We start from the raw sequence: 72,089 nt of genomic DNA, 5'->3' as shown, positions 1-72,089 counted from the left end.
TCCACGGGCTGTGGCCAGCTCAGGTACCTCCAAGGAGAGTCCAGATCACCAAGAGCGGCAGTCTGTCGGTGAGTGTGGTGGAAGGCGATGGCAGCGCAGCGCAGCACAGGCGTGTGGGCAGAGCGCGATGCAGTCCGGTGGTCTGGCAGGGGTGGTGGGCAGCGGCCGGCTGTGGGTGGTGTGTCCAGTGTGTAACGGGGGCCCAGCCTGCGTGCGGCTGGAGCACAGGACAGCGTCCGAATGGGCACGGGAGGGGCTGGGCTGGCAGCACAGGGCGGGGGCCCGCTCCAGAGCGAGGCCCTGTGGCGGCAGCTGCGGGAGCCTGGAGCGCTATTCCTGGAACAAAGGCAAGCACTACGCGGGAGGGGACAGCAGCGCAGGGAGACCGCGGTGACGCGAGCGAGCTAGCTAGCGAGTGGGGAGGGAGGCGCGGCGGGAGGGCGCCTGGCTCAGCTGACCCTCCCCAGAGCACCGGCCATAGGCCCGAGGGTCTGCAGGCCTAGAAGTCCTCGTCCTCCTCCCATCCAAAGACCCGCTTCATCTCGGCCAGGAAGCCCCGGTAATCATTGAGCAGGGGGCTGTCCTTCTTGATGTAGGGGATCACCCACTGCAGGGCTGGGCCCGTGAGGCGGGTGATGAGGAACGTCACCTTCAGGGCGTCGCTGGAGAAGGTCTTGTCGTCCACGAACATGTAGGAGCCGGTCTGCACGATGAACTCGGGGAGCCGGTCGGTATCGCCGTCAAACGTCTCGGGAAAGGGAATCGGGTTCCTCCACCGACGCGCCGCGGGACGGATGGGAAGGGCCAGAAGGGCCTTTATCAGCTGCACTCGACCGTCCATTGCTCCGCTGGTCTTCTGTGAGCTCCGCTGGGCTCCGTAGAGGTCAGCACAGAAGTGTCACCGGAAGCGCGTGTCCTCGGAGGCGGGTTCCAGATCCTGGATGGGTGGAGCCGGGGCGGGACTTCAGTGCCTTCACGTGCTTCGCTTAGGGGTCATAATCTCCAGTGCGCAGACTCGTAGCACAAGCCAGGAAGGCGGGGATTTGAGGTTGGTGTCACTGGGACTGGGCGGAGGTTTTCCAATGCTAACGTGGGGGGGGGGGGACGTCTGAAAATAGGAGGAACCCGGGACACCTGGGGGTGTATGGTGAGTGCTTGTTTCCAGGTTTGGAGCCCGCTGCTAGTGAAGCATAGGAGGGTTCACTTCTGTAAATTGATGAGACCTCCCGCCACACCCCTCCCAGCCCCTCACTCACCTTCCCATAGACGTCAGTTGAACAAAATTCTGTGAACAAATTTTCTTCATGAATCGCACAACCTGGGAAGTATTGGCACGTCCTGGCCGCAGTTGTGGTTGCTTTTGCAGTATTAATAGGGAAGTCTCAAATATTAGCAAATGTAATACTGAGCAGCATACTCAGAAAATAATGTGTCATGAGTGTTAATATAAGGCTGGTTGAATGTTAAGAAATCTCCTAATTTGTTATAAAAGCTGCTGCAGTTCTCTGCCTTGTTGCACTGTGCATAGGAAGTTCACAACACTGCAGCCTGCTCCTTCATGGCCAGTAGGCAGAAATGAATTCTGCTTGCAAGATGGAGTCATGTACAATGTAACCTAATCAGAAGAGTGACATCTCACAACTTTTGCCATATTCTTTAGAAGCAAGTCACAGTCCCCACCAACACTCAAAAGGCATGACCCGATGCTAAGGATGTTGAAGGCTGCCTTACAATCTGTCTGCCATGGAATTAATATTTTGGTGATCTGTTCACCTGTTAAGGATATTTGGCATGTTTCCAGGTATGGACAATTACAAATGAATTGGCTATAAACAGTCGTGTACAGATGTTTGTGTAAGCATGTTTTATTTCTCTATCATGAAGAATTTCTGTGTCATATGGTTCCTAATAAAAACTCACATCAAAGGAGGAATAGAGGGAACTCCTAAATTTGATGAAGAGTACCTACAAAAAACAAAAACAAACAAAAAACCCCAACACTCTACAGCTAACGTACTTAAAGATGAAAGCAAGTATGTTTTCCACCCTTATAAGAACAAGACAAGTATACTTACTCTCACCACTTCAGTACAATACTTCACTACCAGTTCTAGATAGTGCAATAAGGAAAAAGAACTGGGAAAGGAAAAGGAAATAAAAGGCATTCAGATTGACCAGAAAGAAAGCAAATTCTTATTTGTAGACAACATGATCATGTATACAGAAAATGGATTCTCTAGGATCTATAAAAATACTAGAATAAGAAGTAAGTTTAGCAAGGTGTTAGGTCACAGGTGAATGAATATTAAAATGAAGGAAATTTGTAACTAAAAAAACCTAAACACTATAAAAACATAAAAGTTAGTTAAATATGATGAAAAAAAATGTGAGAGAGTAGTGGAACGATACGTTCATAGGTTGAAAGACTGAATATTGCTAAGACAGCAGTTTCCCCAAAATTGACCTAAAGAGTCAATTACACTCCTGGAAAATGTGTTTTGTTTTGTTTTTCAGTAACAAGCATTGAAGCCAGGTCTTCACACATACTAGGCAAGAACCCTGCCACTGAGCTACACCTCCAGTCCTTTTGTAAGGAAATTTTTTTGAGACAAGGCCTTGCTAAGTTGCCCCGGCTAGCCTCAAATTTATGACACTCCTGCCTCGGCATGCAAAGTATCTGGGATTACAGTTGTCTGCACCATGCCTAGCCTGGCAAATTATTTTTAATGTATTAAAAAATATTGATTCCACTGGGCATGGTGGCACATGCCTAGAATCCCAGCAGCTTGGGAGGCTGAGACAGGAGGATAGTGAGTTCAAAGCCAGCCTCAGCGAAAGTGAGGCACTAAGCAACTCAGTGAGACCCTGTCTCTAAATAAAATACAAAATAGAGCTGGGGATGTGGCTCAGTGGTCGATCCCTGGTATACTTTCCCCCAAAAGAATACTGATTCCAAAATTTATATGGAAATGCAAAGGACATACAATGGTGAAAACAACTGTGAAATTGAAGAATTAAGTTGGGGGACTAATACTATTTGATTTCAAGATTTATGATAAGTCTATAGTAATAAAACAATGTGATATTTTTATCAAGATAAAAAGGTAGATGAATAGAACTGAATATGGAATCCAGACATTCATACATATATAGATATCTCATTTTTTACAATGTTATAATCACATTTCAGTGGAAAATGGAGAGTCCTTTCAATAATGATACAGGAACAACTGAATATACATTTTTTTAAAAAATTAAATTTTGATCTGTATCGCATACCATATAAGTTAATAACTCATCTTTTTTGGGGGGATATTGGGTTTTCTTACGTTGGAAAGGCTGATGTCAAACTCAAGGTTCACCTTCCTCAGCCTCCTGAGCAACTGGGATTATATGTATGCACCACTGTACATGGCTCTCACACCATATACAAAAAGTAACTCAGAATAGTTAATAGATTTAATGGTAAAATCAAAATTATAAAACTCTTAAAAGAAAACAGGGGGAAAAAACCCTCTGCAATCTTAGATTAGCCAAAGATTTCTCAGTTAATGACAATGAAAGCACAATAAATGAAAGTAAAATTAGATAAATTAGACTTCATCAAATTAAAAAAGCTTGTGTATTTCAAAATATGCTGTTAATACAATGAAAAGACAAATAATAGGCTGGGAGAAAATATTGGTAGATAACATATCTAATGAAGACTTTAATACAGAATTCATACAGAATTCTCAACTCCACAAGATAAAAAGTAAACTATATTATTCAAAATGGAAAAACATTTGAACAGACACTTCACCAGAAAAGATAAATATATGATAAATTAGCACACAAAAGTTGTTCATCATCATTAATAATTAGAGAATTGCAAATTAAATCGTCAGGGAATTACCATGTCACACATATTATGGCTAAAGTAAAAACAAAAATAGCAACCCCCAAAAAAGCCTAAACAAAACAAAACCTGATAATACTAAAGTGCTATTGAGCTTGTGATGAGACTTAATACAGAATGTGTTATAGTTTGGATGTCCCTCAAGAGCTCCTGTTAATGAAGGAATATTCAGAGGTGAAATGATTAGATTCTGAGAGCTGAAATCTAATCAGTCCATCCTAGTTTGAATGAACTGACTGGGTGGTAACTGTAGGCAGACGGAGCATGGCTGGAGGAGGTGGGTCACTGGGGGCATGCCCTGAAAGGGTGCATGTTCTCTTTCCTGTGGTCTCTTCCCCACTCTCTGACTTCCTGGTTGCCAAGTCCTGAGCTGCTTTCCTACCCCACACCTTCTGCCATGATGTTGGGCTTTACCTCAGACTCAGAGCAATGGAATTGGCTGTCTATGGATTGAGACTTCTGAAACCTTGAGCCCCAAATAATTCTTCCCTGTAAGTTATTCTTTTCAGATATTTTGGTCACAGTGTTTTAAAATCTGACTAAAACAGAAAATGGTACCAAGAAGTGGGGTCATTGCTATTACTAACCTGACCATATGGTTCAGACGTATTTTGAAAAGTTTAGAGATGTAAACTAGAAAACCTTTGGAATTTTGTCAGCAGAGTTTACTGGGTGATTCTGGTGGGAGTTCAAAAGACCAGAATCCCAAGGGGAATGCAGACTGTGCTCATGAGGGAAATGAAGATTCTATTGGGAATTGGACTAGAGGCCACTTCTGTTATATTCTGATGAAGAACTTATCTACATTTTGCTCATGTTCTGACCCTTTGGGGCTGAATTTAAAAATGATGGAATAATTAATCCAGTGGATGAAATTTCAAGGCAGCCCAGCATCCGGTCAATGGCATGGATATTGCTGGCAAATGGTAGCCAGGTTTCTTGTGAGAAATAGGAGTAGAAAACAGCTAAGGGATTTTTTAAATTTGCAGTTTGGCCAGAAAAGTGCATGTAAATCTGGGGCCAAAGGTATGCTTGTTGAAAAAATTATAGCCCCTAAAACTATGCTAAATGTACTAAGAAAGATGCCTTGAGGTCATCTCAGGAATTTGTGACACCACACCCACTGAAGGCCCAAAGATGTAGAAGGGAAAATTCTGTTGAGAAGATATTTTGAGGGTACCCTACTCACACAGGGGGTTATGAAATTGTTTCACCATGCTGAGCAGTACAGGCACTCAGGTGCCACTACAGCAATGATTCCAGATACTGAGCAAGCTGCCAACAAACCATGGGCCTCAGCCACATAGTGACAGTTCTGGAAGAATGCAGGATTCTTGAGTTAAGGACTCATAGAGGCTTCTACCCAGATTTCAAAGGAAAGCCTGGAAGGCCATGAAAAGTGGAGGAGGGACAGAATCCCTGTAGGCTTCCACTGAAAGGGCAATACATGAAGCTGTAAATGTGAAGTCAAAGCTGGAGTGGAGACCCCAGGAATTAAGAGCTGCCAGTAACATGGACTCTGCTGAGAAACGCTGTTGGCTGTGGATAGAATCAAGCTATAAGAGAGTTCATGTGCACTGCAACCACAAGGCTAAAGGAGCAGGGCGGATCAAGTCTTTTGTTAAACACATGTTGTATAGCCATGTGTCCCAGATTATGTACACAGAGTTGGGGACCTATTTATGCAGCTGGATTTCAGTATTGTTTTGGGCCCATCCCATCTTTCTGTGCCCCTCTTCCTCTCTTTCAGAATAGGAATGTTTACTCTGTGCCACTGTGTATTGGAGATATATATATATATATATATATATATATATATATATATATATATATATATAATATTTTTTTGATTTTGCAGGGCCTCACAGTCAAGGGTTTGCCTCGAGTCTCAGAGTTCACTTTGAACTTGGACTTCTGGGCAATATAAAACTGTTAAGACTTTAGGACTCTTGCAGATGAACTAAATGCATTTTGCATTGTTAGATGGACATGAGCTTTTGGGGACCAGAAGTGGAAAGAATATTCAGAGATAAAATTATTATATTATGAGAGCTGTAACCTAATCAGCTCATCCTAATTTGCATTGACTCTCTGGATTGAAATAGTAGGCAGGTGGGTATGGCTGGAGGATGTGGGTCACTTGAGGCATGCCCTGGAAAAGTACATCTTCCCTGTACCCGCTTTGTGATTGTCATGTCCTGAGTTGCTCTCCACCCCCACATCTTCTGCTATGATGTTCTACCTCACCTTGGCCCAAGGACTCTGGACTCAAGTCGTCTGTGGATGGAACCCTCAGAAATCATAAGCTCAAAATAAACTTTCCCTCCTCTAAATAGTCCTTTTTAGGTATTTTGGTCACAGTGATGCCAAAGTAGACTAAAGCAGAATGTTATAGTCATTTTGGGAAACATTTTTAGCATCTAGAGTTCCTTCATGCAAGTTTACAGACTATAATACTTCCTCTCCTGAGATAATGACTATTCTGAATTTTAAGCATTTAGTTTTGCCTATTTTGAACATTGATATAAAGTGGAATCATAAAGTATAGGCTATTTTGTGACTAATGTCTTATACTTAATGTATTATCTGTAGAATTCATTCATATTGCTGTATGTCCCAGTATAGAGTTCCATTCTATGAATATGTCATAATGTATCCATTTGCCTAATCTAGTAATATATTGAAAGAATAACCATTATTAACTGAAGTTATTCCCAGGAATGCAAGGTTGTTTTATCAATAAAAAATAAATCATAATTTAATAAATAACAAAAAAGAATGTAGTAGACATAATAATAATCTTCCAAAGATGTCTGTGTCCTAATGCTGAGAATCTGAAAACATAAAGTGCCGCAGTCTGGCTGGGCACAATTCAGGAGCCACTTGTCAAAAGAAACGAACTTTATTTTTAGAACCACACATACCAAATAAAACCGCTCCTCAGGAAAAACCTTCAGAGCCCAACTGCCACCACCAGCTTCCCACAAGCCTCTCTCACAACCACAAGCCTCTCCACCTCCCACAATCCTCCTGCTCTTGAGGCCGATTGGCCGGGTCGCATGGGCAGAGCCAAAAAAGTCCCCCAATGAGCAGCTCCGTGGTCTGAAAGGGCAGGTAAACAGCCCAATGAGCATCACCGCAGAGGAGCCAATCAGCTAGATGTTGCTGGGGCCGCTGTGAGCCAATCATCAGCTGGCAGTCTGAAAGTTTGCTGGGGCCCCTTCGGCTGTGGCTCTCAACATCTCCCCCTCTCTGTTTAAACAACAAGCATGTGGCTTAGGGACCGTGCCTGCCTTAGGTTGTCCAATAGTACATATGGTCCTTACCCGTTATCGGATGAGCTGACCTCAAGGCGTCAGCCTCCTGTCTTAGGTTGGTACCACTGTAATTGGATCTTACCCGTCACTGACTACCGGTCCAGTATACAGCCACACCTGTGGAGAGGTCTTTGTACCAGCATTCTGTAACATTCCAGAAGGCACTAAAAGAAAACAAGAGGTCTTTGTACCAGCATTCTGTAACATTACAGAAGGCACTAAAAGAAAACAATTTTCTTAACAATTTACATTATCTTGAAGAGAATTATTAAATATAATGAAAAGGAAAGGTGAAAGTAAACAAACAGATCTGTTAACCTCCTTTTTTGTTCACATATTAAAACAATCCTCAACAGTTGTTTACCCAATTTAAATTAAACCATTTGGCCTCATAGAATGAATTTGGAAGTTCTCCCTCCTTTTCTATTTCCTGAAGTAGCTTGAAAAGTATTGGTATTAGTTCTTCTTTAAAGGTTTTGTAAAATTCTGCTGTATACCCATCCAGACCTGGGCTTTTCTTAGTTGGTAGTCTTTTTATGGTTTCTTCTATTTCCTCAATTGATATTGGTCTGTTTAGGTTTTCTATATCCTCCTGACTCAATCTGGGCAGATCATATGACTTAAGAAATTTATCTATGCCTTCACTATCTTCTAATTTATTGGAGTATAAGGATTCAAAATAGTTTTTGATTATCTTCTGTATTTCTGAAGTGTCTGTTGTGATATTGCCTTTTTCATCCCGTATGCTAGTAATCTGAGTTCTCTCTCTTCTTCTCTTCGCTAGCATCGCTAAGGGTCTGTCGATTTTGTTTATTTTTTCAAAGAACCAACTTTTAGTTTTGTCAATTTTTTCAATTGTTTCTTTTGTTTCGATTTCATTAATTTCAGCTCTGATTTTAATTATTTCTTGCCTTCTACTTCTTTTGCTGTTGTTTTGCTCTTCTTTTTCAAGGATTTTGAGATGAAGTATGAGATCATTTATCTGTTGGTTTTTTCTTTTTTTAAGGAATGAACTCCAAGCAATGAATTTTCCTCTTAGAACTGCTTTCAATGTGTCCCATAGATTCCGATATGTTGTGTCTGTGTTTTCATTTATCTCTAAGAATTTTTTAATTTCCTCCTTGATGTCTTCTATAACCCATTGATCATTCAGTAACCTATTGTTCATTCTCCAAGTGATGTATGCTTTTTCCTTCCTTCTTTTATTGTTGATTTTCAGTTTCATTCCATTATGATCAGATAAGATGCATGGTATTATCTCTACTCCTTTATATTGTCTAAGAGTTGCCCTGTTACATAATATATGATCTATTTTTGAGAAGAATCCATGTGCTGCTGAGAAAAAAAGTGTAATTGCTTGATGTTGGGTGGTATACTCTATATATGTCAATTAGGTCTAGGTTATTAATAGTGTTATTGAGTTCTATAGTTTCCTTATTCAACTTTTGTTTGGAAGATCTGTCCACTGGCGAGAGAGGTGTGTTGAAGTCTCCCATGATTATGGTGTGGTGGTCTATTAGACTCTTGAACTTGAGAAGAGTTTGTTTGACGAACATAGCTGCACCATTGTTTGGGGCATAAATATTTATGATTGTTATGTCTTGTTGGTGTATGGTTCCCTTAAGCAGTATGTAGTGTCCCTCTATATCTCTTTTGATTAACTTTGGCTTGAAATCTATTTTATTTGATATGAGTATGGACACGCCTGCTTGTTTCTGAAGTCCATATGAGTGATATGATTTTTCCCAACCTTTCACCTTCAGCCTATGTATGTCTTTTCCTATCAAATGTGTCTCCTGTAGGCAGCATATTGTTGGGTCTTGTTTTGTGATCCATTCTACTAGCCTGTGTCTCTTAATTGGTGAGTTTAAGCCATTAACATTTAGGGTTATTATTGAGATATGGGTTGTTCTTCCAGCCATATTTGTTTATTTCTGTTACTAAACATTGTTTGTTTTCCTCTTTGATTATTCCCCTCCCCCCTTTACTGTCCTACCTCCCACTGTTGGTTTTCATTGTTATTTTCCATTTCCTCTTCCTGTAATGCTTTGGCGAGGATGTTTTGAAGAGATGGTTTTCTAGCTGCGAATTCTTTAAACTTTTGTTTATCGTGGAAGGTTTTAATTTCATCCTCCATCCTGAAGCTTAATTTCGCTGGATACACAATTCTTGGTTGGAACCCATTATCTTTCAGTGTTTGAAATATGTTATTCCAGGATCTTCTAGCTTTCAGAGTCTGTGTTGAAAGATCAGCTGTTATCCTGATTGGCTTACCCCTAAATGTAATCTGCTTCCTTTCTCTTGTAGCTTTTAAAATTCTCTCCTTATTCTGTATGTTGGGCATCTTCATTATAATGTGTCTAGGTGTGGATCTCTTATGATTTTGCACATTCGGCATCCTGTAGGCTTCTAGGATTTGGGATTCTGTCTCATTCTTCAAGTCTGGGAAGTTTTCTTGTATTATTTCATTGAATAGACTGCTCATTCCTTTGGTTTGGAGCTCTGTACCTTCCTGTATCCCAATGACTCTTAAGTTTGGTCTCTTAATGTTATCCCATATTTCTTGGATGTTATGCTCATGGTTTCTTAACAGTCTTGCTGAGCTGTCTATGTTCTTTTCCAGTTGAAATACTTTGTCTTCATTGTCTGATGTTCTATCTTCTAAGTGTTCTACTCTGCTGGTAGTATTCTCCATTGAGTTTTTAAGTTGGTTTATTGCTTCCTGCATTTCTAGGATTTCTGATTGCTTGTTTTTTATAACCTCTATCTCCCTGTATAGTTGATCCTTTGCTTCCTGGATTTGTTTGCGTAATTCGTTGTCGAAGTGATCTTTCATTGTCTGATTTTGCTGTTTAATGTCTTCCTTGATACTCCAGATCATCTGAAGCATGTATATCCTGAATTCTTTATCTGACATTCCATCTGCTGCAGCTGTTACCTCTTCTAAAGTTGCGTTGACCTGCATTGCTTGTGGTCCTTTCTTTCCTTGTCTTTTCATACTGCTTGCGTATCTTTCCTGCAGGTGCGGGCGGCGGCTCTGCTCTCTCCTTATTCCAATTGGGGTGTCGTCGCTACCACGCCAGCAGGTCACTGGGCCTGTTCTGGGAGCTGGCGGCGGCTCTGTTCTGCCCCTACTCCAATTGGGGTGACGAGTGTACCACGCCGGCAGGCCACCGGGCCTGATCCGCCGGTCGGTTGCAGGTTTGCCTACCCTGCAGGCGCGGGCGGCAGAGATATTGGCAGACCAATATCTCTAATGAACCTAGATGCAAAAATCCTCAATAAAATTCTGGCGAATCGGATACAAAAACATATCAAAAAAATTGTACACCATGATCAAGTAGGATTCATCCCTGGAATGCAAGGCTGGTTCAATATACGGAAATCAATAAATGTTATTCACCACATCAATAGACTTAAAAATAAGAACCATATGATCATTTCGATAGATGCGGAAAAAGCATTCGACAAAGTACAGCATCCCTTTATGATCAAAACTCTACAAAAACTAGGTATAACAGGAACATACCTCAATATTGTAAAAGCAATCTATGCTAAGCCTCAGGCTAGCATCATTCTGAATGGAGAAAAACTGAAGGCATTCCCTCTAAAATCTGGAACAAGACAGGGATGCCCTCTCTCTCCACTTCTCTTCAACATAGTTCTCGAAACACTGGCCACAGCAATTAGACAGACGAAAGAAATTAAAGGCATCAAAATAGGAAAAGAAGAACTTAAACTATCACTATTTGCAGATGATATGATTCTATACCTAGCAGACCCAAAAGGCTCTACAAAGAAACTATTAGAGCTAATAAATGAATTCAGCAAAGTGGCAGGATTTAAAATCAACACGCATAAATCAAAGGCATTCCTGTATATCAGCAACAAATCCTCTGAAATGGAAATGAGGACAACCACTCCATTCAAAATATCTTCAAAAAAAATAAAATACTTGGGAATCAACCTAACAAAAGAGGTGAAAGACTTATACAATGAAAACTACAGAACCCTAAAGAGAGAAATAGCAGAAGATCTTAGAAGATGGAAAAATATACCCTGTTCATGGATAGGCAGAACTAACATCATCAAAATGGCGATATTACCAAAAGTTCTCTATAGGTTTAATGCAATGCCAATCAAAATCCCAACGGCATTTCTTGTAGAAATAGAGAAAGCAATCATGAAATTCATATGGAAAAATAAAAGACCCAGAATAGCAAAAGCAATGCTAAGCAGCAAGTGTGAATCAGGCGGTATAGTGATACCAGACTTCAAACTATACTACAGAGCAATAGTAACAAAAACAGCATGGTACTGGTACCAAAACAGGCGGGTGGACCAATGGTACAGAATAGAGGACACAGAAACCAATCCACAAAACTACAACTATCTTATATTTGATAAAGGGGCTAAAAGCATGCAATGGAGGAAGGATAGCATCTTCAACAAATGGTGCTGGGAAAACTGGAAATCCATATGCAACAAAATGAAACTGAATCCATTTCTCTCGCCATGCACAAAAGTGAATTCAAAATGGATCAAGGAGCTTGATATCAAATCAGAGACGCGCCGTCTGATAGAAGAAAAAGTTGGCTACGATCTACAGTGGGTGGGGTCGGGCTCCAAATTCCTCAATAGGACACCCATAGCACAAAAGTTAATAACTAGAATCAACAAATGGGAATTACTCAAACTAAAAAGTTTTTTCTCAGCAAAAGAAACAATAAGAGACGTAAATAGGGAGCCTACACCCTGGGAACAAATCTTTACTCCTCACATTTCAGATAGAGCCCTAATATCCAGAGTATACAAAGAACTCAAAAAATTAGACAATAAGAGAACAAACAACCCAATCAACAAATGGGCCAAGGACCTGAACAGACACTTCTCAGAGGAGGACATACAGTCAATCAACAAGTACATGAAAAAATGCTCAACATCTCTAGCTGTCAGAGAAATGCAAATCAAAACCACCCTAAGATACCATCTCACTCCAGTAAGATTGGCAGCCATCATGAAGTCAAACAACAACAAGTGCTGGCGAGGATGTGGGGAAAAGGGTACACTTGTACATTGCTGGTGGGACTGCAGATTGGTGCAGCCAATTTGGAAAGCAGTATGGAGATTTCTTGGAAAGCTGGGAATGGAGCCACCATTTGACCCAGCTATTCCCCTTCTCGGTCTATTCCCTAAAGACCTAAAAAGAGCATGCTACAGGGACACTGCTACATCGATGTTCATAGCAGCACAGTTCACAATAGCAAGACTGTGGAACCAACCTAGATGCCCTTCAATAGACGAATGGATAAAAAAAATGTGGCATTTATACACAATGGAGTATTACTCTGCATTAAAAAAATGACAAAATCATAGAATTTGCAGGGAAATGGATGGCATTAGAGCAGATTATGCTAAGTGAAGCTAGCCAATCCCTAAAAAACAAATGCCAAATGTCTTCTTTGATATAAGGAGAGCAACTAAAAACAGAGCAGGGAGGAAGAGCATGAGAAAAAGATTAACATTAAACAGGGACGAGAGGTGGGAGGGAAAGGGAGAGAGAAGGGAAATTGCATGGAAATGGAAGAAGACCCTCATTGTTATACAAAATTACATATAAGAGAATGTGAGGGGAAAGGGGGAAAAATCAAGGGAGAGAAATGAATTACAGTAGATGGGGTAGAGAGAGAAGATGGGAGGGGAGGGGAGGGGGGATAGTAGAGGATAGGAAAGATAGCAACAATCTCCATTTACCAGATTTCTTTTTGATGACAAAAATGAGACTATTATGGGGAGATACAGAAGGTTGTATATGTCCTTCCGTTAATTGTTGTTCGACCAGGTCATGGGCTGCTTGTATCTTTTCTTTAGTCAGGGGCCACTGAGGAACCCATACTGGTCTTTCTGATTTCCAAGTAATTTTGATTGTCTCAGTGGCCCTTTCTGAAAATCCAACCCATGTCTGTCTGTTCCTTGATCTATTTGTATTGGTGCTTCTATACCTTGTTCTTGTTTTTCTAATCTTTTTCCTTTCCTAAAACTTTGTCTAGTCATAATAGTGGGTGCATTTTGGTTGATGTTATTTGTTAATATCAAACCTAATTGATCTAGGACATCTCGTCCCCATAAATTTATAGGAAGATGATCCAATACATATGGCTGTATAGTTCCTTCACATCCTTCAGGATCCTTCCAATCTAATACCATTGCACTTCTATGGGGATTAGTCACCACTCCTAGGCCTCGAAGCGTTTGAGTGGCTTGTTGTAATGGCCAATGTTTTGGCCACTCTTGACGAGAGATGATGCTAAGGTCTGCACCTGTATCCAGTAGCCCATTAAATTCATGTCCTTGAATATTTAGTTTTAGCATGGGGCGAGAATCTAAATTTAAAGAAAGCATAGCCCAATCGACACCTGTGGAGCCTAATCCCTTGGAACCTCTTTCTACAGTACGACTGGAAAATTTATCATGTAGGCTGGGTATTATTAGTAACTGTGCTATTCTATCTCCTGGTGAAATTACTGATATACCCTTTGGAGAACTGGCCATAATTTTTATTTCACCTTCATAATCGGGATCAATTACCCCAGGACTTATCATAAGTCCTTTTAGAGTAGAAGAGCTGCGTCCCAATAATAAGCCTACTGTCCCTTTGGGAGAGGTCCTTTTACCCCTGTGGGAATGATTTGAACTCCCATCTCTGGAGTTAGTACTGATCTGGCGGAGGTGCAGATGTCCAACCCTGCGCTCCCTCTGGTTTGTCTGATGAGGGATCTGATGGACAATGTGTCCTGGGCACTACCCTGATGGGGTTGCTGGGTTCCTCCAGTGCTCCGTATATTTGTGGTTTGGGGCCCCGGAGCATTGGGCCCCCCTGTCCATTGTTTGGCAATGGAGCCCGATGCCTTTCTCCACGATATCGTGGATGAACACCTGGTCCTTGTTCGTTTTTTGATAATGGAGTACCCTCTATGGTGGTTTGAGAATGGCATTCATTAGCCCAATGTCTCCCTCTACGGCATTGTGGGCAAATACCCGGTATTCTACTCCTTTGATACCTAGTTTTGTTAAACCCTCCTCCTATGGGGCAATTCCTTTTAAAATGTCCTGTTTGTTCACAATTGTAGCATGTTCTTGGCCTGGCATCTAAAGCCTATTTTACTGCAGCTGCCACAATTTGCCCTTGTTCATTAATGTCTCTGGCATTTAAAGCCTGTTTTACTGCAGCTGCCACGACTTGCTCTTGTTCATTAATGTCTCTACATAATTTAATATATGTGTTTAAATCTTCATGTTTCCATGGTCTAATGATATCTCTGCACCAACGATTCGCTTGGTCATAAGCCAGTTGTTTTATTAACGGCATTGCTTGTTCTGTATTCCCCAAAACTCTGGTAGCTGTTTGAATAAGCCTATCTACAAATTCAGCATAAGGTTCATTAGCTCCTTGTATTACCTTAGATAATTGACCTTGTAAACCTCCATGTCCTTGTAAAGTCTTCCATGCCCTAACCGCCTCTATAGCAATTTGTGCGTATACGCTAGGATCATATGCAATTTGTTGCTGCTGATCCTCATAAGGTCCCTTTTCTAATAACATATCTAGATTTCTCTGAGGATAACCAGCTGCTGCATTTCGCCTAGCCGTCTCCTTGCAAAATTCCTCATTGGCAACCTTCCATAACAGGTATTGTCCTCCATTTAGCACAGCTTTACACATATTAGCCCAATCTGCTGGCGTCATGTTCAAGTTGTTAATGGATTTGACCAAGCTTACAGTGAAGCGTGCTTGAGGACCATAGGTTGTTACAGCCTCTTTTAGCTGCTTCACTATTTTGAAATTTAAAGCATGGTAAATTCGCTGCCCTCCTACCTCAAATACAGGGCGTGTTAATATTTGAGATCCTGTCTCAGGATCCCAACTATCAACTGCGGGGGTTGGGGACCTCCCAGCATATGGAGGTGGCCTTGTTAGTTGGACACTTACGTCCTCTGGTGATAGAAAGGTGTTAGTAGCAGTCTCCTGTAGAGGTGGTGCTGTTGGTTGGACACTTATACCCTCTGGTGATAGAAAGTTGTTAGTAGCAGTCTCCTTTTGTAACTTTCCCCCTGATGGCTTTTTCTGCTCTAAGCTTTCTTCCTCTATCTTTGTCTGAACTGAAGGCTTTGGACTAAGCAAACCAGATACGAACGTCCACAATGGCGATGTGCCAACTGGCAGAGTCCCTGGGCTGTTCTTTTCTATTCTTTTTAAATCTTCACCATGATGGTTCCATTGTGTTATATTTAACAACTCCTCCTTAAAAAGCCATGGGCTACATTTTTGTATTGTATCAACGTATGCCCTGACTGTTCTTGATTTTACTGAGATGCCTCCTTCCTCTAACAATTTACTTAACACTCTTTCAGTTTGTTTTTTACTAATTTCTGATCCCGTATTTCTCTATAATACAACCCAACAAGATGACGCCAAACAAAACCGAGACAGAATGAAATAAAAAGGGAACAACAAAAAGTCATTATAGCCTTTCTATCCTCCTGTCATGTGCATCCGTCCTTTCTCCCTATCTGTTCCTCAGACGTAAATAGTTTTTCCTCAGATGTGAGCGGTTTTTCTTCCGTCTCACTCATCTCCAGGGACAGGCAACTTAAAACCAAAGTGAAGCAAAACAAAAGAGGAATCTTAAAATGGCTACCCATCCTCTCACCCTGCCCTCAGGGGCGAGCAGTTTACCTTATCACTTACCCTCAGTTGCTCCCTGTGCGAACCACCAAATGCCGCAGTCTGGCTGGGCACAATTCGGGAGCCACTTGTCAAAAGAAATGAACTTTATTTTTAGAATCACACATGCCAAACAAAACCGCTCCTCAGGAAAAACCTTCAGAGCCCAACTGCCACCACTGGCTTCCCACAAGCCTCTTTCACAACCACAAGCCTCTCCACCTCCCACAATCCTCCTGCTCTTGAGGCCGATTGGCTGGGTCACGTGGGCGGAGCCAAAAAAGTCCCCCAATGAGCAGCTCCATGGTCTGAAAGGGCAGGGAAACAGCCCAATGAGCATCACCGCAGAGGAGCCAATCAGCTAGATATTGCTGGGGCCGCTGTGAGCCAATCATCAGCTGGCAGTCTGAAAGTTTGCTGGGGCCCCTTCGGCTGTGGCTCTCAACAATAAAGCAAGAAGGAATTACGATTGTGATAAAACTAAATTTGCTAATCAGATGTAAAATAAGGACATTAACCTGGTTATCTAATCACATGAACTAATAAAAGTGGAAGAAGGACACTGAATGGGTTAGAGAGATACCACATGAGAGTCAACCCACTATTGCTGAATTTTATGATGGAGGAAAGGTGCCATGAGTCAATAAATGTGATGGCCTCTAGAAGCTAGGAATGACCCTTATTTACATTGCTGAAAATGGTACCTTGGTCCTATAACCATAATGAACTTAATTCTGGCAATGGCTAGAATGAACAGGAAAGATATTGTCCCTCAGAGTCTCCAGAAAGGATCACAGTTTCCCAATACTGTACTGTGATATTGCTTTGCTAAGACCTCTAAGAAACTTCTGACCTACATTAACAGAAAGATGATAAATTTGCATTGCTTTAAACCACTAAATATATAATAATTTGTTAAGACAAATAGAAAGGTAATGCAAAGAGACAAGCTATAAGATCACTTCAATAAAAAATGGATTCAACTTTCTACTATTTCACTTACTGCTATTAAAAATAAATGAAAAGATTCATAGAAAGCATCTTGGGGTTATTGGAAGCAAGACATATAACATTAATTTGCCGCATAGAAAGCTTTTACTTAATGGTCAGTATGGATGTAGGCAGAAGGGTATGCTACCCAACTCCTCAGGACTTTTAACCTAAACAACACAACACTGTTTAAAGTATATATGGCAACCAGTATTAGTAATAAAATATATTGACATCATGAGCACCTTGAGACATAACATACTTTCTGTAGTGTATCTAGCAAAAATAACTCATTTTAACAGCACCAGATAAATGCATATCGAGGGATACATTACAAAATGATTGATCAATTATTCCAAATTTCAAGGCTGAGCTTCTTCAAAAGAACACCAAAAGGCAGAGAGCACAAGACCAGGAATAATACAATAAGATGACTTCTCAGCTCCAGAACACTTGTACACTGTGCTATAAAAACAGTCAGCTGTGACTTCACCACGAAGCCCTTTGACCTTAGACCCACTTAAGAAATTTCAGCTCTTCCATTCTGAACTCCCTTCTTGAGGGCCTTATACCCTCCCCCATCCTTTAGCCCCTGAGCCCCCAGAGACACGCCTGCCCACTAGCGACCACCAAGGCTTCTGAGTGGAGCCCGCGCAGGCGCAGGGACCCTGGCCGTGGCTCCGCCCACGGTCGCCCCCACCCCGGCCTGGGCCCGCCTCCGCAAACATACACTTCCGGCGACGCCTCGGCCCTGACAGCCCCGCAGCCCTGCAAACGCAGCGGAGCCCAGCCGACTGACAGCGGCGCGATGGACGGTCGGGTGCAGCTGATGAAGGCCTTCCTGGCCTGGCCCATCCGGCCCGCGGCGCGTCGGTGGAGAAACCCGATTCCCTTTCCCGAGACGTTTGACGGCGATACCGACCGGCTCCCCGAGTTCATCGTGCAGACCGGCTCCTACATGTTCGTGGACGACAAGACCTTCTCCAGCGACGCCCTGAAGGTGACGTTCCTCATCACCCGCCTCACGGGCCCGGCCCTGGAGTGGGTGATCCCCTACATCAAGAAGGACAGCCCCCTGCTCAATGATTACCGGGGCTTCCTGGCCGAGATGAAGCGGGTCTTTGGATGGGAGGAGGACGAGGACTTCTAGGCCTGCAGACCCTCGGGCCTATGGCCGGTGCTCTGGGGAGGGTCAGCTGAGCCAGGCGCCCTCCCGCCGCGCCTCCCTCCCCACTCGCTAGCTAGCTCGCTCGCGTCACCGCGGTCTCCCTGCGCTGCTGTCCCCTCCCGCGTAGTGCTTGCCTTTGTTCCAGGAATAGCGCTCCAGGCTCCCGCAGCTGCCGCCACAGGGCCTCGCTCTGGAGCGGGCCCCCGCCCTGTGCTGCCAGCCCAGCCCCTCCCGTGCCCATTCGGACGCTGTCCTGTGCTCCAGCCGCACGCAGGCTGGGCCCCCGTTACACACTGGACACACCACCCACAGCCGGCCGCTGCCCACCACCCCTGCCAGACCACCGGACTGCATCGCGCTTTGCCCACACGCCTGTGCTGCGCTGCGCTGCCTTCGCCTTCCACCACACTCACCGACAGACTGCCGCTCCTAGTGATCTGGACTCTCCTTGGAGGTACCTGAGCTGGCCACAGCCCGTGGACATTGATTCACCCAGCTGGCTGCCACCGCCCCCTCCCCAGAAGGGGCCAGCCAGCCTTTCATCTTCAGCACATCCCATTCCCTCCCTCCTCCCAGAGACCTCTTGTGTTCCTGGCAGCCAAATGGAGTCTCTCATTTTCTCCTGTGGACCACTTAGTTTTCCCCAGAATCCAGTTTTCTTCTGAATGTGCAACTGTCTCTCTGATGTGTGTGCCTTTTGTTCAACACAGTAACCCGTGTACTCTTTCCAGCTCTTCTACACTACCTGTACAAAAGTCTTTTCCTTACTTTCAATAAATGTCAGACACTATTTAAAAAGAAATTGAGTGTCAATGAATGTGGTACCTATCCCTCCCTGGTCTTGTAAATGAGGCCCATTCCTCATTCACCAACTATGTCTTCTACCATTCTTTTTGACAATGACATCCAAGTCCTTTGTTGTGCTGCCAATGGTTACAGTGATGATGATCATTCACTCTTAGATGGTGAATCCCTGAAACCAGTTATGAATGTTTCAAGCCTTTTAGGAAATACATTTTTATCTTATTTTTTGGCAATAGGAGAAGTAATCCAGTCACTTGTTTGAAAAGGTTTTTCATTTCCAAAAAATAATTTGAAATCATAACTCCCAAATTGGTATAAACCATGAATATCACACAGATTGTTGGCGTAACAGTAAGTCTTATTTGACCCATTACTCAGAAAACCAACAGAATTATGTAGATGCTTTTAAATAACATTAACAGTTTCTTGATTATTTAGGTAATGGAAAATGCAGAAATGAAATTATTTAGGCACAAATCTGGCTGATAAAACTATATATAAGTTTACATAATGGGCATGAAAAAATCACTTTTATGGGTTATCTGCAACTTAATCTCTTAGATTTATAGTTCTATAGAAAGGATGCACTCATCCATTAATTTGTTAACAAAGTTAAATGACCTAAGTTGGTTGATACATAAGTTACCTCACTGGACAATTTTAAAAGGTGCAATTTTTGTCTGATTTCTGTTTTGGAGATTTTATAGAACATGGGCTAGAGGTATGAATTATACCAGCGTTGTCATTGTTTTTTTTTTTCATTGCATAGACATGACTGCTAATAGACTCGGTAGGGAAAAACCAGCAAGGCTTATCCAGATTCTTCTTGGCCTCAGTGCAGCAATCCCCCTCAAGGATTTGGGGTAGGTGGGAGCTTCTGTGACCCGCCTTATGGAGAGAGTTATGAGTCAGAAACAGTGGTTAAAACCAAAAATATCATAATATTGCTTCTGATTAAAATATATTTCCATATTTTTAGGGTTGCACTGGTTTCTGAAAGCTTTTTATAAATTCCTTATTTATTTATAAAGTATATTAAATCTTTGTGGTATTTAGCAGGCATATTCTAAATTTTGTTTTTAAATTTTGAGTTTTTATTTGGTGAAATAATTCATTTTGCTGCTATGCAAGAGAGGGTTATATTTATATTGCCATTTCTTGTGGTTTCTTCATGTTTCATTTTTTAACTCTATATTTTAAAATTCATCTGTAACTTATTGTTTATTAATCTGTGATCTATTATTTCTGTTCATGCATATAGATGCATTTTTTTAAGACACATGGACATTAACAGATCCTTCATTGAATGGTTTTTACTGATTTGTGAAACTTGGGTTGTCCGTTGCTTCCTTTGGGTATGATAGCCCCTGCTGCACTGCTGTGGCTCCTGGCTCCTTAACACACAGGAACCCAGTGATACAGATGGTACCAGTGAAGGAACTGCTTCAAGGAGGCACTGTTCCCACCTGCCACAGCTGAAAGCTATACCTCCAAATTTAGTCTGCCATCGGTGATGTAGTAAATTCACCTACCTGATCTACTGCCTCCACATGCTATCTGTATTAGGCCATTAACTAGTGTGGGTCACCTTTCCGTGCATGTCTGAAAGATTATAATGCTCTGAACATCTGAGTCTGGGTCTAGTTAAGAACAACAGAGTTAGTCCTACATTAGAAGTAGACATTTGGTGGAAACTGATTAGCCACCCTGTTCTAATCCTTGTCTCCCTCTGTGTTGCCAGTACTTTTTGTTGGGGGTCAGGGTCTGGGCCTCAGGCTTTTTGTCCTTTTGGGCTGAACACATCTTTGGATACTGTTTTTGTTTTACCGTTCCTTATCTTTTGGGACTTGGACACCCATAAGAAATACTCAACTCATGAAGTATCTGCATGTGAGACTCAACCTTGCACTGCTTACATTTTTTTCCTGTGCTCTGGAAAATCTTACCCAATTCACATTCCCCCAAAGAGGAGAGTGGTGAAGAGAGGTTAGCCAGAGAAAATACCTTGCTAGCCTTTGACAGAAACTGGCAAGTAAATGGCATCCTCAGACTGGATGCCATAGGGGAAACTGGCCAATTAAAATGATTATGTTCTTGGAGAGCAGAAAGCAATTGTTTCAGAAGTAACCAAGACATTGTAATGCATTGAGAAGTCCAAGCTACCTGAACACACCCTGCTGAAAAGGAGAGAATACTTTGGTGCAAGTCACAGTAGGGTCCTTTCCAGCAGTAGCCACAGCTTCAACATAGTAAATAGGTTACAACCTCCAGTTACTATTCTAGTGGAAATCATATTATTATTGCTTCAATCTTAAATTTGACCCTTCAAGATCAATAGAGAGAAGGGAACAAAGGGTGGGGAAAGGGAAGAGGAAGGAAGGGGACTGGGGACTGAATAGAATGAGACATATTCCATGCTTGTAGAATTATACTGAAATGGATCCTACTGTCATATATAACTAAAAAGAACCAATAAAATTTAAAAATGTAAAACAAACTGACCCTTCAAGCTGAAAACACCCTTTCTGAACCCAGGGGCATCCCTAGCTAAATCAGCCTCAAAGATCACAAAGTCTCCTAGAAAATACATATTAATAAAGAGTGAATCAAGGGTTGGTAATGTAGCTCAGTAGCAGAGCACTTGCCTAGTATACATGAGGCCAAATTTAATCCCTAGTGCCATCAAAAGAAGAAGAAGTGGGTGGGGAGAGAAGAGGAGGAAGAGAAGAAGAAAGTTCTATACTTTCTCCTTACCCCTTATTCTAGACTCTCTCCTCAATTATTATCTCACACTTAGGTTCCTGACCCTGTATTCACCTATTATTTCATCGGAAGTGGTTTTCTGTTTTGCTTCTGTGCTGAGAAAACTCTTTCCCATGCAAAGAAGGGCACACATTCCCATAATATCAATTGTGTTTTCCTAGTCTCTTCATTTTTTACATTTAAAATGATAATTCATTTGTGATTTATTTTGAAATACAGTATGGAGTAAAGATCTAAATGCATTTTCTTAAAATAGCTAGCCTAATGTTTCTCAGCATCATTTACTAAATATTCTATCATTTCCTCTTAATCTGTAGTCCTTCAGGTATCATATTTTTCTTTATGTACATTAAGGCCAATTGTGGGGAGTATGCATGCATTTTGGCTCCTGCACACACCACAACTTTCCTGGCACATAAAGTGGTGAGAAAACACCTCTTCCAAACAGTTGCCCCTGACCTTGTTCATGCTCAATATATTCCTATCAGTCTTGATACATTTGATCTTGCTTTTTACTTCACTGTCATTTTGGGGAAGTGGGGCAGTACCAGGGATGGAACCATGGCCTTGTGCATGCTAAAGCACATGCTTTTTACTAAACTACATCTCTGGTCACTTTGTCACAGTTTTGAAGTCTAGTCAGATGGGCAAAAAGACCTTGACATAATGTTAGGTGAAAAAAATTTATAAAACTATACATAGATTATCTCATGTCAGTAAGTAATATGCATTACTTAGATACATTAGATACCAAAATAGACTCCTAGGAAAAAACCTAAAAGGAAATATAATAATAAAATATTTAACAATGGATGTTAGGAATGCAGTTCATTTGCACTTTTTCTCTAAAGTAAACTTTTTAGAAACCAACTTTGTTGGCTGGATGCAGTGGTGCATACCTGTAATCCCAGCAACTTGCAAGGTTGAAGCAAAAGGATGGCAAGTTTGAGGCCAGCCTCAGCACCTTGGTGAGAACCTGTCTCAAATTTTTTAAAAAATAAAATGGGCTGGGGATGTAGCTCAGTGGGATATAGCCCCTGGGTTCAATCCTCAGTACCCAAAACAAAAAAAATCAACTTTGTTGAAGTATCATTTAAATGTTAAAAATGCACCCATTGTAATTGTTTGATTCAATGAGTTTGACAAATGTATACATCCATATAACAATCAGCACACACAAATTACAGATTATTTTCATCACCCACAAATGTACTCTGGTGCTTCTTTGCACTCAACTTCCCACACTCCCAACCCAAGACAATTGTGTTCCTTCCAATTTCCTGACCATCCATCCAAACCATTGGCCACAGCCTATGAATCAATATATTACCACATTTTTTTTTTTTTTTGTCTTTCCAAGTAAAGTGAACAAGCACCGCTTTAAATTCTATCCACTGGGAGGATTTCCCTTCACAAGTGTCCTTCAAGGATGTTCCAGAAGGGGGCTATAGTGCTACAACTGTCTAATTTTAAGTATTGCTTGTATGTCATGCAGAACCATCCAAAACCAGGCCTAAGTCTTCATTTTCTCTTTTCAATCATAGGGAGTTCCCCAAGAAACCATAGGTGCAGACTAGAAAAGATAAGGCAGTGTAGCAGGAGTGAGGACCATGGGCATTTGGGCTCCTTCCTCATGTAACTCACTTGTGCTAATAATGCTCAGTAGCATGCCATGAACTGTTTCTCAAAAGAATAATTATCTTCAGAGTCTGGCAGGGCTTTGCTCCTAAATCCTAAGGGCCTTCACCACAATTCATCTATAGGGGCCTGCTAATGGCTCCAAACAACATTCCTATCTGCCACTGACATTTCAAGCACCATTGGATCTGTGCTAGCCCAAGTGAAAGAGCAGCCTTCAGCATAACCTGTACCTGTTACACAGCTTTCTCTTGTCTTGGGAACCACAGAAAACTAGCAGCTTTATGGGTCACATTGTAAGTGGGCCAGAGTAAAATATTCAAGTGAGAAATATGTCACCTCCAAAATCCAAGGAGGCTCACTAGGCATGATCTCTTGTTTGATTTGAGGAGGAGCCAAATACAACAACTTATCCTTCATCTTAGAAGGGATATCTCAACATGGCCTACAACATTGGATTCCTAGAAATTTCACTGAGGCAGAGGCCTCTGAATTCTCTTCCATTAATTTATATATATATACCCTCATACAATAAGAATACTGATTATTGTAGCTTTTTAGGAAGTTTTGAAATTGTGAAATATGAGTTCTGTGATCTCCCTCTTTTGCAAGATCATTTTGGTTATTCTGGGTCTCTTGAAAATGTAGATTATCCAGAAAGCCCCCAAAGGGTAATCACACTGAAGGATCCTGAGATTCTAGAGCAATGTCATGCCACATGCAACAGAAAATTGTATGCTTTTAAAAAATCACCTGCATTATTCTTCCCTGGAGAGAATGTTTGACCATGGGCCCACAGGTTTCCATGTATCTGCAAATAACTATTATGATATGAGTGCTAATAGTCCTCCCTAATCATAAATCTAAACATGTCCAACAGATGTCTATTATGAGATAGAAATGCTACATTCACAAACCTACACATGAGAAGGTACAATAGGCTGCCTAAGCAAGTAACCCAGATTTCCATGTTAACACTGTGACTTCATCAGTACCACTACCCCAGCTTGTATTCCTGATCACCTGAGGAGACAAGTCCCACACTACCAGTTCAAAGAGAAATAAAAGGACCAAGCTTGGATTATAAATAGGTTGGCTCAGTGTGAAGGTCCAAGCCTGAAGTGAATATTGGACCAGTAAAATCTTTCCAATGGGCCACACACTTTGTGTAGAAGAAGTGGCATGAAGTGAGAATATGTACAGATTTGTAGTCATATAACTGAGGACCCAGCTCTCTAATCTGGAAGGAAAATGGCTGAAGGTTAATCCCAAAGATTTTGTGAGGAAAAGCATGTGGGTGAACATGTGGGAGTTAGCACAGACAGTAAATGTTTTTAAATCCCATGTTAATGTCCAACAAATAGCATAGACCATAGAAGAAATACTGAACTGTAGACACAAAGTGATTCAGCCAATGAAAATTAGTCAGCATTCATCATTAGTCCCTCCAGAAATGGCATGAAGGTATATAAGGAGTTAATATGATGGCAAAGATGAAAGCTATGCATGCAGCCAACAGTTTGGGGTCCAACTTAACAAGGCCAATACTGTTACTAATTTCTTTGAATTTATACTCTGCCCACAATGGAGATCTTTGCTAAGCCATCAATAATCACAATTTCTGCAGGAGATCAATAAGCCTATTGGTAGCAAGTTGACTTATTGGGCCCCTTCCATACTGAAAGGGCTAGCAATTTTCCCTCACAGATATTTATCCTCAGAGTGGATTCACTTTCCTATTCACATAGCCCCAGTCAATAGCACTAACTGGAATCTGAGAGAATGCATGAGTTACAGACTTGGAAGTCCATATAGTATAACTTGGAGACTCACTTCACAAAGGATGTGTAAGAGTGCCACTGAAACTACAGGATCCACTGCTCATACCACCTACTCCACCATAGAGAAAGAAGCTTTAATTATAGCATGCTGGAATTATCTTTTAAGCACAAAGCAAAAATATGATCTCAGAAGAAATATCTTGCAAGTATAGGTGCCATCCTTCAGGACACCATATATGAATTAAATTAGAGAACTCTATATAGTACTACATCACCAATAGGAAGAGAGCATAGGTACAAGAACTAAGAAGTAGATGCAGGAGTAACCCTATTTATTATATACTCTGAATGATACACAGGTGTAAACTGTGTTCCCCATTCCATCCACTCAGGGCTCTGTAATGTTAAAGGGCATGATCTGTAAATGAGGTACAGTTTTGCCAGAAGACTCAGCAAGAGACCCTTTGAATTGTAAACCACAGTTGTCACATGGACAATTTGGACTCCTTGTTTCCCTGGATCAACAGGCAAGAAGTGCCAATTAATAGCAGCAGGTAATAGACCTTAATCAGCAGGAAGATGTCAAACTGCTTTTATACAATTGGTGCAAAAAAGGAAAATTTGTCAAACCTGGGTAATTCATGTGGGCATCTCCTGGTACTCCCTTGCTCAACTTTGTGAATTGTGGCACATTTGTACCTACCCCAGACTGTGAAGGATATGATTGCCAAGTACTCAGGCCCTCAAAGGAACAAAGGTTTGAGTCTTATCACCAGGTAAGCCAACAAAGACCTATAATGTAATTGTATTAGTCAGTATTCTCAGAGAAACAGAATCAATCAGAAAAGATGATAGATAGATAGATAGATAGATAGATAGATAGATAGACAGATAAAGGGGATTCATTAGGAGAACTGATTAACACAATAATGGAGGATTAGAAGTCTCTTAATTTGCCCTCTGTAAGCTAGAGAACCAGAGAAGCCCATGGCATGGCTCAGTCCAAGTCTGAAGGCCAAAGAACCTGGAGTTCTGATACTCAAATACGGAGAAGATGAGTATCCTACCTCTAGAAGAGAGTGTGCAAATTTGTCTTTTCTGTATATTTTTGTCATTTCTGGGCCATTAGCTGACTGGATGGTGCCCACTCATAATGGATAAGAGTGAATCTTCCTTCTTAGTCTTCTGAATAGATTCTTCACAAAGGAAGATATGTGAATGGATAATAAGGACATAAAAATATGCTTAATATTACTTTTCAACACAAAAATAAAATCTTAAATTCAAATGCCAATCCTTTCCAGAAATACCCTCACAGACATTCCCAGAAATAATGGGTCACCAGACATCTGGGTATCTTTTAATCCTATCAAGTTAACACCGAAAATTAATAGTGATATCTGAAAATGGCAGTATTGTAGAATGGATACAAAGAGGACAAAATAGCAATTGCAGCCTGGCAACTCATTACAGTGATGGGGACTGCAGTTCATTACAGTAATCTATATATTCTCCAAGTTTCCTCTGAGGAAGGGGACCACAGGATCCATGAAGTAGATGTTCCCTTAATCTGCATGAAGGGGTGACCTGAGGTACCTGTGGAAGTGTGTCTCTCCATCCCTCTTCAAGACAACCTCCTATAAAGATCATAGTGAGCAACCACCTTCCAGTTGCTGCACTTTGGGATCCAATGAAGCATCAGGACACACTCTCCTCTGCTGCTACCAGCCAATACATAAGCAGTGGGGAGAGCCAGGATGTTCTTGAGTGACACAGAACTCTCCAATAGCAATCTTCTCTGGATTCCTCAGTAATGAGACTTCCTCTGACTGGAACTATGGTCAGAGGCTCTTCCTTCCTTCCTTCCTTCTTTCCCTTGATATGTGTTTAGAGCTGTGTGATGGTCTGAAAGCTCTACCTACTTTTCCCTTCTCTCCTTCTTCTTTATCCTCCACAGATGTTTCCCCAATAAAGCCCTTGAATGTATAATTCCATTTTAGCATCTGGGTTTTGGAGGATGTTTTAGTCAGTTTTTTTTACTGCTGTGACTAAAAGATCTGACCAGAACAATTTTAGTGTTAAGGTGCTCACAACCCAATCATTTATTCTCTGAACCTTCCTGCGTTGTTTCATATGCAAGGTTTTGGGGGACACCACACATCCAAACCATAAGAGAGGACCTCAAATCAAGACAAAAATTATTAATTGAATTTCATATAAGTGACAATCTATTATTCTTCAAAAGACAACTTTCAGAAAATTTAAAAGTAAATTGCCCACCTAGAGAAAATACCTGATATATAGGTATATGATAAAGGATTGATGTCTAGCACATATAAAGAATCACCATAACTCAGTTAGAAAAAGAAAAAAAATGACAAAAAAGAGGTCACATGAACAGCTTCTTCATAAAGAAAGATATATGAATGGATAATAAGGACATGAAAATATGCTTAATATTACTTTTCATCACAAAAATAAAATTTTAAAACTTTAATGAGATTACACACATGCTACAATGCCTAAAAATAAAGATAATAAATTAAAAGTATATTAAAATGGGGCTGGGGATGTGGCTCAAGCGGTAGCGCGCTCGCCTGGCATGCGTGCGGCCCGGGTTCGATCCTCAGCACCACATACAAACAAAGATGTTGTGTCCGCCGAGAACTAAAAAAAAAATAAATAAAAAAAAAAAAAAAAAAAAAGTATATTAAAATAATGCCAATACAATTTTTTGGTAAGGATGTGGAGAAACAGGAATATTAATCTATTTCTAGTGAAAATGTATAATTATAAAACAACTTTGGAAAAAACTGATTGGCAGGTTCTCATAAAGTATACTGCATAGTAACCACATAATCCAGAAATTCCACTCCTGGACATGTTATTGTTATTTTTATAGGAGTTTTATTTATAATTGTCCAAAAGTAGAAGATATCCACATTTTAAAATAAATAGGCTAATTAATAAACAAATATGATTTATCTATACATTGGAATATTACCTAGCAATAATAAGGAATGAACTACTGATACATGCTATAAAATGGATAAATGTTAAAAACACTATGCTGGGCCTTTGTCTCTCTCTGGAGCCCACTATTCTTTGGATCTATTTCTAGACTGCCTGTCCTATGCTTAGGAGCCCCAGGTTTCTTTGCTACACAGGTGCTGAAAGCACCACAGGGAGAATGCTATGCACCATGAAAGCCAGGGAATGGTCCAGAAGATGGTAGAGTAAAGGAAAGCTGCATCCCAAGCTGTACCATGGCATAAAAGCAAAGCAATGGGTATACAGCGTTTCAGCGAGGTGGGTGAGAGAGGGATTGCACTAAATTTTAATATTGGACATTCAGAGCAGCTTAGGGACTCAAAAATTTTGGTACAATAAACAAATAAGAAAAAATACATCAGAGCTGACCAATGACCACTGGTGCTGATTCACCACACACAAAGGGAAGGGGATCAGAGTCTTGGTAGAGAGAAATCTGAGATAAAAAAATGCTGCCTAATCTTAACTGATCCAGAGGCTACATTGCACGCTGATGCTTGAAAAGCACGCTCTGTACCTCAAGTGGCCATGGAGAGCTGAAGTGGAGTCATCTTGGGGCTTGCACTCCATTATAGCAACTGTAGGACCTGGGAGATCACACACACACACACACATACTCACACACACACACACCTACAATATGCCAGCAGGTGCCTATCAAGGAGCCTAGGCTGGGTCTGACCAAACATAAAATAGGCATGGAGTAGACTGTACCCAGGGGGATTCGAGTTGGAAGGGTGAAAGGGAGCCCAACTTGCTTCTCCTTTCTGTTGGACAGATCATGTGACCAGCTGAAGGGGGCTGGGAGTCTGAGCAGGTGGGGATGTACACATTCAAGGACTAAACCTGGGAATGCTGTGGTCCTGGGGAGCCCCACCCCCACCCATGATTGAATTTCCTGGGAGGCTCCTCAGAACCAGACCCGAAGAAAAGATTGGCTACTGTCCAAGTCTAGGAGCAGGTCAATCTAGAGTCTCAAAAGTAGGCACCACCCAACGAAGCCCCCTAAGCCTGATTAGACTTCACTGCCACCTGCTGGAATTCTCCTCACACAACACTGCAGAAGTGGTACCCTGGGTGAGCAAGAAACTGGTTTAAATGGACAAAATGCCAACTGACAATACGTCCGACCCATCCCACCTCATATTGGTAAAGAGGCAAGCTGAGTCTTACATCAAACAGCTTCAATCTTAGGCCACTCCAACAGGCAGCTCAGAGAGCAACACAAAAACAGGAAGAGGTTAACAACATCCACCCCTTGCTCTATCAGTACCTAACTCAAGAAGAATTGGAAAGAAAGACTATTGGACATAGACAATGACCACTCAATCTAGTTAACCATTTTGACCACCTCAGTGGAGAAGTTTCTTCATTTTTCACTAAGATTTCAGATTTTTAAAAAATTTTAAATTTAATTTTTTGTATTCTTTCTTTGTGTGTGTGTGTTGTGTGTGTGTGCGTGCGTGCATGTGAATTCTGGCTGTGCTGATTGGTTCAGGAACATATATACACACACATTTCTTTTTTCCCCAATTTTAGCATTTAAAAAATGTAATTTTTTCCCTAGCATTGTCTTTTGAGGGTTTGGATTTTTTGGGGGATTGTATATTTTGGTTGAGTTTTATATTATTTTCATTTGTTTATTTCTCTGGTTTCTCTTTTTCATCTTCTCTTGCTAATGGTCAATTTCTATTGTTCTCTCTCCCTCTCTCTAATACCTTGCTTCTTCTATTTTCCCCCTCATTCCGTATAAACATCACTTGCTATACCTCTTCTGCATTTCCTCTGTTTACTTTTTGAAATTGTAAAGTATTTTCTAACTTCCTAAAACATTTTCTTTGCCCCTAAGTAACTGTATTTTTTAAAATATTTTTTAGTTGTCAATGGACTTTTATTTAATTAATTTATTTATATGTGGTGCTTAGAATCGAACCCAGTGCCTCTCACACACTAGGCAAGTGCTCTGCCACCCTGCCACCACCCCAGCCTAAGTAACTGTATTTTTAACATCTTTCTGAACTAATTGGTCTATATAACTCCTGCCCCCACCATTAATGCCAATACAATCATTACTACTGTGGATGATATAGTTGACACTTGTTATTTGCTTTAAAGCCAGTTCTAGTTCATGGTTACTATTTTCACCATTGATAACTGCTGAATCCACCATTTCTCTTTAGTAGTAGCACTTTACTTTAGAACTGTGTATTGTTTGTTGTTTGCAATGATTGTAACTAATATATATTTTGCCCCAGTCTGTGAAGTGCTGGGAATTTACAAGAACACTAAAAGTTCACAGGTTAGAAATTCTGCTGCTGACCTACATTCCCTGACATTACTCCAACTTAAAGAAGTGAAGAGACAAAAGCTCCAAACCAACAACAAGGACCCAAGTGGGAATAACTGGATAGGGAACCCGGGTCCCCCCCACCTTGGTATATATGCATACATCAACAACAGAGAAAAGTCACAGAACAAATAAGATAATTACACATAAAAGGACACATGGAAAAAAAAAGAGGTAGGGCAATCCACTTCAAATGATATGTAATTTCAAGGCCTCTGAAAACATGACAGAAGAAGCACACAAATCTCCCCCCAAAATCCACCATCCCCTAACCAAGGAATCCACTGATAGAAAGATAGACAAAAGCCCACAGAAAGATTATAAAAAACTGATTATTAAAATGCTCAGTGATATCAAAGAAAATCTAAGGAGAAAAACCAGGTAACATTTAGAGGCAAACCAATAAGGCTCACTTCCGATTTCAAGCACAGACACTAAAATTAAGGAGGGCCTGGAATGAGATATTCCAAACCTTAAAAGAAAAACACTTCCAGCCAAGTTTACTATACCCAGCAAAGCTTGGTTTCAAATTTGAGGGGAAAATAAAACCTTTCCACAGTAAGAATAAGGTAAAAGAATTCATGAGTACCAAGTCAGCACTACAAAGAATACTCAAAGATAAACTGAACAAAGAGAGCTAAAAAAAAAAAAAAAAAATTATTCCCAAAGCTCCAAAACAGAGGAAGTTTAATAAAAGAATAATCCACTAAATAAGATTCAAGACAGGATAAAATATAGCAAAAAAAAAACAAAATGGCAGGAAACCACAAACATACATCCATACTAATGCTGAATGTTAACAGTCTCAAATCCCCAAATAAAATACACAGATTAGTAGACTTGATTAAGAAACAAGATCCAACAATACGCTGTTTGCAAGAGACTCATAGGCGAAGACATCCACAGGCTAAAGGTAAAAGGATGGCAAAAAATATTCCAAGAATATGGTACAAGAAAAAAAGCAGAGATACTTATTATTATATCTAAGAGCGCAGATTTCAAATAAAAATTACTCAGAAGAGAGACAAAATAAGGCTATTACATTCTAGTAAAAGGAACAATCCAAGATGAAGATATAACTATTAAATAATGAAATTGAAAAAACAATTAAAAGTCTTCCAAAATAGAAAAGCCCAGGACATGATGGATTCTCAGCTGAGTTCTACCAGACACTTACAGAAGAAATAACACCAGTCTTTCTCAAATTATTCCATGAAAATGAAAGACAGGGAACAGTTCCAAATACATTTTATGAAGCCAATACAACCATGACAACAAAATCAGATAGACATCAAGAAAACTACAGGGGCTGGGGATGTGGCTCAAGCGGTAGCGGGCTCTCCTGGCATGCGTGCGGCCCGGGTTCGATCCTCAGCACCACATACAAAACAAAGATGTTGTGTCCGCCGAAAACTAAAAAATAAATATTAAAAATTCTCTCTCTCTCTCTCTCTCTCTCTCTCTCTCTCTCCCCCTCTCTCACTCTATCTTTAAAAAAAAAAAAAGAAAGAAAACTACAGACCAATATCCCTGATGAATATGGATGCAAAAATCCTTAATAATATTAGGAAATCACATTCAAAAACACATCAAAAAGATAATACACCATGATCAAGTGGGTTTCCTTCCAGGGATGCAGGGTTGGTTTAACATATGCAAATAAATAAACATAATTCATCACTAAACAGAATTAAGGACAAAAAGTACATGATCATCTCAATAGATGCAGAAAATACCTATGATAAAATCCAACACCTATTCATGTTAAAAATGTTAGAAAAACTGGGAATCGAAGGAACTTATCTCCACATCATAAAAGCCATTTATGATGAAACTTAACCCAACATCATAGTGAAGAAAAACTAAAAGCATTCCTTTTAAAATCTCACAAGGCAGTCCACTCTCACCATTCCTATGCAATATAGTCCTCGAAACAGCCAGTGTGATCAGGCAAGAAAAGTAAATCAAAAATACAAGTAGGAAAATATATCAAATAATCTCTTTTTGCCAACGATATGATGCTATATATAGAAGACCCAAAAAAACTCCACCAGAAGACTTGCAGAGCTTATAAATGAGTTTAGCAAAGTAACAGGATACAAGATCAACACCCATAAATCAATAGCTTTCTTATACTCTTACAGTGATTTGGCTCAGGAAGAAATCAGGAAAACTAACCCATTCAAAATAACCTCAAAAAAATAAATACTTGGGTATTAATCTAACTAAGGAGGTAAAAGAGTTCTACAGTGAAAATTATAGAACACTGAAGAAAGAAATTAAAGGAGGCCTTTGAAGATGGAAAAACATCCTATATTCTTGGATAGGCAGAATCAATATTGTAAAAATTGTCATACTACCAAAAGCAATACATAGATTCAATGCAATCTCCATCAAAACACCAAAGAAACCTTTGAAAACTTAGTTGAAAAAATTTTGGATCAACTGAAAAGAAGCACGACTTTTGAAATCTGAAAGCCTTGGTTCTCAGTATTATCATTCTTTATTGAATTTATTTCTTTAAAGTATGTAGTTTTTAAGGAAAATAAAGTACCAGTGACATTCTTCACAGAACTAGGAAAAACAATTCTTAAATTAATTTGGAAGAGTAAGAAATCCAGAATAACCAAAGCAATGCTAAGCAAGAAAACCAAAGCAGAAGGCATCACAATATCTGATCTGCAATTATACTACAGAGCTGTAGTAACAAAACCAGCATGATATTGGCATCAAAATAGACATGAAGACCAATAGAACAGAATAAAATACACAGAGACACACCCACATACCTATAGCTGTCTGATGTTTGGCAAAGGTGTCAAAAATATATCTTGGAGAAAAGACAGCCTTTTTAACAAATAGTACTGGGGAAACTGGAAATCCATACATAGAAGAATGAAATTTAACTCCTATCTCTCACCTTGCACAAGTCAACTCAAAGTGAATAAAAGACCTAAGAATTAAGCCAGAAACCCTGCAACTGTTAGAAGAAAATATATGCCAAATACTTCAACACGTTAGCTCATCAACAGACTTCTTTAATAAGACCCCTAAAGCACAAGAAGTTAAAAAAACAAAAAACAAAACAAAAAGTCAATAAGTGGGGATGCTATCAAACTAAAAAGCTTCTTCACAGCAAAGGAAATGATTGAGAGCGTGAAGAGAAAGCCTATGGAATGGGAGAAGATCTTGGCCAGCTACTCCACTGATAGGGGATTAATATGCAGAACATACAAAGAACTAAAAAAACTTATCACACACACACACACACACACACACACACACAGCAATCAATTAATGGGCTAAAGAACTAAACAGAAACTTCTCTAAAGAAGAAACACAAATGGCCAAGAAATATATGAAAAAATGTTCACCATCTCTACCAATCAGGAAATTGAAAATCAAAACTACCTAAGATTTCATCTCATTGCAGTCAGAATGGCAATTATCAAGAAAGTGGTTGTGGAGAAAAAGGTGCAGTTGTACAATGCTGGTGGGACTGCAATCTAGTACAACCACTCTGGAAAGGAGTATGGAGATTCCTCAAAAAATTAGGGATAGAACCACCATATGACCCAGATTTCCTATTCGTTGGTATTTTCCCAAAATATCTAAAATTGACATACTACAGTGATACACCCACCTCAATGTTTATTGCAGCACAATTCACAATAGCTAAATTATGGAATCAACCCAGATGCCCATCAATAGATTAATGAATTAAGAAAATGTGATATATATATATATATATATATATATATATATATATACACACACACACACAATGGAGTTCTACTCAACCATAAAAAATGATTAGATTATTGCATTTGCTGGCAAATGAATGAAAAAAGAAAATATCATGCTAAGTAAAATAAGCCAGAGCCAGAAACTCAAAGGTTGAATATTTCTCTGATATGTAAAAGCTAGAATAAAATAAAGGAAAGGGGGAGGGAAGGATAGGATAATATAAAGAACCAATTGAATATAAATAGATGAGTGAAAGGAAGTCAAGAAGAGTAGAGGAAGGAGAATGGGAGAGGGGAGGTAGGACAGGAAGGAAAAAGAAGAGGGAAAGGGGGGGACATCATGAAATGAAATTGATTTCTATGCATATATGAGTGTTGGGAAACTCAACTACTACATATAAGTGCTATTTAAAAACATTTCATTTTAAAAAGCACTATGCTGAGTAAAATAAAATAGTTCATAAAGTAGTACAGACTGTACAATTCCATTTATATGAAGTTCTAGAATAGGTAACACTGGTCTACAGTGCTAGATTACTTGGCTAAGGGTATGATTTGAGTCACTGCAAAGAGGAACAACTATTTCGGAGTGAGAGAAATATTCTATATCATGATTGTGGTGGTGTTTACACACATATATATGTTTATGGATATATGTATACATATATTGTGGTGTAAGGCCTAAAACTAAGGACTTTTATGCTGCTTTAACATCTGATGAAACTAAGAAAGTATCAAATGACCAAAAAGCAAGTTCTTGGAAAAGGTCCCCCAGCTAAACAACCATGCTCACCAAAAGGACCAGGTGCAGGTCCTGCCGATGCCTGAATAGCAGGTTTCAATTTCCAGCAAACCTACAGAATTATTCAGACAAGCCAATCACATCCTTCCACAGTGACCAGGGGAATCCTACAAAACAGAAATAAGGAAGAGGAATATAAATGACAATTTTAAGAGGTGAGACTGCAAAGGAATCAAAAACACCTCCCTTCTCCTCTAAATATCACCCAGCTATTTGCAGCACAAAAGATGACTCGGGATGATAGAACTAGTGTGTAGACCAATGGAAAATTTCCCAGACAGAGCCATCTTGGCAGAAAGAAGAAAACTACAGGGGGATTGTTGCTGAGAGGGGTAGGGGGCTACCAACACTACTCAAAGGATACCTAGTAGGTCCCTGGCCATTTGACCTACCTCCAGAGTTAGGTGGACATAGGTCACAGGAGTACGCTGGACTTATTCAGCAAAAGGTTTCCAAACACTTTTCAAACTGCTTCAGCAGAATCTCTTTAAAACCAAACAGCAAATACCTTAACACAATCATCCTTCATATCCACCCAGAAAGGCTGACTGCCAGCATTTTGAGTTGGCCCTCATAATTAGAGAGGTTCCAATTGTTTTAAGATCCCTGTAAGTTGTAAAAACTTCAAACTTCAGCTGCGTGCAGTGGCACATACCTGTAATCCCAGTGACTCCAGGAGACTGAGACAAGAGGTTCACAAGTTTGAGGCCAGTCTCAGCAGCTTAGGAGACCCTCAATGACTTAGCAAAACCTTGTCTCAAAATTAAAAAAATAAAAAGGGCTGGGGATATAGCTCAGTGGTAAAGTGCCCCTGGGTTCAATCCCCAGTAACAAAAACAAACAAAAACTTCAAACTTCATTTACGTTATTAAAATATTCCCTCTGGATAGGAAGGGCAGCAGAATACAACAGACACTAGTATGGCAGTATGTAAAAAAGTGGATGTGTAACCGATGTGAATCTACAATATGTATACGGGGTAAAAATGGGAGTTCATAATCTGCTTGAATCAAATGTATGAAATATGATATGTCAAGAGCTTTGTAATGTTTTGAACAACTAATAAAAAAAATAAAAAATAAAATAGTCCCTCTGATTTCAGGAAGACTTTGACCTATTAGAATTCAAATTGCAAGCTAATGATGTTTTCATTATTTGGAAGAACAAAAGTGTAATCAGATATATAAGGTATACAGTGTACCTTCAGCCCCATATATGGCCCTGGAAACCACAGCACAAAAATGGCAAAAATTGCCCAAATGGATAGAGAGAGGGAGGGAGGGAGGGAAGGGGGGGGAGAGAGAGAGAGAGAGAGAGAGAGAGAGAGAGAGAAGGAAGAAGAAAGAAGAGGAAGAGGAGGAGGAAGAGAAAGACAATGAGGGAAGGGGCAGGGAGGGAAGGGGAGGGGGGACAATTATGGGGAAAAAACATAAGTGTGATTCATTTCTTAATCACACAATCCAGAAAAATCACCAAAACTTATAGTTGATTACACAACTGTCAAGATTAATTTTACATGCCAAATTGACTGGGCCATTAAGTGTTTAGATATTTCAAATATTACTCCAGGTGTATCTGTGAAAGTGCTTTTGAATAAGATCAACATATGACTCAGTAAGACTGACCAAAACAGATGACCCTCCCTGATGCTGGGGGACCTCATCCAATTACTTGAAGGCCTAAAAGAACATGAAAGCTGATCCCCACCCCACCACGAGTAACAGGTAAGTCCTGCTGTATGACTGCTGCAAGCTGTGACATTGGTCTTTTCCTGCTTTTAGACTTGAATTGAAACATCAGCTCTTCTTGAGTCTTAAACCTGTGGGCCATCATACTAAAACTTACACTATTGATACCTGGTTCACACACCTTTAGACAAAGATTGGAACAACACATTGGCTCACCTGGTTCTCTAGCTTGCTGTCTGCAGATCTTAGTACTTCTCAGACTCCATAATCATGAGACAATCATATAACAGACTTAAATAGTTACACAGATAAATTGATAGGCACACAAATACACACATTGGTTGTATTTCTGGAGAACCCTAATAACACCTCTTTTATTCAGTGCTAGGGATTAAACTCAGGGTCTCACACAGGCTAGGCAAGCAATCTACCACTGAGCTACATTCCTGGTCCCCTTAAACAACCTTTTAACATCATAAAAGGCATTATCCTATAAGACATATGGCAGATCATCTGAATTTATTGGGATATGTAACTTTGACCAAAAATCAATAAGAGAGCAAAGGCTTTTTACAGCAATATACATTTAGAGATTAACCTAAATAATATGGTATGATACTTTATTTTATGCCCATTAAAGAAAGTATAATTTTATGTTTTGCAGAATATCAACCAAGTGTATACCTAAACTACAATCAGAGTTCTGCATTTCGTATCCCACTACCTACACAGTCAAGGCAATATAAATCTAATGCTATTACTGAACACCTATGCCATTCCATTGGTTTCATGAAAAATGGGTTAAACAAAATTTTGATAAGTGTTCATCAACAAATGACATATGTGTGAGATTTGGGGTTTGGAATAATTAGGTACTGTAAGTTCAGGTTGCTTTTTGGAAATGAGGGAATCTTTCCCCCAAAGTACCTCTCTTCTTCTTACCCTGCCTTGGCAAATAAGCTAAGGGGAATGAAAAAGACTGGTTTACAAGATTCAGCATCTGCAATTGGATAGCTGTCAATAAGGTGTCCATCCCCAGAACAATCACATGACTCAATCTTCTGTTTTATATAATGCCAAGCAAGAGTCAACATCACTATCTGTAGGGCAGAACACAAAGGTTTTGAACAAGAAATAGGCTCCATTAACAGGACCAGACAGGGAAAGGGGCCATACTCATTACGACTCAATTTCTTTTTAAATAGTGTCTGACATTTATTGAAAGTAAGGAAAAGAAACTTTTGTACAGGTAGTGTAGAAGAGCTGGAAAGAGTACACGGGTTACTGTGTTGAACAAAAGGCACACACATCAGAGAGACAGTTGCACATTCAGAAGAAAACTGGATTCTGGGGAAAACTAAGTGGTCCACAGGAGAAAATGAGAGACTCCATTTGGCTGCCAGGAACACAAGAGGTCTCTGGGAGGAGGGAGGGAATGGGATGTGCTGAAGATGAAAGGCTGGCTGGCCCCTTCTGGGGAGGGGGCGGTGGCAGCCAGCTGGGTGAATCAATGTCCACGGGCTGTGGCCAGCTCAGGTACCTCCAAGGAGAATCCAGATCACTAGGAGCGGCAGTCTGTCGGTGAGTGTGGTGGAAGGCGATGGCAGCGCAGCGCAGCACAGGCGTGTGGGCAGAGCGCGATGCAGTCCGGTGGTCTGGCAGGGGTGGTGGGCAGCGGCCGGCTGTGGGTGGTGTGTCCAGTGTGTAACGGGGGCCCAGCCTGCGTGCGGCTGGAGCACAGGACAGCGTCCGAATGGGCACGGGAGGGGCTGGGCTGGCAGCACAGGGCGGGGGCCCGCTCCAGAGCGAGGCCCTGTGGCGGCAGCTGCGGGAGCCTGGAGCGCTATTCCTGGAACAAAGGCAAGCACTACGCGGGAGGGGACAGCAGCGCAGGGAGACCGCGGTGACGCGAGCGAGCTAGCTAGCGAGTGGGGAGGGAGGCGCGGCGGGAGGGCGCCTGGCTCAGCTGACCCTCCCCAGAGCACCGGCCATAGGCCCGAGGGTCTGCAGGCCTAGAAGTCCTCGTCCTCCTCCCATCCAAAGACCCGCTTCATCTCGGCCAGGAAGCCCCGGTAATCATTGAGCAGGGGGCTGTCCTTCTTGATGTAGGGGATCACCCACTCCAGGGCCGGGCCCGTGAGGCGGGTGATGAGGAACGTCACCTTCAGGGCGTCGCTGGAGAAGGTCTTGTCGTCCACGAACATGTAGGAGCCGGTCTGCACGATGAACTCGGGGAGCCGGTCGGTATCGCCGTCAAACGTCTCGGGAAAGGGAATCGGGTTTCTCCACCGACGCGCCGCGGGCCGGATGGGCCAGGCCAGGAAGGCCTTCATCAGCTGCACCCGACCGTCCATCGCGCCGCTGTCAGTCGGCTGGGCTCCGCTGCGTTTGCAGGGCTGCGGGGCTGTCAGGGCCGAGGCGTCGCCGGAAGTGTATGTTTGCGGAGGCGGGCCCAGGCCGGGGTGGGGGCGACCGTGGGCGGAGCCACGGCCAGGGTCCCTGCGCCTGCGCCGGCTCCACTCAGAAGCCTTGGTGGTCGCTAGTGCGCAGGCGTGTCTCTGGGTGCTCTGGGGCCAGATGGGGCGGGGGCGGGTATGAGGCCCTCAAGAAGGAGGGGTTGGTATCAGAGGGGCTGGATGGCGTTTCTTATTGTGGGACCTGGGTGAGCAACCGGGAGCAGGGTGGGAGCCCAGGACACCTGGCACTGTTTGGTGAGGGAGGAGCCCCCTGCCTTTGGTGATCTGAAGGGTCCATGTCCTGCAACCTGAGGAGGCTTCCCGCAGGTACAGCTCCCTGCCCCTCATTCATCAGCTCTTGGGTATTCTTTTGTTATTTTTGGCTCTAGATCCCCCTTGAGTGATGCTCAGTGCACTTATTTTCCTGCTTCTTTGTTCATCTTTCAGCGTGAGAAGCATTATCTCCCTGGCTGCAGATGTGGTTTCTTTGCAGCATTAATTAGGAATGACCCAAATATTAGTTAATATAATAAGCATCAGCTTATTCAAAGAACATATAGTGAACAATTTATGTAAGGAATGTTAGTATTAAGAAATATTGTAATGTACAATATTAACGTTTTCTTAGTGATTCACGTGGTTTATTATTATTAATTTGCTTAGGGTATAATCCTGCAACAAAGTATGAGCACAGGGTACATGTTATTACTTCGACATCTGCTTTTTTTTTTTTTTACTTTTAAGTTTTATACTCTATTATATTCTATAGTAGTCAGTAGTTGTTTTTTTGTTTGTTTGTTTGTTTTTTGTTTTGGTACCAGGGATTGAACTCAGGGACACTCAACCACTAAGCCACATCCCCAGTGATATTTTGTATTTTACTTAGAGACAGAGACCTACTGAGTTGCTTAGTGCCTCGCTTTTGCTGAGGCTGGCTTTGAACTTGCAGTCCTCCTGCCTCAGCCTCCGGAGCTGCTGGGATCACAGGCGTGCACCACCATGCCTGGCCAGTAGTCAGTGGTTTTTTAATATTAAAAAAAGTGAGCAAAATTCCTCTAAAAATTAATCAGTCCCAGATGCAAGGGTGAAAGCCTGTAATCCACCCAATCTGAATCTGAGACAGGAGGATCACAAGTTCAAGGCTGGCCTGGGCAATTTAGGGAGACCCTGTCTCAAAATAAAATAAAAAAGGCTAATAGTGATATAGCTCAGTGATGAAGTGCTTGCCTACTATGCCGGATGCCCTGGGTATGCATAACCTACCACCACAACACACACATGTACACACACCACAGATTTAAAAACAATTTCCCCAAGAGAATGGTTATAGTGAATTTCCAGAAAAAAAAAATTCATTCTGAACCCCACAAAGGACTTGAAAAGCTGGTTCTAGTCTAAAGGCCTACAGGCTCAAGTTTCAGTTCAAGTCCATTTGAAAGAAAAATCTGATGTTTCAGCTCAAGGCTTTCAGGCATTTGGAAATTCCCTCTTACACACTTGAGGATCAGGCTTTTGTTCTATTCAGACCTTCAATACATCGGATTCTGTCTGTCCACATTAGGGAGGACAATCCATTGTTCTCAGTATACCAATTTAAATTATAATTTCATCCAAAACACCCCCACAGACAAACCCAGAATAATGTTTGATCAAATGTCGGGGCACCCTCTGATCCAGTGAATTTGAAACATAAAATTAACCATTATAATAATCACATGATCTTACTTATTCTCTGGTAGGTTTTAAAATTTAAAGAAATTATTTAGTATCCAGTTTTAATAAGATATCGGAGAAATGAGCATTCTCTTCGATTTGTAAAGAGAGTTTAAAATGGTCACGGGTTTGTGGAGTACATTTTGGTTATGAATTTCAAAACCATATAAATATCTAATATGTTTTGTCTCAGAAAATCTGTTTCTAGCAGATTGTACTCTAGATGAAAAACCGAATGGCCCCACATGCTAAGCATCCCAGGTTCAGTGCACATATTTCATTACAACATCCTGGTGTCAGTGCTATCACCTTGCTGGTGCCCACACCCGTTCCTCCTAAATGTAAAGGCATTCTGTGGCTCATTTATCTGTTTGCTCAGAGATACACATCCTACCATATTGATAAAAAAAAGAAAATTCCCTACTATGGTCTGAGTGGGTCCCCCCAAATTATTGGAGCTTATGACTCATGTCACAGGACAGAAGTGTAGCAGTGTGCCCATTTCCCATAGTGGACGAGTCTTATCATGGTCCTCATCACTCAAAGCATTTGGCATGACATACTGGGAAAGAATGGAAGAAGAGGAAGCAAAGGTGGGTTTTGGGGTCACTGGAAGGTGTGGATGGAGAAAGTGCTAAGGAGATCAAAGATGTATGGAGAAGAGGAAGGAAGCCTTGGGATGACTTATGGGAATCATCTCTGTTACTGGGGACCAACATCATAGTAATTAATGAATCATCTAGTCAGGTCCTTTATCTATTGATATATTGGGGATTGTCTTAGTTCATTTTCTGTTGTTATAATGAAATACCTTAAACTAGGTGATTTATAAAGAATAGAGGTTTAGGGGCTGGGTTGTGGCTCAGTGGTAAAGTGCTTGCCTGGCACGTGCAGGACCCTGGGTTCGATCCTCAGCACCACATAAAAATAAATAAGTGAAATAAAGGTATTGTGTGCAACTACAACTAAAAAATAAATATTAAAAAAAGAATAGAGGTTTATTTTCGTTCATGTTTCTGGAAGTTAAAAAGTCCAAGACTAGGTGGTAGTATCTGGTGAGGGCCTTATTCTGCACTCTAGCATGGGGGGAAAGCAATAAGACAAGCAGACATGTACAGAAGACAAAAAAGGGGGCTGTGCCTGGTGTGGTGGCACACACCTGTAATCCCAGAGACTTGGGAGGCTGAGGCAGGAGGATTGCAAGTTTAAGGCCAGTCTCAGAAACTTCACAAGGCCCTCAAAAACTTAGCAAGAACCTGCCTCCAAATAAATGAAATAAAAAGGACTGGGGACATAGCTCAATGGTAAAGGCCCTTGGGTTTAATCCCCAGCACCAAAATTGGGGGGACTGAACTCCTTCCATAGCTAACCCTTTCCTGCAAGAAAAGAATTAATAAAATCAGAGCTCTTATGACCCAAATATCCCCCACTATGCTACTTCCCACCACTGACACATTAAGGAGTTAAGGCTCCAACATGTGACTTTGGGGAGATCCTCTCAGAACATGTAGGGAATTTTCTTTTTTTTTTTTTAATCAAATGGTAGGATGTGCATCTCTGAGCAAACATATAAATGAGCCACAGAATGCCTTTACATTTAGGAGGAACAGGTGTGGGGACCAGCAAGCTGATAGCACAAGCACCAGGATGCTGTAATTCTGGTTTTGCCTACACACACACACACACACACACACACACACACACTGCTGGGGCTTAGCTTCTGCAGCCCTGACTCCTTTGTGTCTCCCTTATTGCTGCCAACCAGCGAGCACACCTTCACATATCAGTCTTTCTTGGAGATCTGGACTGGTTTCCTCCTCAGCCCATTCTCTGTCCTCAGGAGATCTCAGCTACTCCAATGACTCCAAACCTTGAGAGCTATAGCTTGGGTGGTGCAAAGCCTTGAAAGGGGGGCAACCAGAAGCCTTGGAGTCCTAATTCCTGGCCCAGTGTGTCTGGAAGATGGAAAATTAAGTCAGAGAAAGTTGTTCTGGAGTGCTAAGATTTTTGTTTGATTTCATATGCTCACAGGTAGAGACAAATTTCCCTCCAGATAAATCATACATGTGAGTCTTACTCATATCTGATTGATTGATTGATTGATTGATTTGAAGTACTCCCCAGTACTTCCCAATACTGCAAATAAACCAGGGGTGTTCTATCACTGAGTCACATCCCTAGCCCTTTTTATAGATATTTTTAATTTTAATTTTTTTTGTACTAGGAATTAAACCCAGGGACACTCTGCCTCTGAAATACATCCCCAACCTCTTTTATTTTTGAGACAGGATCTCTCTAAGCTGCTGAAGCTGGCTTTGGACTTGTGATCCTCCTGCCTCAGCTCACATTACAGGTGTGCTCATCCAGCTTCACATCTGATTTAGATAAGACTCTGGACTTTATACTTTTGAGTTGGTGCTGGGACAAGTTAAGATTTGCCAGAATGGGGTGCTATTGATATTGAATGAGTTCATTTTTCATGTGAGAAGGACATAAATTGGGGGGGGGGGGTTCAGGGACACATGCTATGATTTGAATACTGGTATTCCTCCAAAATTCCTGTCAGAATCTTCAATGTAATAATATGAAGGAGTGGGGCATTTGGGAGGTGATTAGGTCTTTCTTCATGAGTGGGATTAGTGCCCTTATAGGACAATGTGTTAGCTTTAATTGCTGAGACAAAATACCTAAGATAAATCAACTTACAAGGAGGAAAGATTTCTTTTGGCTCATATTTTCAGAGGTTTCAGTCCATGTTTGGATGACCGCATTGCTTTTGGCTCTATGGTAAAGCAGAGCATCATGGCAGGGAGCTTGTGGTGGAGCAAATCTGCTCACCTCATGGCAGTCAGAAAACAAGGAGTCAGGGTCGCAATATCACCTTCAAGGACATGACCCCAATGACCTAACTTTCTTCTATTAGGCTCTACTTCCCAAAGGTGCCACTGCATGACCTTTAGGGAACATTTAAGATCTAAATCATAGAAGATAGGTGTGAGGGAGCCTCTTTTGCCCCTTCTACCATGTGAGGATACACAGGCAGTGGCATCAATAAGGAATAGGTCCTCACTAGACACTAGACACTAAATCTGATGGGACCTTCATCTTGGACTTCCCAGTCTCTAGACTTTGAGCAATGAATTTCTTTTTTTAAAGTTTTTTATTTTTTATTTTTTTATGTATATGTGTGTGTGTGTGTGTGTGTGTGTGTGTTTGGTGCTGGGGATTGAACCCAGGGCCTTGTGCATGCAAGACAAGCACTCTATCAACTGAGCTATAGCCCCAGCCCAAGCAATGAATTTCTGTTGTTTATAAATTGTGCAGTCCGGGGCATTTTTTATAGCACCCTGAATGGACTAAATACCTTCAACTGAAAAACAAAAAATCTCTGAAAGATAAACAGCTGGTAAGAAGAAGAGCTGCAATTTTAATTCAAGCAACATGCCTCAAGCCCAGATTCTTAAACTTCTATCTAGAATGCTTAATAGAGAACACAAATCGATCATTTTTCTAGACAGGCCATGGATGTGAGATAAACTATGGATATAACAAGAGTGACTTGTGACAAGAGATAATAGAAACATAGGTGAACTATGATGTAGGATATGGGCAGTGGTCAGGCATTGAGAGGATCCAGCCATTTGTCCATCTGCAAAGGTCAGTCAGAGGGATGAGCATCAGCAACAAGTATGGATTGAATTGGGAGTTCCTGGAAATGGGATTCATTGCAACCATCCTAGTCTTCTTCTTTTTCCCTCCCCATGCTACTTAAGTTCTTCTTTTTTTTTTTTTTTTGAGAGAGAGAGAGAGAATGAATTTTTAATATTTATTTTTTAGTTTTCGGCAGACACAACATCTTTGTTTGTATGTGGTGCTGAGGATCGAACCCGGGCCGCAACGCATGCCAGGCGAGCGCGCTACCGCTTGAGCCACATCCCCAGCCCTACTTAAGTTCTTAGTTTCATTACTTCAGTGATTGCTGGACAAAACCTATAACAACTCCCCTGCCCTTTTGGATCTTTATCAAGGTATTATCACAAAAACCTAACTCTGGAAAAACCCACTTTTAATCAGTTTATAAAGGAGCAGCAAGATTCTAGTGGATAAACCCTCCTCCATGGACAATACCTGTGATATATATATATATATATATATATATATATATATATATATATATATACACACACACACACACACACACGCATACATATACATGCCGCAGTCTGGCTGGGCACAAAATCACGAGCCACTCACAGCCTTGTAGATTCAAACAGCAATTCTTTATTCCCGAACTCACACCAGCACTCTACACACGTTCTGGGGAAATCCACGTTCTCTGCCAAATTCCACGTTCTGCATCCCAAATACTCTCTGAATCCCGCGAGAACTCAACGGGAACTCAAGGAGCAGGCGAGCCTGAGGCATCAGGATACGCCCTATTCCCAGCAGGGTACACCTTAAACCTGGAACCGCCCTAAACCTGGATTGTCCTAAACCGGGAACACCCTAAACCCCGATCCGCCCTGGTCCTTGAGCAAGGTCACCTTACATGCAATGTCACTGCAAATGACCTGGGTCATGCCATGCATCATTCTTACTTAGCAATGGCCCTCAGCATCTACATACATATATACATATACATACATTGTAAGGGTCCGGCAAAGCGTCAGAGAAAGAGACCACCAAGTGACCACTCATGCAATTGGCAGAAGGGGATTTATTGAACCAGCATGCTGGGGCTCCGTGCCCACTCGAGAAGGGAAAGCAGCCCAGAGCCCAGAGCAGGGGTTGTGCAATGCTTAAGTACACTTTTTGGGGAGGGCGGGACTTTACATACATCACAGTCTCCTTTAACAAATCATCATACACCACGGGAAAGTCAAACAACAATTCCTAGACTTGATTAGTACATTCATTGGCGGGAACAGGTCAGGCTGGAGTGATAGGTCATTCCTAAGGAGGGGGTTACATTCAAACTGATTGGTTTGGGCCTTGAATGCCTACGTGACAAGCTGCACAGGATCTCGGGCTATAAATCAACTAAATGGCCAGTAGGGCATTGTCTTAACTGCCTCAGGAATTTAACCCATGCTTTGCAGTTTAGAAGCAGGTTTACAATGCCTGGTCCTTTACATTTTAACTCAGGCTTTGCAGCTTAGAAACTTTACAATGCCCGGTCTTTTATACTTTAACTTCAATTTCTTTTACCCTTACAACATACACACACACACTCATGCATACACATACCATTATGTTTTGATATACTTATGCATTGTGGGATGGTTAAATCAAGCTTATTAAAAATATCCATTTCCTCATATCTTATCCTTTTTTGTGCAATAGATCTCAAAAATGAATTCCTAGCCAGGTATGGTGTCGCATGCCTGTAATTCCAGGAGCTTGGGAGGCTGAGGCAGAGGGATTGAAAGTTCAAAGCCAGCTTCAGCAATGGTGAGGCACTAAGCAACTCAGTGAGAGCCTGTCTCTAAATAAAATACAAAATAGGGCTGGGGATGTGGCTCAGTGGTTGAGTGCCCCTGAGTTCAATCCCCAGGACTCTCCCCAAACAAAACAAAACAAAACAAAAAATGCTGAATTCCTCCTAAGTGAAATTTTGTACAATTGATTATCATCTCCCCATTCCATCCCCTCTGCTTCTCATCTGTTCCAAACTAAGATTTAGGAAGCTAAGACATTAGATGTAGACAGTTGGATTATTACAGTTGTATTCTTAGCACTGCTCAGTAATCCAGTTGTCTCTGGTGCTTTAGGTTCTTAAACCACAGTTTGGAATTGATTTTTTTAAATATTTTTTTAGTTGTTGATGGACCTTTATTTTATTCATTTATTTATATGTGGTGCTGAGAATTGAACCCAGTGCTTCACACATGCCAGGCAAGTGCTCTATCACTGGAGCCACAACCCCAGCCCCAAAGGTTAACCACTTGGAACTGATTTTAATCAATTTTATTTTGCTCTTTCTTCAGACTTCTGAAGAAAACTATGAGGACATCTTTCCTAGCTACTGTTGGCTGTGAAGTTCCAGGGCAGGTAAGGCATCATCATGAAATATTGCATAGTCACACAATGCAGCTTCACTTTCTCACCTCAAAATAATCTTCCCTATGAGTGGAACAGTGCTATCATTAGAGAGTGTCCCTCCCAAGGGAATTTGTACAGTGACTCTGCTAATGCAACTAACATGACCCAGAGACCATGTGATCCCCCTTCCACAGTTGGGGGTAGTAAGTTCAACATTCAAGGTAGTCAACTCTAGCTAGGGTCCCTCTTGTGTAGACTCAGAAATTGAGTGCAGCTGCAAAAATCACTCCACAGATGGCCTTCTGAAAAAATATCTGTGTTCCCTTGTGTTCTTGAATACTCATGGCACTTGATGATCTTTGCTGCTCATCCAAAGCTCTGCTATCATTCATCCTAAAACAACAGAATAAATTGCTCCTGTTGGGGTTGGGGAAGGGAACATGAAATCAGGGATGGCCTCAGAGAGCAGGTGGCTTGTGACTAAGCCACTGAGGTGATAGGGATAAGTCCTAAGTTTGAGCCATGGGGGCAGGGTGGGGGGTTGTTGTTGGTGCTGGTGCAAGATCTTCACAGACAGAAAGGGAGGAAAGGATATGGAAATCCAGAACAGAGTAGTAGAGAGTTGTTTGAATTATTTGCTGGGACCAATCCTGGGAGGCTGCTATGAGTTAACTTGTTGGATCCCCCTGTCTTTCCCACAGTTACGGCAACCTCAATTGGTTTCCCAACATTCCAAGTGCAAGTCTTGGGTCCACCACACCGTGCCTCACCCGGGGTTATCTGATTCCAGAGATCATATCATTCTCAGGCATCCCAGCTCTGATGTCTATCCATGTGCCCACCTAATAGCAAAGAAAAACTCCCATCTACCAGTAAAGGTGAGAGGAATAAATATGGAAGGCTTCCTGGAGGAGGGTATGACTGAACTGGGTCTGGATAAATTGGGTGAGCCAGATTTCAAAAATCAGAAATGTTAGGAAGCAAAAATTAAGGTAACGCAAAGGCAGATATGGGCATTGAGGTATGGCACACGGAATAACAAGCAATTACAGTATGAACTGGACCTTGAGGTATGGGCAGTTTCCTCCTCTAAACGTGGAGAGAGTGGACAGTTTCCCTGTCTATCATCTCAGATCCTCCAATGATGTTGTTGAAGGCAGGGCCATAAACTGGCAAAGAAGACCTACCACGTGACCATTAACGGATAGATTGTACAACTGGGCTTCTATAAGCAGTTCCCCACCCAGATGTGGGAACTGGGTGGCTGCCTACGGTGATCACATAAGTGTAAGTTTAATAATTTTGTTTCTTAATTGGTGGTTTGTGTTGTGATTCTGATCCAATTGAGTATATGATTTGTCCTAACGTCTTACCAGATGTGATGGTAACAGACGTGTCCTATGAGCTTCTGGATAAATGACAGTGAAAGCTACGCTGGCCTCAGTGTTATACTTTATATACCAACATGGTGAGTTTTTCAGATGATTTTATTTGTTTAAATAAAACACCACCCCAGCCCCATTCATGATCATTGGGTTTTGTGTTGTTTTGAACTTGAAAATGAGAAACAGTTGGTGTGAATGGCTGAGCTGGTGTTGGTCTAACATGGCAGTAGCATTTGGCTGCTAGAGAGCTAATTTTCCTTTTATTTTACAGAGTGGTTGGATAGACATTGCTGAGATGTTTTCATTTTAATCTTGGTCTTGGCCATGTCCATGAGATATCATATAAGATATTTGTGACCAGAAAAGGAGGAAAGTAACATGCCAAGAAATCTGGTGTGGGATTAGGACAGCTTGTGGCAGCTGCCCTTGCAGCCAGTTTTGCATTTCATTTAGCACCATGTTTATATGCTTAATATAATTTTTTTGGTTAAAGTTTAGAATTGATCTTCTTCATATGTTGTTGTTATCTTTTTAAAATGTTTCCTGATAATTTCACCATGAAAATAAGCAAATTATTGTTCATCTTGTTCACTAACCATCAGGAATCATCTGAAAGTGGTCATTGAACTCTAGTTTTAAATTTTTTTCCTATAATTTACTTGTGTATTTAGTATCATTTGTATTCAACAAAAGTGCTCCTTAAAAGTCTGGTGTTGGGCTGGGGTTGTGTAGAGAGCTCAGTAGTAGAGCGCTTGCCTAGCATGTATGAGGCACTAGGTTCAATACTCAGCACCACATTAAATAAATAAATAAAATAAAGGTATTGGGTCTATCTACAACTAAAAAATTTTTTTTAAAGTCTGGTGTTAGTTACACTTTATGAATATGAAACATAGTGGGTTGCTTGGCAAGAACTTGTAGGTTTAAGATCCTGCAGGGAATGGAGTTCCCAGGTTTCCTGTTTCTTACGTTATTTTATAATAGAATGGCATGGGATTTTTTTCATGACATTGCAATCACTTGAATTTGTTTAATTTTGATTTGACTTTGTTCTTTAAATATTCATTAAACAAAAATGTTTTCAGTGTGTGTATTCTGAAATGAATATTCTGGATGGGCACTTAAAGTCTTACAATCACCATGGATGCCCTTACTGCTTTTTCACTCCCAAAATTGAACTCAATTTGGTGTTTAATTTTACATGTTCATCCTCATTGTATTTGATTATGTTCTGGTCCTGGGTCTCCTATAATGCCTTTGAATATTTTTGTGTAAATTTCAATTTATAGAGAGAAAATTAATGTTTGTTAGTGTTAGTCATCTTTCCATCACTGTGACAAAATACCTGAGGAAAAAAATTTAAAGCAGGAAAGATTTATCTTGGCTTACAATTTCAGAGGTTTTAGTCTATATTCACTTGGTACTTTTGTTTCTGGGCTTGCGGTGAGGCAAAATATCATGACAGGTGTAGTTGCTCACCTCATAGTTGCCAGGAAGGAGAGAAACAGAGGAAGGAGTCAGAGAACTAGATATACCCTTGTAGTACACGCCCCCAGTGGTCTGCTTCCTCCAACTAGGCCCCACCTCCTATAGTTTCCACCACCTCACAATATTCCATTCAAATATGAACCCATCAGTTGATTAATCCATGGATAAGATAAGAACCCTCATGATCCAATCATTTCCCAAAAATCTCACTTCTGAATATTGTTGCTTTGGGGACCAAGCCTTCAATCCATAAGCATTTAGGGGACATTCCAGATCCAAACCCTAACATCATTTGAGTGCTTTTTTCCACATTATAATTTCTTGTGTGAATTAGTTTTCTTTTAAAAAATTCTGGTGTTGCTCCTGCTCCATAAACATCCTTTTGAAAGCACATGTTTTGGGATAATTTTGATTTGTAAATGCAGAACTTAATTAGTTGACTTAGTTCTTGATAGTATACAACAGGGACTGTTCTTAACCATCTGTCATCTGCAGTCATTATACTGTGGGATTATATTTTGCAGAAGAATTGTGTATTTGGTATAATTTTATTCAATTAAATGTGATCCTGGCCCTTTTAGATAAAACAATACTTTCTTTAGTTACATACTGAAGATAATAAAAACATTTTCTATATAAACTTATGAGCTTTCTGAAATAAAAATAAAACTATTACTGCAATATGATCCCACTATTCCACTACTGGGCACACATTGAAGTAAATGCAATGAGCATGTTTAAGAGATTCTTGCTCTCCCGTGTTTTGCAGCCAAGATATGGAATCAGCATTAGTGTCCATCAGCACAGGTGAATAAAGAAAACATGTATGTATACACAACTCAATACTTCTTGGGAACAGAGAGAAAGAAATCCTGTCATTGACATAACATGTATGAATCTGGAGAACATTATATTAATTGAAATACACCAGGCAGGAAAAGATAAATACCACATGATCTCCCTCATTTGGGGAATTTTTAAAAAGTTGAACTAATAGGAAAAGACAGAGCAGTAGTTACCAGTGGTGGGGGCCATTAGGAGGTAGTGAGGAGAAGTATTTGTGAAAGGGTATTCCATTTAGATTAGAGCAGTATGCGGTAGGGACCTACTATATACCACAGTGACTAAAGTAGTGATCATATATTCTATTGTTGAAAATTTTTGAGCTAATGTTGTGTATTCTCACTAAAAATGATAAATAAGCTGGGCGCAGTGGTGCTTGCCTGTAATCCCAGCAGCTCAGGAAGCTGAGGCAGGAGGATCGTGAGTTCAAAGCCAGCCTCAGTAACACCAAGGCACTAAACAACTCAGTGAGACTCTATCTCTAAATAAAATACAAAATAGGGCTGGCATGGTCGAGTGGCCCTGAGTTTAATCCTTAGTACTCCCCCCAAAAAGATAAATAATGTGGTAATGCACATGTTAATTGTTTAGTTTTAAACAATGTATAATGAAAAATACTTGTGAACATTGTATTGTACACAGTGTGTGTAAAATTTAATCTGACAATTTAAATAAATAAATTGACAACTTATAAAAATAAAAAACTTAAAGATAAAGCTATTGTTTTCATTGGCTTTGTGCCTCTTGTTTTAATGACAGTTACTGGTCTCAAGTTGTCAGCTAGCCTAAACTTTCATTTTTATATTACCATTAAATTGTTTCAATATCATTATACATATTGAAGTTTTAGTCTTTGTATCTTATTTCGTAAATCTACCAAAATTGAAGAACTTTTTTTTTGTATCTTCAATGTAAAATTGCATACATTGACTGACTCAGTATTTGTTTTTTCTTCCTTTTTTTTTTTTTTTTGGTGTTGGGAATTGAACTCAGGGCCTTATGCATGCAAGGCAAACACTCTACCAAATGAGATATATCCCCAGCCCAATATTTGTTATTTAATGACAGTGAATGCCCAGAAGTAATGGTCTCTAGTCACTACTGAACATTGTTTTGAATTTCCCAAATGAATTGCATGTTGAATTTCACATTATTTAACCCAGTTCTGTCCCTACTCTTTTGCATAAGTTTTCTTTGAAAATTATTGGGAATTTTTAATTTAATAAGGAGGAAATTCAAGGTTAAATTGAGTGAGTGCTTTCTCTTCTCTGGGTATGAATGACACTTGCAGATCATGTCTCACAATTTCATTTTTTGTTTATTTTACTTTCCTATGGTGCTAGAAATTGAGGCCAAGGACTTGTACATGCTATGTATATACTCTTCCATTGAGGTATGCCTCCAGCCCACAGGTTTTTGGTTTTGGGGATTTGGGTTTTTTTTGGGGGGGGGGTGAGTACTGGAGATTAAACCCAGGGATGCTTTGCCACTTAGCTACACCCCCAGCTCTTTTTAAAAAAATTTTGAGACAGGGTCTCCCTAAGTTTCTTAGGGCATCACTAAGTTGCTGAGGCTGGCCTTGAACTTAAAATCCTCCTGCCTCAGCCTCCCAAGTCACTTGGATTGCAGGCATGTGCCACTGCATCTGACCAGCACACAGTTTTATTTTTGAACCACAATTGTGTATACCCATGGCCAGCATTAGAGGAAAACTCTTGTCTTATTCAAAAACCTGAGGACTACAAGTGCTGGGAGTAACCTGATACTTGGTTTGAGGTAAAACACAAATATTTCCCTTTTATAATGTTGTTGATTGAGTTATTAGCCTTTTTGCTGATTAGCTCTTGATATTGACTCTGTGTGTGTGTATTAAAATGATTCAATGCTTCCTATATTGGTAAATTTGGTGTTCTCTAAATATTATCGGACTAAATTACATTTAGAAATCAGCAGGATTGATTACTGGTATTTGGATTTTGCTTTATCTACATATATGTTTCCAGCAGAAATACAAATTTGAGGAATTGAGATGCCCTAAGCAACTCAGTGTTAATTTCTTTGTTGTATTTGTAACAATTCCAGATTAGTTTGCTTAAAAGCAGTATTCTTCCTCCAGAAAGAGACATAATCCCCCTTTTTCAACACTTAACAAATCTAGTCCCCTCCTGTTTTGGAGAGTGACTGCTGCTGCCAATTAATCTATCAGGTTTTGAAGGGTAATTACACTTTTTGCTATTTTCTCTAAGTTATTGAACAGATTTTTAGACAAACTCTGAAAATAGGAGAGGGAGGCTTTAGACCCTCCCCTTGTTACTGTCTAAGGGTGCTGGATTTATTGTTTCTGTTCAGCAAAGATTTGAAGAACAAGGCACAGATCTAGTAAGCAAGCAGCAGGTTTATTGCAAAAGTGACATAGACAGACTTCTCCAAAGAGAAGGGGCCCCATTGCTGGGAATTCAGTGGAGGAGTTTTGGGCTGTTCTTTTTATGGTCTCTGGAATTTCCTCCTTCCCTTGTCTCCTCCCCTGTCCATGCTAGCTAGCTTCACTATCGTAAATTGGAGCGCCCTGTGTCCATGCATGTGTTTTCATTTTTCTATTGGATTCCCCACTTAGGAGCATAAGTACAGAAGTGTCTGTCTGATTGGGTCCCCTGCTTGTGTTCATGAACACTTTCATCAAGCAGGAAGTTGTGGTGGGAAAACATAAAGGCGGCAGCACCCCAGAAAAAAACCCCAACATGGCGTCTAACGACCCTCTCTCTCCTCTTTGTTTCTTTCACTGGCGTGAAACGTTCCCGCCGGCGCCAGTGTTCAAACCCTGCTGGTGGGAAGCCTTAGCCCCAATTAGAATTAACTTCTTGGGCTCCGGAACTGACATATGGAAGAGCTTGCCAATAAACGGGCGACCTGTTACCTACCTCAGCCCTGCGACCTCTCTTAGACCTATATAAACACACAGCCTTTTGTAATAAAGCGGAAACCTCTTTGGTAATCTGTGTCGTGTGGTACAGCGTTTTCCAGTCTTACAAGTTGACCTCATCAGAAGACCTCTCCATTCTCCTTTGTTCTGGCCCTGTTCTAACTTCCTCACTCGCCATCTTGCCCTGACTGCCTAAGCCCTTCTACATCTCCTTCACCCTTTTCCCAATTCCAGTGGCTATTCCCAGTCCTACTGAGAGAAGAATTAGTTGTATAGCCTGTTTTGCTCTAATACATGTTATTAAAGGTGTGATTACAGATTGAATGTGAGGGGCTGTATCTCATATTTGGAGCTAGATACAGCAGTGCACACGTTCCATCCAGTTGGCTGGTAGATACAAGTAAGAATTGGTTCCACATAGGAAGAATATTTCCGGTGTCTCCATACAGAAGGTAAGTTTGATTGAAAATGCAACTTAGTTTCTTATTTTCAGATTCCCATGTGGATAAAGTTCTGGCCAACACAGCCTCTGTCAGAAATTGGAAGGGGCCATAGAACTGGTCTGGGGTTACCCCTAGGGTTTTATTTTCCAAATGTAAGAAATATCTTTTTACATCAATGAGAATCCTTTCAGTTGAACTTTTATAACTGGGTGGAGCAGATCTCCCAAAGAAAGCTATCTGTGCAAGCAGAGGATCTGTTTGAAAAATAGCCTGAGTTTTTATTTAATAAGGTATCCTTTTTTCAAGAATGGTTTCCATGACAAACATACTGGTTTTCTAAAGGAGGCTGCTTGGGTCACCATGGAATTAAAGTGGACTCTCTGTAATTTTTAAGGAGTGGTGGCAAAGGGTTTTTTTGTTTTTGTTTTTGTTTTTTTTTTTAATTTTCCCAAGTTATACCTAGGATTCTGTTCCCTCTGCATTCAGAAGGGTGCCTGGAACTTGAATCTCATTTGGGTTGTAATATATTCCCCCATATTAGCAGGTGAGATGGGGTCTTAATAAGGTTATATTGATAAGACTGGAATTTAACTGTTCTTTCAGTCATTGTGTTTTTGCTCATCTTTTTAATTTGGAAGTTGTACAAATCATCTAAGATCATTAGCCAGAATGAATGACCACTGTGACATTTCAGGTAGAGAGTCATTTTGCTGGTAGTCCTTAGCTGGGCATGGACTGGGATATTGGTGTTTTCTGTAGAGCTGGAAGATGGGCATATCTAATAGTCCTTAGCCAACTGGGAATTCGATTGGTTTAAAAGACAGTGGGTAAGGTTTGAAGTTCTGAACAGATATGTTGGATGCAAAGATTCTCCCAGAGGCTGGCCTGAGCCAAATTATGATCATAAGGTAAAGACCACTGCTAGAGTCAGGATGAGAAATGGGGAAAGGCAGAATGAGACTTTTAATAAGATAAGAGTCATCTGAAAAAGTAACCTCATGTTAATAAGACAATAAAGTGTCCTATCCTTGAGAGTGTAGTCTTTAAGAATAGTAGAACCCCAAATACAGTGAATCCACAGAGAAAGATAATTCCCCAAACTAGAGCCCACATCAGGTGGGAGAGAGGATCAGAAAGCACTTGTTTATCTTTTTTGTGGCTGCTTCTTTAAAAGGAACTTGAGGTCTTCACCTGACTTGCTGATCCAGTTCTCCTTGAGCAGGGTGTGATGGCCAGATGGCGCTCTCTTTTTCCTCAACAGATGGATCCAGCTGTTGATCTCTGTTGCTTTTACAGCTGTGGGGGTAGCCAGAATCACTTGATAGTAACCTTTCCCTTTTGGCCTCAATTGATTCTCAGAATCCTTCCTTCCAGGTTTTTATTAGTGCCTGTTCTCTGGTTTTACTTATAGGGCCACTCCATCCTTAGGAGTTGGAAGGATTTGTTTTCCTAGAGTTTGAATAGCTAGTTGGAATTTGCCCACATTAGTTAGGAACTAAATGAGTTAGGTGGTTTCAGGATTTGATGTAAATTCTTCTGACAGAAAGTGTTGCCCATATAGCATTTCATAAGGGCTGATATTTAGCTTGGTTCTAGGTGAATTTTGAATTCTCATGAGTGCAATGGGACTCCCATATTTCACAAGTATCCTGTGAGAATTTACTTTGGACCCACTTTAAGTTCTGGTTAGTTCTTTCTACCTTCTCTGATGATTAGGGTCTCTTAGCAAAATGTAGGTACTGTTTAATTCCCAGGACAACACAGACCAGTGGCTTGTTTCTCAAAGAACCTTGATGGGGTGGCCCCTGGGTGGCCAGGATGTCTGTGAGTGGTGGTGGCTACAGCCCTCCTGGTAACAGAGGCACACACATTTTGGGGGGACAACATCCTGACGTCTTCACCTCACAACGGGTAAAAACTACCTTAGAAATAAAGGGCCATTGATGGATGACAGGAAAGAAACTCACAAAATATCGGGCAGTTCTCTTGGATAACACTGAAGTCAGTATCAGAACATGTAATACACTCAATCCAGCCTCCTTAATGCCCATGGACCTCCTGGTGGAGTGTTCATGTGAGGAAATGATCTCCAAACCTATGCCAGCCACCCAGACCTGCCTGACCTGCCTAACCTGGAGGAGGAAGGGTTCACAGACAGTAGCAGTTTTGTCTACAATAGTCAAAGGAAGACTGGGTATGCAGTAGTTAGCCTAGGAAAAAATAATAGAGATTTACTCCTTGCACATTGGGACCTCTGCTCAAAAGACTGAGCTAATTGCTCTAACTAGAGCCCTAATGAAAGAACAAAGTAAAGAGCTCAATGTGGGCACAGGCTCCAAATACATGTTTTTGGTGTTACTTGTCACACAGCCATTTGGAAAGAAAGAGGCCTCTTGATAGTTTGACAGTCCCCCATTAACCATAAGGAACAGATCTTGTAGCTGTTGGAAGCTGTGACTCCCCCCAAAAGGGTGGCTGTCCTACACTGCTGGGACATCAAAAGGAACATGTCATAGGAGTCCCTGGGCAACAGAAGAGCTGATCAAATAGCCAAGGAAGCAGTCATAGTGTTGTTGGACAGATGAGACTGGACACTGAGGATAAGCAGGAAGCAGGTTTTTGGCTGCAGCCAGGTTCAGAAGGGGAGCTTTTGCCACTGTCCATCAATCCTTCTGAAACCTGAGTTTAGGAGGTTTCAGAACTTTATACCCAGTGTATAGGGGAGGGACTCACGAACTCACAATCTGCAGAAGTCCACACAAAAGCAGCTTTTTCCAGAACAGTGGAACCCAGGCCTAGATACAAAATCAAGGACACTGTCTGCAAGAATCAGCGCCCAAGGCAAGAAGAGTTATAGTCCCCTTCTATCCCTCCAGCTAGCTCTGCAGGACCTGACTATTGTCTATTGAAATGCAAATGCTCTGTGAAGGCCTTGGGTTGCTTTCTTAACATGCTCTGCTGCTTCAAGCTTAAGTATACCCCCTGCCTGAAAATACTTTTACACAAAGTTTGCTGAGAGCCTTAAGAACAATTATGGTGGGGGTCTCCGGGGAAGTTTAATTGAGATTTTCTGGAGAAGGGGGTGCCACTAAAATAGTAGGAGGTCCAACCCAGGCTATGGCTCCCTGCAAGCTGCTTCAGAAATTCTCTCCCTTTCCAATGGGGTGAAGTGTGCTGTCAAGATAAACTGAATGTCTTTCTAGGCCAAATCAAGAGTCATGGTTAGGATTCAAAATGATCAGCAAATTTTTCTGGGTCCTCTGAGTATTTACTTAGTCTTTCCATACACTGATGAATATCTGTAACAGAAAAGGGGACTTGTACCCTCACAGTCCCCTCTGCCCCAGCCACCTCCCTGAGTGGTGACATGAAGGCAGCAGTGTCATAAAGACCCTCATGGGTCCTGCTTTGGGTATGCTGAGGGATTAGTAGCTTTGGAGAAGGGGGTAGCCTGTGGGGTTCCTTCTTGGAAGGATCATATGGAGGAGGCTGCTTTAGATGTTGGCCAGGAGACACAAAAGGGTGGTTTAACAATGGTCAAGGTATCTGAATTTAGGGAAGTTGCCTTAGAGGCCCCTTGTGAGATCTTGTCTTTGCACAGGAGCAGGTTTTGGTATAGGGCCACAAAGGCTTTGATGTAGGGGAGTTCTGACCATTTGCTTTATCTCCTGCAAGAGAAGTCTGATTGCAGAGTGGTACTATTTTTTCCATATTTTTATTGGTGCATTGTAGTTTCTGATGGAATTTGTTGTTACATATTCGCATATGCTAGTTGGAATTTGGCCAATATCACTCCCAACACTTCCTCCCTCCCTCCCTGCCTCCCACCACTTGGTTCCTTTTCTCTACTGATATCCCTTTGATTTTCATGGGACACCCCCCACCTCTGGCCACTTTCTTTTTCTTTTTCCTTTCTAGCTTCTGTATATGAGAGAAAACATACAACCCTAGACCTTCCAAGTTTGACTTATTTCACTTAACATGATGGTCTCTGGTTCCATCCATTTTCTGCAGAATGATATCATAATTTTGGCTACCATTTGGAGGCCACTATTCTGAATCTCTTAGCTCATATTTGAGTCAATATTGGAGTCAAATAGTATTGCAATAGAAAATGAGTCAGTTTTTTTTTGTTTTCTGTTTTTTTTTTCTTTTTTTTAGATTGTCAGGGTGAAAGTGATGGAGGATACATTTGAGTGGGCAGTCTTTTAGAAGAGAAATGGTCTGTCTCTGTCCCATAGTGGCTATTGTGTAAGAGAGGAGAGTTTTTAGGTCCTATAACCACTGCCCTGAATTCAGTCTGAGGCATCTCTCTTGAGAATTAGGGACCTTGAGCTTGGGTTATTTCCAAGGCATCACCACAGAAATCCCACAATTACTGTTGAAGCCAGATTCCTCTGGTCCTTATATTGGGTGTGTACCACTTCCTTCGAATTGTTATGGCTGGAAAGATGAGTGTCCTGTCAACCAATTTTATTTTTTATTTTTGAGACAGGGTCTCACTAAATTTCTGAAGCTGGCCTTGAATTAGTGATCCTCCTGCCTCAGCCTCCTGAATGGCTGGGAATACACATGTACCCCTGGTGGGGTTTTGTTCTTTGTGAGTACTTTCTGTCATATAAAATATGTGAAATAAATTTGTATGCTTTTCACCAGCTTATCTGTGTTACATCAATTTAATTGTCAAGCTCAGCTGAAAAACTGTAAGAAGGTAGAGATGAAAGGTTGCCTTCCCTACAGGATCCCAGAGAAAAAGGAGAAGGCAGGGTCTCCAGGTGACGTGGAAATTCCCATTGTTCCCTCTTCTATCCTCCTCCTTGAATTTTCCTACTGCAGGGAGTCTTTCTGCCACTAGCAGAGTTCTTTCTCTCACCTTCCACCTTCCATGCCTTTACATCTTCTCCTCATTACATCTCATATAAGCCTGCTATGCTTCTCCCCCTGCAACAGGTTCTTAGCACCCTTCTTTGGCTCCTTTCTCCAATAATTCTCTGCAGAACAGTTTATTATTATTATTATTATTATTATTATTATTAGTAGTAGTAGTAGTAGTAGTAGTAGTACAAGTAGTAGTAGTACATTATAATAATCCAGAGTAGTGAGATTTGTTGTTATGTGTTTGCACATGCACATAATATAATTTGATCAATTTCATTTCTCAGTGTCTCCTCTTTTCCTCTCCTCATCCCTGGGAAATTGTCTTTAATGATTTGGGGGGTGCAAAGGAAAACTTGAGCACTTAGGTAACATGACTGTGTCCATCTTTCAAGAGGAATGGGAATAAAGATTCTAAGATCAAGCAATCAATTCTTAGATTCCCGTGGAACCATCAAGCAAAACCATGCTGTTTTTCTAGTTCCAGAGACTGAGTGGAGAAATGACTGATTCCAAGGTTGAGGCAGGGGTTATTCAAAATGAGCCTCTTGTACACATGCGCGCGCACACACACACACACACACACAAATATGCAAGCAATGATGCATGTATGTCAAAGGATCATAGGAACCCACTGAAAACCAAAACTAGCCATAAGCTGGATTATTTGCTTATGTGCATCAGTAAGTTTCATATTACCCCTTCATCCAGTTTAGGTTGATTTCGTATGATTTGCAAAGGAGTGTCAACTAATCATAAACAACCCCTGGTCAGGGACATTCCCAAAAATTTGTAGACTTAGAGTGTGGTGCTGGATAATTAATATTCCCCTGCCCTTGAATGGAAGTTATGTACTTTTTGTTAGAGAAACAGCTATAAACAAACTGTACAGCTCACCCTAACAAAATTGGTGCTGTGACAGGATGCGTCGATCTTGACCACCACCAGGAGGGGGCGCTGGTCTCTTGCTAGGACTTGCTCCCATTATCACAAAATTGTGGAATATAAGTGGTTCCAATTCAATCCTCAGCACTACCCTCCATTCCCTTCCCTTCCCTCCCCTCCCTCCACTCCACTGATCCCTCTTCACTCCATTTGCAGTTTACTTTTTTTTTGAAAAATTAGAGCATTGTGGATACACTTGCTGCCAGTACTCACTGTACCACTTCCATGCATGCACATACGAAAATTTGATCAGATTCATTCCACTGTTCTTCCCTTTTCCCGCCCCTTCTTCATTCTCCTCAATCTTTTTTGTCTATTTTACGTATCTTTCCTCTATTTTGATGAAATCCCTTCTCCTTTTTTTTCTTTGCTCTCTCTTTCTTTTCTTTTTGTACGTTCTCCCTTATTTGAATTAGCTTCCACATATCAGAGAAAAGATTTGACTTTGCTTTTGGGGACTGGCTTATTTCACTTAACATGATAGTCATCATTTCCATCCATTTACTTGCAAATATCATAATTTCATTCTTCTTTATGACTAAGTAATACTCCATTGGGTGTATATGCCACATTTCCTTTTATTTTTTTGGTACCAGTGATTGAACCCAGGGACACAAGGGTGCATAACCACTGAACAACATCCCCACCCATTTTTATGTTTTATTTTGAGACAGGGTCTCACTAAGTTGCTTAGGAGCCCACTAAGGCAGGAGGATCACAAGTTCCTCCTGCATCAGTCTCTTGAACCACTTGGATTACAAACATGTGCCATCACTCCCAGCTACCACATTTTCTTCATTCATCTGTTGAAAGGCACCTAGGTTGGTTCCACAGTTTGGCTATTGTAAATTGTGCTGCTATAAACATTGATGTGACTGCATCACTGTAGTATGCTGATTTTAAATGTTTTGAGTATATACCAAGGAGTGGGATACCTGGGTCATATGGCGGTTCTATTCCTAGTTTTCTGAGGAATCTCCATACTGCTTCACAGAGTGGTTGCACTAATTTGCAGTCCCACCAACAATATATGACTATACCTTTTTCCCCACATCCTTACCAACATTTATTACTATTTGTATTCTTGATAATTGCTATTCTGACTGGAGTGAAATGAAATCTCAATGTAGTTTTGATTTCCATTTTCCTAATTGTTATAGATGTTGAGCATTTTTTTCATATATTTCTTGGCCATATGTTTCTTTTTTTGAGAAGTGTCAATTTAGTTCTTTTGCCCATTTATGAATTGGATTGTTTTTCCGGTATAAAGTTTCTTGAATTTTTGTATGTTCTGGATATTAATACCCTAACTGAAGAGCAGGTGGCAAAGACCTTCTTCATCCTGTGGGCTCTCTCTTCAAGCTTTTGTTTCCTTTGCCATGAAGAAGCTTTTTAATTTAATGCCAGCCCACTTATTGATTTTTATTTTATTTCTTGCACTTTAGGAATCTTGTTAAGGAAGTCAGTACCTTTGCCAACAAATTGGGGAGTTGGGCCTACATTTTCTTCTAGTAGGTGCAGGGTTTCAGGTCTGACTCCTAGGTCTTTGATCTACTTTGAGTTGACTTTTGTGCAGGGTGAGAGATAGGGGTTAAATTTCATTCTGCTCTATATGGATTTCCAGTTTTCCCAGCATCATTTATTAAAAAGGCTATCTTTTTTCCAACATACGTTTTTTGACACCTTTGCCTATGACCAGACAACTGTATTTATGTAAGTTTGTCTCTGTATCTTCTATTCTATTGGTCTTCATGCCTATTTTGGTGCCAGTACCATGCTGGGTTTTTGTTGTTGTTATTGTTTTGTTTTTACCATAGCTCTATAGTATAATTTGAGGTCTGATATTGTGATGCCTTCTGCTTCACTTTTTTTGCTAAGGATTGCTTTGGCTACTCTGGGTCTCTTATTTTTTCAGATGAATTTTGTGACTGCTTTTTCTATTTCTATGAAGAATGTCATTGGAATATTGTTTTTTGTTTTGTTTTGGGGCTGGGACTGAACCCAGGAGCACTTAACCACTGAACCACATCCCCAGCCCTTTTTGTATTTTATTTAGAGATAGGGTCTCACTAAGTTGTTTCGGCTTCACAAGTTGTTGAGGCTGGCTTTTGTGATCCTCTTGCCTCAGACTCCCAAGTTGATAGGATTACAGGCGTGTGCCACCATGCCTGGTCATCAATAGAATTTTAATGGGAATTACGTTGGCAGTGTGGCCATATTGACAATATTAATTCTGCCTATCCAAGAACATGGGAGATCCTTCCACCTTCTAAAGTCCTATTTAGGGGCTGGGGATGTGGCTCAAGCGGTAGCGTGCTCGCCTGGCATGCGTGTGGCCCGGGTTCAACCCTCAGCACCACATACAAACAAAGATGTTGTGTCTGCCGAAAACTAAAACATAAATATTAAAAAAATTCTCTCTCTCTCTCTCTCTCTCTCTCTCTCCTCTCTCTCTTTTAAAAAAAATAAATAAAAATAAATAAATAAAGTCCTATTTAGTTTCTTTCTTTAATGTTCTATGTTTTTCATTGTAGAAGTCCTTCACCTCTCTTGTTAGATTGATTCCCAAGTATTTTTAAAGGCTATTGTGAATGGGATAGTTTTCCAAATTTCTTTTTCAGCATATTCATCATTGGAGTATAGGAATGTGATTAATTTATGAGTGTTGGTCTTATATTCTGCTACTTTGCTAAATACATTTATGGCTCTAGAAGTCTTCTGGAGGAGTTTTTTTGGGCTTCTAAATATAAGATCATGTCATCTGTAGCTATTCTTCTGAGGTTTTGCTGTTTTGTGTTGTATCAAGTGATCCTAATGAGCCTCTCTGATAGATCTAGTGGATGTAGGTTGACAGTTTCCATACTCACTTCATGTTCAAGGACAGGAATATTGGATTGGGACCCATAAGTGGCCCTAGGGCATGTGTCTTGGCATGAATTGTCTGTGACTTAAGATGAAGTTTTTGTTAGGGAGAACTCAACCTAGGTAAGGCCATTTTGAAACATTTTTCATTGTAGAATAACTCTCACCCCACAGTCACTCTGACCCACACTGACCTAAACCCCAAACAATACTACATCATTACACAAAGAAAGGGAATTATTATCTGGGACTGATACCCTGAGAAACACCTTGTTCTGACATGGAACAGTGACTACCACAAAGAATGAAAGTAATGACCACAAGGACCCTTCCCAGACAGTGCACTAGCAATGTCCTAACTGCAAAAATTCCCCCACTCCCTCACTCCCCTATAACTTCCCTAGGCTGTAAGTGGAAGATAGTTCTAATCTCCATTGGGACCTCTCTGTTTATCCCAAATAAACCTATATTACTGATGAGCTGCCCCCCTTCTCTCTCTTTCTTTTCTGCAGTCTTTTTTTTTACAGTTTTGATTCATACTAGGTTCAGCGGAAAAATGATTCCCTGTGATGATATGAAGCTGCATGCTAGGATGGAGTGAGGTTCATAGTAACAACCTACATGTCACTGCTGCCATTTGTTTACCTAGTCCCACACCCAGAACAGCATTCCAGATAAACCTTGGGAAGAGGAACACATATGGGGGACACTATGCTAACTAGTGGCATGAGGGGGGACAAGTTAATTTTTGAAGAACCATATGGTTTCTGTGGTAACTGCTTTATCATTGTGGTGCCAAATCAGCAATGGACATCAAGAAAATGAATGATGTGGTCATGTTATAGCAAAATTTATTTACAAAATGAGCAGGAGGAATAGGTAGTAACAAGCAGTGTGTACTAGTTTTTTTTTTTTAATAAGCAAAAATACTGTAAAATGGTCAGTAGTGATGGAAACACAGTGCTGTAGCTATATTAAATATTATTGCAATGTACACCCTAAAAGGGTGAATTACATGTTGTATGAATTAGGTCACAATAATCTCTTTAAAACAAACCAGATTCAGGCATGATGGCACAACCCTATAATCCTGGTGACTAGGGAGACTGAGGCAAGGAGATCCCAAGTTCAAGGCCAGTCTTAGCAAATTAGTGAGATCTTGTCTCTAAAAAATAAAAAGGGCTGGGGATGTAGCTAAGTGATAGAGGTTCCCTGGGGTGGGGTTGGTGTGGGGGAGAGCAGGGAACAGGCCAGATTTGGACCATAGTTAATAGTTTAATAGTTTGCCAAACTCTGCTCAATATCATTATTTTTCTTTTTTTTCATGGTTGCATCCCTATCAGCCCATCTAGACCCATCTCTAGCATGCTATTTGGAAGCTCTGGAACTTCAAAAAATTGTGGTGACATCTGCTCATATCTTCATGTTATTTTTGTTCCATTTGCTGAAAACACATATTTAACCCAACCTGCAACTTCCTGCTTCCAGAGTCCTCTAGGGGAACCAGGATGCTTCCCTGATGAGGGTGAGATGATGGGGACTTGCCTCCCAAATTATGGCAAACAGCCTTAAAATTAACATATTCTGAGGTAAAAGGTTTAAAGGGCAGATGTGCTGGGCCTACCTATGAAAGCAAGTGCATTCTGGGCTGTGCCATTTACAAAGGTGAAGGGAACATATCCACCCCGACAACTGATGCTCCCCAGGGACTGAGTGATTCCCTCTGTCCAGAGAGGAATCTGGAATCAGGGCTGTGACTGATTCACAACCTGACTGGGCTGACCAAATCCACTGTTGCTCTCAGGGAACATGCTTCCATGTTGGTCAAAATGGAGACTCCAGTAGAAGGTGGCAGAATCCACAGTCCATGTATCTCCCACTTCAGACTTCTCTGTGATTCCCACAGGGTATGGGGTTGCTTTGGAAGGAGGACTTTCCCAGAGACCTGCAGCTACAACAGCTCCCACTGCCCCTTTCCTCTCCCAGGAACTGCTCCATGGATCAGAATGCTTAGAAGCAGTGACAGTAGCCAAACTCCATTAGGACTTGGGATTCTGTCTTTTGTGTTACAGGCTGTAACCCCAGCAGCTGTCACAAGGGAAGCACCACTCTTTGTGAATGAGTGAAAACTTGAAGTGTGGAGGAAGGCTACGGCTCCATGCATAGAGACTGTGGAACTAGCCACTAGATGTGGAGGAGTTGCACAAACTTCCCTGAGGTCCCACTGAGCTGAGAACAGACTTCCACCAGAAGCTCCTGCTGTGGTAGCGTGGAACACTTTACATGCGTAAGCCCTGCTCCAATGCTTTTTATTGCCTTTATCACCATCCAGCATTCACCTCTGACCTGCTTGCTTCTTTCCCTCAATGGAATCATGCTACAATATCTCCCTGTTGCAACATGATGCTCACTATGATAAATCTTATTTGCACTTGGATGACCATGGAGTATAGGGGGCTGGCTATCTCCTCCTCCTCTGATGTGTCACTCTAGCATCCCTGATCCTCATTTAGCTTCAGTGCTTCCTCCTCGCTCTCACCACAGCCAAGCATTGCTGGGGCAGAGCAATCAGTGCTCATGGGTAAGGAAAGGGAGATTCCATGAATTGGGAGAGTAGAAGAGGAAGGAAAGACTTAGCAATGAATTAGAAATGAAAGTCCAGGCATTTATCCACCAGTTTGTCTCGTGTCCAATCCCTGTCTCATTTTCATCTGGGCAAGCCATTAGGTTTTACATGGGATTATGTTAAATGTCTCTCCAAATGACTTGGGTCAAGTCTTTGAGTGTCCAAGTCCTACAAAGGTATGCCTTCACATGTATTCAAATTAATGGTAGATAAGATGTGACGGGCAGAATGATGTCACCATTCCTCTCAGTCTGAAAGCCCCTGCATGGAGCGTTGAGATGGTTGGGATCCCCTGTACAGTGTAACCCAAGGCGACTATGACAAAAAACACACACTAAACCAAAAGGAGTTAAGCACAAATTAATTATTGGATCAAACATGGGTAAGGTTTGTTGTAATTTTTTTCAAATGTATAGTTCCAAATAAAGATGAATAGGGGAGTCCCATGACAAAATGACACTGTGGCAAAGGCCACTCCACTGTGGGGTAGCTCATGTGAGCATCCACACCCACTTGGACAGATCTACATCATATCTGGGCCTCCCCAGTTGTCTATTGATTAAATAGGTCAGTATGTTGTTGGAGGCCCCACGGGGTTTGAACTGTGGATCTGTCTTCTCCACCATGTTCGGTTCAGGTGGGGTGGAAGTATCCACGGCATTTTCTTTGTCCATGACCGGTGGACTCTACCAATGGCTTCACGAAGACAGCACAACTGATAAAGCCTGAAAAAGATAAAGAAACCTCCATGATCAACAGGACCAAAGGTCTTTTCTTCTCACTCTCTTACACACACACACACACACACACACACACACACACACACAGAGCCATCCAGCAATGGTTGTAAGAGATAGGTTTGGGGCATCCTCTGATTTGCGGTATCAACTTTATCAGTTCTTTCTTTCTGTCATATAAATGGGTCCATACCTAGTATCTGTTTTCTGTTCCATTGACACCTTTTCACGACCCATTTCAATTGCTAAATGTGTGAGTTCTCACGAATCTTTCTGACTGCCTGACTGATGGGACCCTTCATGCTGTTTGGTAACTGTGAGCTCCCTTGGCCAATTCCGCTTCATTCCAAGTTTGGTGAAGGCAGGAACTTGTCTGACTTGCTCCCTGAATGTGCCAAGGACAGAGTTAAAGAGAAACCACCACAGACATCTCAGGAAGGAAAGGATCTGAGGCCAGGAACTAAGTACTGATGATGAACTAAGTACTGTTTAAGGTCTCGAAGGGCAAAACGCCAGGGCTAGGAAAACAGTGAGGAATCAGGAGAGGGCAGGTAGGCCTCCCAAGGCCAGGTCTGTCCTGAGAGCTCAGAACTGGCCACCAACAGAGCAGATGGAGTCCAAAACAGCTCAAAACGCCACCCCCCCCCACACACCAGCCTGCACTCCACTGCCAGCCCCAATGCCACAGGGAGCTGCCCATGAATCACCCCCAGAAGCCTAGAGCAGTACTTGGTTTGAATCTGACAAAGTAGCAAGGCCAGAAGTAGGTGCCCAAGGTGTTCTCAGTGTTTGGTTTCTAGGAGAGATGAAAGGATTCATCCTCGGTGACCCAGAGCTGAGATGGGAGGTGAGAATGTGCTATCTACAGCCTGGGCCCCTACCCACTTCCCTCTGGAGAGTCCATCAGTTGGAAGGAACAACTGTCCCCTGCCCTCCCCAGTACCCAGCAGGGTTGGAAGTCATCACATAGATGATGTGGGTGGTGGCCCAAAAGATACCATTGTATGTCAGGATGTCTTACCTGAAGACCACTGTGGTTTCTCTGGAAGAGAGTTATTGAGGACGTGATAAGATAAAGATAAGGATAAGGAGTTAGAGGCAGCTGTGATATGGAGCGGAGCAGAGCAGAGCGAGAGGCAACCAGGATAAGTAGTGAGAGGCAACTGTCTCTGTCTCCGTGGTTCACTCAGGTTCTCTGAGTCCCAGAGCCTTATTGGTTAAGCCTCATGAAAGTCTCCGTGAGGCACAATGGGCCTTGGAACCTTGGAACCACAGAAGTTGGTGGGATCTACATACTGGCCTCCCCTGCCCCTGAGCTGGTTCAGTGATGATTAGGTGAGTGGAAGGGGCCATGGAAGGAGGCCGACATTATCTGGATACGGGAACATCTGCATTAGCCATTCCCTTGGTAGAACATTTGTTTCCTCATCCTCAGAACTTTTCCCTAGCTTGTGCAAAATCTTCCCAACAGACCTTCTGAGAACAGGTCTGTATGCAAAATCTTCCCAACAGACCTGTGTGCCTCACCACATCCATGGCATCTCCACAGGGCCCCTGGGCAATGCTCAGTTATTCAGTCCTGTTTCAATCAGGAGCTTGGTTCCTGGTGGAATGCCACAGTTGTCAACCTCTGGACCAGACTTGGTCATGACTGTGCAGTCATGCTTTTATAAGACACCATTCACATCAGTGGGTGTTTAGATGGAGAAACATTGGGTGTTGAGATGAAGAGTCACCCTTCTGAAGCCAAGGTACCTTCCAGGTCTCTGATGTAGAACAAGTGTACTGTTAGCATTAAGGAATGACACAGGTGGACATCTTCTAGAGGTAGGATGTGGATTCCTGCAGGCTGTGTCACGGGGCCAAGGGTGAGGACCAGGCTGTGAGCTAAAATGACTCTTCTGGGAATAGGCAGCTTGTCCCCACACTGGTGGCTTCCTCTGTTTCATGCATCACCAAGGGAACTGATGCTTATAAGAGGGACCCAGGTCACACATTTCTTTCCTTGACTGGCAGGGAAGGCTTAATGGTCCAGGTTTCCTTGTAGTGCACAAAGAAACCCATAAGCCCCCTGGATAGCTGAGATGGGTGCTTACAACTAATTGGAGAGGAACAACAATTTAGGGTGGGGTATTTGGTTAACAATCTGCCAAAGGAAGTGGCAGATTGTCTTTCTCTTTTCAAGGAATCACCTTCCTAGAAAACCAAGGTCATGACCCAGAAAGTGGGCCAGAGGAGCTTGTCTGATATCACTGAAATGCATTGAAAGTGCATAACCTTCAAATAATTACACAATAGAAGAGAAACAAAAGTCCTATTGCCGTCGGTCACAAACGTAATGAAGCATCTATGAATACAATAAGGAAAATGCACATGTGGCTTTTAAGAGCTTCCTGTTTGGGCACTAAAAGAATAATTAATTTAATTATGTAAATGCATTTTTATTGGTTTAGATATACATGACAATAGAGTGCCTCTTGAAATATTATTAAGTAGGATCCCAGTCTTGTGGATGAACATGATGTGGAGTTACATTGATCGTATACTCATATTAAAATAATATTTATAATATTTTTTTGTTCTGTAAAGGAAGACTAATTCTTGAAATGGTGCCCACTCAAAGCAATCACATACTTCAAGATGCTTCTTTTCCCCAAAGAACATTGTACATCTTTTCTGGGGCACATTATGTAGCCTCAAAGTCAAAGAACTTTTCCAGAGAACTGGCTTAGCGTTCAGACTAGGTCACTACTGCAGTAGCTTAAAATAATCATTGTACTCTACAAAGTTAGGAGTCTGAGAATAGGAGACAGCTGGAGAGGAATTTGACTCAATGTGAGATAAACCTCTTTGCATAAAAACTGCTTAAAGGGGGGCTGGGATGTGGTTCAAGCGGTAGTGCGCTCGCCTGGCGTGCGTGCGGCCCGGGTTCGATCCTCAGCACCACATACAAACAAAGATGTTGTGTCCGCCGAAAACTAAAAAATAAATATTAAAAAATTCTCTCTCTCTCTCTTAAAAAAAAAAAAAAACTGCTTAAAGGGGTAAATGTCAATTAACTAATGTATCACACAAACAAGAACTCATGGAGTTACTAAGCATGAAACGAACATGTAACAAAGATTGAAAGGTTCATTTTTATCCCTGGATCATAGTAATGGTAAAGATGACATCTGAGTATGCTCTTCCGACTCTACTCTTCCATTTGAATGAAATATTATCGAGGTTTGATGCTTTTTTTTTTTCTTTGTGGACTTCTTTAAAGCCTTTCATGGGAATTAAAAAAAAGAAAAAGAAATGGTGTCCACTGTACTCTAAATTAATCTATAAATTTAGTGCAATCTCAACATAAATCACAACAAGAATGTGAATGTGTGTGCACCTGGAAGGCCATGCCCTAGAATTATTTTGAAGAGAAAATGTGCAGGAATATATGACAGGGGTCTTCTCATACTGAATACCCAAATTCACTGTAAGGATTGGAAATAGAAAGAGCAATTGACAAATGTGTGTCATTGAACCAAAACAAAGATTTTCTGGGTCACTTGGGGTTTCTCCTAAAGGTAATTCTGGACTCCAGCCTTGCTGACGGGTGTTCTTTGTTGTGTCTTGTTTCTGCAGCCATCTGTGGAGGCCAGTGATCACAGATAAACAACACTGTGAAGTCAGTTCCAGCACCAGCCCCACAAGACTCAGGAGAAAGGCAGATGAATACCTGAAACTCAACCCGGCCTCTAAATCCCTGCTGAGCGTTTTACTAGGTAGACAACTGGGGAGTTACAGAAGTGATATGCACCTGGCACGGTGGCTGTGGAAACTGACCCAAGCCACACCAGGGTGGAGTTGGCCACTGCCCAAATACCACGTGACTCCTGCACTCAAGTTCCCTGAGGTTGATGAGAAGCCCAGGAAAATGCTGTGGCTGAACAAATCCTTCCCCTGACGCAACCATTAAAACAGAAACTGAGTTTTCATTTCTTTGTGTTTGACATTTTTCATTTCTCATAGACTTTGTACTCGTGACACATCTGGGTGCTACTCCAGGGCCACAGGCATGTGAGCTTTGGCCACCAACCCTTAAGAAGGTGGATACTAACATTGCAAAGTGTGGGGATTGGAAGCCAAGGGTGGGTCATGTTCAGAGCACCTTAAGGTTGGCTGATCGGACCTGTGGAAAAAAACCTCCACCTCCAAATTACTAGGGTCAGGGCTTCCAAAAGGCCACTAGTGGCTATGGGGTGGAGTTGGGGCTTCATTTGTCACCCTGCAAGTTTGGTGGAATCAGTGGGAAGGAGTCCAAATCACACGTAAGCAGTAGTGGCTGGGGGTGGGAGGGAGTTCTCTTAAGACATCAGTATGGAGGCCATGTGTCTGGGACAGCAGGAGGTGCACACTCAATGATGTGTCCTCCAAAGTAGGTATGAAGGTAGTCCCCAGAAGAGGAAGAAATGCAATGAACAGAGCTTCTGAACTCCATTCAGATAAGGGCCACTTCCTGAGTCTGATCTGTGTCTATCCCCTGTTCAACAGACCCTGCATAACAAGACTACAGAAGGGGTGGAGGGAAGACGGGACCACGTCCAGGTGGAAGGATCAGAGCACAGCTCACTGCCTTTCCCACTGAAGGCTTCCTCAGTGGAAGGAAGTGAGAAACTGCAACCCTGAGAGGGGAGAGCTGTGATCATCACCTTGGACAGGACAGAGAAATGAGTGAATACTCACTGGGTGGGATACCAAGGCCACCAAAGGCATGGTATAGCTTGAAAGTGATGCCAAACGTCACTTTTGATAGAGCTGACCCTCTGATTGATAGTGAGCCATGGTAAAGAAGGAACCCAGCAGATGGACATGACTGGGGCACTGTGATGTCATGGGACAAAACTATTTGGTTTCAGCCTGTGCTTTTCTATGTGCCAGCCACACAGATATGGGAAGAAAGAAGTCCAGACTCAGAATAGCACTGATTTCAGGGACCAATAGAGTCCTTCTGTTGAACGTTTCACATCCCCAGCTGGGAACTGGGTAGAGAGGCATTCCTTTGGCTGTTACCTGTTCATTTTTGTATTCCTGACACAGTTCATCAATGGAGGAAAAGAAAAAGGAGGGTCATGAGGCATCAGGTGCAGGAGACAAAGAATGGTGGGGAGCCTCTCTGTCGAGGGTTGGTGCCCAGTACCACAGAGCATGGAATTTTACTTCCTGCCCCAGACTTCAGTGTGGGGGGATCAACATGCCAGGTGCCAAGTGTGAGTTGTCAGGAAGCAGCCCTGGAGGTGAGCCTGTGACTACAAGTAGCTTACTTGAGAAGGAAGCCCAGTCTGCACCTGTAAGGGGTCGGGGGGGGGGGCATGAGACATATGGGGACGGCATGCTGTTCAGGGGATTGATATCACTGTGGCTGGTTGGAGATTATTGGCAGGGGGACACCATGGGGGACTGTGTAGAACTCATACATCTCAGATTCACCACAGGCATCGCGTGAACAAGAGATGGGATGTGAATCCAAGGAGTGTTGTTATAGCCCATGAGCATGACCACATGCTAGAGTCCACAGTATATAATGAGAGGGTGCTCATTCTTCCCACACAGGTTGAAGGCCAGGGCATTGACCTAGTATGAAGTGGGAATGGGCCAGAATGATCTGTGAAGCACAAGGAGAAGAGGTGATCCTAGACCATGTGGTATTAGTCATCTCAGAGATCACATCTTCCCCAGCATCCCAGCTCTGATGTCCCCCCATGTGCTCACCTAGTAGCAAAGAATGCTCATTCACCTGTAGGGGCCAGAGCAGTAACTCTTGGAAGGTTTCCTGGAGGAGTATTGTGAGCAAGCTATGTCATTAACAAGGACGAGACATGTTTGTCTTTCCTCAATGTCAGAGTTTCTTGAACCACCATAAGTTCACAGACTGTGCCACTTTGATCAGCAGCAGTTCATTGAATACTTGTGGGTCACCTGGTGGTTGTAAGGTTGGAGAGCACAAGTTACTTTATTCCTGTCCTAATTTCTCATTTCTATAACAGTCAAGTCACACCT

The 72,089-nt window shown here is 41.5% G+C and overlaps 1 long non-coding RNA gene across 2 annotated transcripts; it reads left to right on the top strand.

The window, feature by feature from the left end:
* The first annotated feature begins 39,350 nt into the window (after positions 1-39,350).
* LOC124110104 (uncharacterized) lies at positions 39,351-51,476 on the top strand. 2 transcript variants are annotated; one of them, XR_009224376.1, is made up of 4 exons: positions 39,351-39,501; positions 46,875-46,938; positions 47,631-48,216; positions 48,306-51,476. It is a non-coding gene; the product is annotated as an uncharacterized LOC124110104 (long non-coding RNA). The 2 variants fall into 2 exon arrangements; XR_009224374.1 differs by lacking the exon at positions 39,351-39,501 and adding an exon at positions 46,240-46,338.
* Positions 51,477-72,089: the final 20,613 nt, after the last annotated feature.

This window comes from Marmota monax, unplaced genomic scaffold (assembly GCF_021218885.2).
Source record: "Marmota monax isolate L192 unplaced genomic scaffold, Marmota_monax_Labrador192_F-V1.1 WCK01_AAM20220418_F8-fsc00054, whole genome shotgun sequence".
Classification (NCBI taxonomy): domain Eukaryota; kingdom Metazoa; phylum Chordata; class Mammalia; order Rodentia; family Sciuridae; genus Marmota; species Marmota monax.
The sequence above is the reverse complement of the archived record's forward strand: the minus strand, read 5'-3'. Positions and strand labels throughout refer to the sequence as shown.